Here is a 71,014-nt window from a genome sequence, read left to right on the forward strand (position 1 = left end):
AAACACGAAGACCCCAAACAGATAAAGGGTCTAAATATGAAACAGCATTTTTCACAGAGGAAACGGTTCAGAACCACAGACATATTTAGGCTCACTGGGGACCACACACCTACAGTTTAAAACAAGAATGAGATATCTTTCTGCTAGAGTATCAGCTGACACGTTAAACTTCGGGAATCCCAGTGTTGGCAAGGGGCAGAGGAGACAAACCCTCCCCGGTGTTGCAGGGCAGGGATCAATCCGCTGCCCCTGTGGAAGAGCAATCTGGCAACACCCCGCAGGTGTGCATGCTTGTGACCCAGTAATTTCAAATCTTGGATGAGATCTTAAGGAAATAATCCTAATTAAAAAAAAATAAAATTTATGACAGGAAAAATTTAAAGCACCTTAAATTTCCAAACATCAAGGAATGGTTCTGTAAATGATGGAACATTCACTCGATGGAAGCTGTTAAAACAATAGTGACCCAGGCTTCACAATGAATGAGGAAAATGCGTATGTTATCACTTAAGTGAAAAATAGGATACGGAAAGCATTGTTCAGTACAGTCTCAACTATGCCAAAGAAATAGAAAAAAATGTACATAATCATAAAAAAGACTAGAAGGAGATGCACTGAAATCTCTCAAGTTGGAGAGAGTAAGGGTGATTTTTAAAACTCTTTTTCCCCTGCTTTTCTATATATTTCACATTTCTACAATAAACATACATTATGATTATAATGGAAATAGCAAATGAGTGTTACTTTGGAACAAAAATGAATGTGGGAGGCCAGGGAGGTGACAGGGGAGGCTCTGCCAAGGGCGATAGTCGATGGACAGGTGCCCTGCCCTCCAGGCCGTAGAGCAGCCCCAGGGACCTGGGGTAGCAGTTCAGCCCTGCCTAGTGGCCCCCCACTCACCTCAGGGACCAGGACAACATAAGGCTCCTCGATGAACCTGGGCGCCTCGTCATTGGCATCGGTCACCAGGATCACGACTTTTTCTGCTACCTGAGAAGTGGCAGAAAAGTCAGGAGTCCAGGCAGTGACACCTTCTTGAGGCTCAAAGGCCAGTGGACTGTAACATCCCCAGGTAGATATCCCTGCCCATCCCTCCTCTCTCTCTCCCCCTTCCTTCCTTCTTTTATTCATTTATTCAACAAATATTATGAAGGAGCAACTTGGTGTCCAACACTGTGTTCCATCCTGGAGACAGAAGACAGTCCGATGGTGTGTTATTTTGCACTGGTCATGGTGGCTGGAATTTGGGGGCAAAGATCAGCATATAAAAGAACGTGCTGATACCATCAGGGTGATAACAGGGCTATGCCAGGCATTGAGGGCGAGGTCCCCAACCTGCACCACTCTGGGGGCACCAAGTGCACCATGCCCTGTGCAGATGCGTCCCTGGGGGTTGTGAGCGCTGTACCCAGGGGCCCAGGCTGTGGTGGTGGAGAGCGGGACGGCCTCTCACAGGAGTGAGAATTAAGCCCTGCGGCAGCTTTGCCAGAAGGAGAGGGTTGGAAAGGTGTGCCTGGAAGAAGAGGCTGCGTGTGCAAAGGAAGAGAGTGAAATGCATGGTGAGTTCAGAGGACAGAGGTGGATTTATGGCTAGAGGTCGGTGAGGTGGAAGCGGGAGAAGTGGCGAGGCAGATGGTGCCCGACGGGGAGGCGCAGAATGCCAGACCAAAGTGTGGCGTTCATCCTTTGGGTGGCGGGGCCAGCTGTTAGTGCTTTGTGAGCCTGGGAGTGGGCAGATCTATGATCCACAGTGACAGCTTTGGAGGCAATTGGGGCAAGAGAGCCAGGCAGTTGGGGAGCCCTTGGCGCCTGCTGCAGTCATCCTGGGGGGCACTGAGGAGCGCTGGGGGGAAGTGGTGGCTGTGGGGAAGCAGGTGAGGAGAGCATCTGGAAGCCCAGGTGTTCAGCTCTGGTGGCTGGGCAGGGGCCAAGACCCCGGTTGGAGAAGGCAGATGGGGAGGGCTGCAGAACTGGGGTTAAACCCATCAGAAGTTCCCCTGAGAGAGCCTGGTCTCTCCTCCCTCCTTTCTTTCCCCTCTGGCCTGCCAGCAGCCTTCCCCTGTGGGCACTCTGGGCAGGTCTTGCTGGGCCCTGTCTTAAATTTTCGGTGGGCCCCAGCCTCACCCTTCTCAGGCCCAAATGCTGCATTCTGCTAGAGGCTGGCCTGGGGGTGCACTCACCAGATTCAGGCTGTCGGAAATGCTGATGATGGCTTCGATCTCATCCTCCCTCTGTAAGAAAGCACAGGGGCTGAGTGTCTGGGAGCCTGACGTGCCATGGGACCCCCGAGCTCTCCGGACCTCTCTCTGCTCCACACACCAACGTGAGGCCTGGGCATGTCCATGGTGCCCTGGAGCAGGAAGGGGATGGTGACCGCCTGCCTGTCATGGGCAAAAGCTGCCTCCTGCCTTCTTGAGACCTTATTTCAGGTATTTTTGTGTCAGGGGCTCTTATAAACCCAGAGGGACTTTGAGGCTCCAACAGAAAATGTTCTCCTGCTCGAGCGAGGAGAGAAGTCACCCTGGCATGCTCAAGTTTCCACAAGGAAGATTTTTTCCCTTTCTCTTCTTTTGCTTTCCCTCCCTCTTATCTCTCCTCGTCTCTCCATATTCCAGGGTTCTGCAGAGGTCCACACAGGTGGTCTCTCAGTGCCCTAGGATGTGGTGGGACAGGGTGGTCGAGGGCTGTCGATGAGCAGGAGTGTTGGGAGGTCACCCAATCCAACGGGTGATGGGAGGGGGTGCTGGCAGCAGAAACAGCCACCATCTGTGTCCCCACGGCAGTCTCTGGAACCTCCCTTTCCTTTCTCTACCTGGCCTGCGGCGAGTGGATGCTGCCATCGAACCAGACCTGGCAGCAGCCCCATGGCTAAGGTCCAGTTAAGAGGCTACCTAGGCTGACCAGCCTGGTGTGGGGTCTCAAAGGAAACAAAGCCCATGCCCTGACACCCACAGGTTCAGAGGGTGCAGAGGGGAATGCAAGCATCCTGCCAAGCTCACACTCACTCTCTCAGCCCCTCTTTCCAGCCCCGGTCTGCTCAGAGTTTCCTGGGGTGTACAGGACCTCTCCAAGGACAGGCTTGAAAAATCACTTTATGAGCTTTCCTTTAGAAACTTCAAAATGCAAACAGATTTAATTGAACATGCTTAAAAGATCAGCAGGGCTGGCAGGTTCCTCACTAGAGGAACCCCACTATTCGCTCTGTGAGAGTAAAGCCTCCTCTGCCTCTGGGGAGCAAGCTAAGGATCCCCCAGAGGGAGGGAGCATGCCGTGGCAGCCCCCTCACCCCTTACCCTGCAGAGAAGTTCTACCCACTCTGCCTCCGGGACCTTCCAGCCGGCAGAGGTCTGTCTGCAGGCGGCAGTCCCGCAGCGCTCCCCCGTCTCCCCATACCTCTCTGTCCAGCTCTTCAACCAGAGTGATGTTTCCAAAATTGGGGTCAATGGAAAAGACGCTTCTAGTGCTGGGGTCAAAGCTGATGTGGTAGGAGACAGGGTCTCCCTCGGGGTCTGTTCCGTTCAGGGTGTAGACATGAGAGCCTGCAAGGGGACACAGCGGGTAGACCCAGAACCTGGGACCCAACTTCCTAGAAGTTGCAGCTGCTCAGGACCGGAGATTCAACTGTTTATATTAACAAGGTCACTATTCAGTTCAGTGCCAAAGCCACCGTCCTGACCTGGACGCTCACTGCTGGCCTCAGCCCTGCTGGCTGCTTCTCGCTTTTTGTCTCTGTTCTTCACAGCTGTTCGATGCTACTTGCCAGATCGTACCCTACAGCGCAGGTCACTGGGGGGGTGCAGGTCTGCTCTGCGGCACTGCAGAGCCTATCTTGCCCTCTGCCCGGTAATGACTCCTCTCTCAGGAGCCAAGCCTGGGGGCTTCCTGGGTTTGGGGGGCCCAGGGGAAAGGGGAGCAGCCACTAAGGCAGGAGAGGTGACCTGGGGTGCAGGGCTGTGCCCAGTGCCTGGACTGGCTCTGTAGGGATTTCTGAAGGCAGGAGCCTGTTTTGCTTTCCTTGCTCCTCCTTTTCCCCAGGGTTCCCGGCCCCACGGGGAGAGTGTGAAATCTCTCCCCTTTCTCCTTCTCCCTTCTCTCTGCAGATCTCAGCAAGTTGGATGCTCTTGGGCCATTTTAAAGCCTAGAGACCTGAGGCTCAGGGAGGTAAATACGTTTCCTCAAGGTCACACAGCAGGTAAGGGGCAGCCTTACTGCCATGCTGTGAGCTACCGCCTGCCGCTGAGGGCTGACCCTGCCTCTGAGCCCACACCCTGGTCTCCTGTACTGGCCAGGCTTAGGTCGCCATGGCAGCGGTGACCTCCTTTCCCGCCACTGCCCCAGGAATTCAGAGAGCAAGCAGGACGCCCCGGGGAGTGCATTAAACCTCACAGGCTCAAATGGATCACAGTTTGGTCCCTATGTCCAGGAGAGGGCGACCCACCCCTCAGGGAGACCTATGGGGGCAGGTGCCAGGGCTACTCACCCACGGGGGTGTCCTCTGGGAGGCTGAACAGGGCCATGTTTCCGTTGGTGCTGCCGACCCCGTTGTCGTAGAAGTAGGGGGCAAAGTTGGCCTGGGCTGAGGACGGAGACAGAGCAGACGGGCAGCGGAGAGACTGAGTACCGGCGCGGGCACGCGTCAGGTCCCACCGGTGGGCAGGGGTGCTCCCCCTTCTGCCCCCGGGCGCACCGAGGGACCCCACTGGGGGCCAACCAGAGAGTCCCCCCAACCCCTCCACCGTGGTGGGCTCAGATGGGCTCGGGCTTGTCAGGGACGACACCTTCTGGGAGCTTAGAACCCGCGTAGCGCCCAAGCCCGCCTCCATCAATGGACGGACCGGGTACCCGTGCTCGGAGAGTGGCAGTGCCCCGGCCAAGGTCACACCGTGAGCCGGCGCACCCTCCCCTGCCCACACAGCCATCGGAGCAGCCACCGAGCCGCCCGCCCTGCCTCTGGACGGGCGGGGGGCCGCGGGCGTCGGGGCGCAGACCCCGGGGCTCGGGGATGCCGGGCGGGAGAAGCGCCCGGGGAGCTCTCCGTGCCAGGGCCCGGGCAGCTGGAAGGATTTCCCCGCTCCGTCCCCCAGCCTGAGTCCCACTCTGGAAGCGGACGGCCCAGGACCACGTCGCCGTTGTCCCCCGGGTAAGCGCCGACGCCCACGCCCGCTCGCCCGGCGGCCGCTCACCCAGGCAGAGGCGCAGCAGCCCCAGGACCAGGGCGGCCCATCGGCCGCGCCTCATGTCGCCGCCGGCGGGTAGTGTCGCTTGCCGCCGCCCAGCCTGGCCGCGGGAGCACGGAGCATGCCCCGGCCCCGCGAGGAGAACAGAGACGACAATGAGGTTGGCGGCGGTGGCGGGAGGGGGCGCGGGGCGGGAGCGCCGGGCGGTGCGAGGGCGCTAAGCGGATGACACGGCTCGGATCCGCGTAGCTGGAGGCTTCTGCCCGTGCCTAATGAGACCAATTAGTGGGCACAGAGCTGGGAGGGACGGGCTCCCAGCCCGGGCGGGGGCGGGAGGGCGTGGCGAGACCCCCTCCTGCCTCCTGCCACGCCCCCTTTGCCCGGGGGCCCCGGGTCCCTGGACGCGAGCAACGGGGAGGGGGGTGGAGTGTCTTTCCCCCAGGTCGTCCTGAGCAGGGCGCTGGAAAACTGGGGCTTCCCGGTGTCCCCAAGTCCTGGTGGACCTCGGGCTCATCTAGAGTTTTCCTTTTTCATGAACTTCCTGTGTGACTTTCAGGGGTTCACCCCGCTCTCTGAGCCGAGCATTCCTGAAGGTAAAACAGCAGGAAAACAGAACAGCCTCGAGGACTGGAGGGATCCCTGAAGGAGAAATGAGAGGTCGGAGATAAGGGAGTGGGGGGTTGGGGGAGGTCATCGCCTTAGGAATCCTAGTAGGCCCCGGGAAGTATGAGACCCAAAGACAAAGAAGAGGGGTGTGGGGAGGGCAGCAGATGGCCAGGGGTTCTGAGGACCCCCTGTCTGTCTCAGTCCATTCCTGCGCTGCCCCCGGGCCAAGCTGGCCCTCCCAGCGGCTCTGAGCTGTGCGCTGGGCGGCAGGGAGGGACTTCCGGGCTCCACCAAGGTGAGGCAGAAGGTCCCTGGCAGCAGGCCCCGCTTTCCCTCCCCATGCCCAGTCAGTGCCCAGTCTGGTGACCACAGAGGGGTGGCAGACCCACTCTTCAAGATTTCCAAGAAAGGGTGAAGGGTTTGAAGGCAGATTTAAGCCCCATCTTGGGACAGACTTGCACGGAGCTGGCCAGCACAGGAGGGGTGAGCCCCGCAGCCCTGGAGGAGGATTAGGCAAAGCCAGGCTCTGCTGTGGGGTCCCGGGAGGCTGCTAACCAGGAGAGGCAATAAGCCCATGAGGCTTCCTGGTTGCTGCTAAGATTCCCTGGGCTGAACCCTTATTCTCCTGCTCTGACACTGGAGTGTGCTTGGAGATGCTGTCTGTCCTTCTCCTGGTTGGGCCATTTATAGGGGGCACAGGGTGGTTACTTCAAGCCCAAGTCAGGTCACGTCCCAGGATGCCCGAGAGAGGGTGCGTCCCCGCTCAGAGGAGACCCCTTTGTGTGCTCCTTGGAGAGACCTCCACAGCTGGCCTCCTCAGCGTTCCTGCCCAGGGGCCTTCAAGGGAGCAGAGAATCCCCCAGCTCCAGGCCAGGGCGTGACCAACTGTTAGCAACAGTCAGGGATTCGGAGGGAAGGAGGCAGAAGATGACTCGGTGGTCCCAGGCTGTTCAGCACTTCCCAGGCCAAAGCTCTTCTTGCGGAATCCCCTCAGGCCTGGCCCTTAGGCTGAAAAGATGCACTTTAAATTGCACAGATGTTTCTGAATCTCTGCTTCACAAAATAGTGGGACAAAGCCAAGGCCAGCATTCCACAAGTCCTATGTAGAGATGAGGAGGCTGAGGCTTGCTGTGGGGCACCCAGCGGGCTGCAGGCAGAGCCAGGGTTTCCTGGAGCAGATGTCTTGTCAGCGTGCTGAGTAGAGGCAGCTCTCCCTGGGCCCTGTCAGCTGTCCTCCTCCCCAAAGGGTGACTTCTCTCTCCTCAGTTCACTCGGTCAACAGACTTGCACTGGAGAGGGACAGGGAAGGAGTAGCCCACAGGCCAGCCGTGTGCACTTGCATTCTCACCCATATTATCTCATTTAACCTACACATCCCTCCCGGTGTGATCGACCCTGCTTTACAGAGGAAGGAGTTAAAGCTCAGAGAGGGTAAGTCACTGGCCCAGGCTCGCACAGCCAGTAAGGAGCAGAGCCTGGATTCACTCCAGTTTGGGCTGGCTCCAAACAAAGTTGGAATTCTTTCTCTGACAAAGGTAGATGACTGTGAAGCTGCTGAAGTTTTAGGCTCTGGGCCCCTTACACGCACATCGCTTCCATAGCCCTAATTTCATATTTGTATTTGATACCTATATTATTTCTTTTGAAAAAAGGGACGGGATATCACTAAGTTGCCCAGGCTGCACTTGAACTCCTGGGCTCAAGTGGTCTTCCTGTCTCAGCCTCCTGAGTAGCTGGGACTATAGGTAGGCACCACCACACTTGGCTTATATATTTTTTTTCTTAAAAAACTTTGTCCCCTTCAGTTGTACCGGATTCAGATCTGCTAGAGTGACCAGCTGTCCCAGTTTGCCTGGGACTTAGGGGTTTCCAGGGATATAGGACTTTCAATGCTAAAGTCAGAAAAGTGCAGGGCAACCTAGGATGGGGTAGTCACCCTAGATATGGCCCTGTCCTCAAAGCACCTAAGAACCTGGGAAAGCAGCAGCTCTTCATGGTGATTCTCACCATGGGCCCTGATCTTGACCTTGCAGTGTGGAGGGTCTGAAAGCTACCTGGAGGGCTTGGCTTGTAGCTGGGAAGGGCTCACCTGCCATGAGACATAGGGCTTGGCCCTCACCCACAGATCCCGGGCAGCCTCAGGCACACAGTCACCCTGTCCTCCACATGCCCACCACCTCTGCACAGGGGCAAGCTCCCTCGCCTGGGCCTCCCCACCATGGCACCTGTGGTGCAGAACTAAATCAGGTCATCTTTAGGTCAGGTTCTGACAGCTCCTCCTCTGGCAGATTTATGGCAGCTGATCCAGCTATGGATAAGTGAGAATCTGAGTTCTCAGTGCCAGCCTGGGCATGTGTGTGTGTTCTAGCTCAGTCTGCCAGCACACCAACACACGCTCACGTGTACATCCACTCCTTTGCCTTTCTCTGGTGTCTGAGCGTACTAAACCACAGTCCCTTGCCCATGTGCACAGACATTCACACAGCCGCCCACAAGCACACACACAGGTTCTAGTCTCACTTGCAGACCTGTTTGTACACACACACACGCACACACACGCATATCCATCTATGTGTGAGTCCACACACATCTTGTCTCCACATGTACACACGTGTGCACACCTGCATGGAGAGGGTGGGCAAGGCGCTTTCCAGGCTATGTCTGGTGCTGGGGATGGGGTGAGCAGCAGGTGCCTGAGATTCGGGCTCATCTTCCTATTGACCCTGACCAAAGAGGGCAGAGGTGCATGTACACGGTCGCCCCAGGGGTCCAGCGCCCTGCTTTTGCCTGGTGGTCTGGGATGGGAAGGGTGACACCACGTGGCAGAGTAACCCCTGCCCTGGCATGTTGGCATCCTGAACTGCTCTGTGTAGCTGCCAAGTCCCAACAAAATGACTGCTCATGACAAGAAAGCCCTGGTCCCATGCAGGGTTTGGTACTGATCGTGATAAAATACTGCCAGGGGATCTGAGTGAGCCTGGATGTGTCGCCTGCACTGGGTGTGCCCTGTGTGATACAATTCTGTCAGGCACTGTCCCTCCCAGCACAGGTGGGGTCCTGAGGACTGTCCTCTGCAGGGCTGGGCCAAGGTGTGCCCACATGGCTGGAAGTTGGCAGTCCATCCCCACAGCAGTGGGCTCAGTGTGCTTGAGCAACCCCAGATACTCACCTTCTGTGACCTGTGTCCTCCCCCTGCTCCCTTGCTCTGCCCAGGCTGGGTGTGGACTGGTTGCCTCAGTTTCCTTCGACATGAGGATGGTATCTCTTTCCTATCTCTCTGAGACCATGCTTATTTGTTTAACTGAGGGACTCTATGATGCCACCTGATCCCTCATCTAATGGGTTAGTGGCCCGCAGTAACCATTTTCCCCACTGACCCTGACTCCGGGGTTGGGGTGCTGACTCTTGTCAATATGGCATTTACACGGGGGTGCAGAATCTCTGGGTCTGACTCTGCCTGTTTCTACCCTGCAGTAGTCTCCTTTGCGTCTAGCCTGCCACGTGGCTCAGGATGGGTAGAGGAACACACCAAAGAATATCTTCCTCCCCCGAGGTTCTTTTTCCTGACATGCCTCTGCCTCCAAGCAGAACTGGCCTCTACCTGGAACCTTGACAAAGTCCTTAAAACACTTTAGTGCTATAATCTGTCCGTGTGTCTCTCCCAGGGGACTGTGAGCCATTCAGGGAAGAGTCTGTGTTTTGATCATGGCACAGGGCCTGGCACACAATAGGTCCTCTGTGGGTAGGTGTGGACTGGCTGAGTGTGTAAGGGAATAAATGAATGAATGGAGAAGCATCTGATAATGTCATAAGTCATGCTTTCTGGTTGAGGCCTTTGTCACACTCCTTCCCCATCCATCCATAAATTGACAGAGTGGTGCAGCCAGGGAGTATAAACTGCAAATGCCTGCTGAGCCAGGCAGGAAATGGAAATGTGTGAAATGGCTGGGTGAAAGACAGTAGGGAGTGGTGGGGACTGTGGCACATGTGTAAGTGTGCTCATCCACAGCATACTTAAATATTGAGCTGAACAAACAAAATGGTTGCATTTACCATGGAAAGGGACTTGTCAGAGTAGATATCTTGTAATTGGACACCCCTGCCCCCGACATTCTTCTGGTTCCTACTTGAAGTCCAGAAGGGCAGTCCAGGTTAACTGAGGTTAAACTATAGATGAGTGCCAAAGACCTTTTCCAGAGATGGAACTGTTGATAGTGGGAGTCTGCTAGATGTTTCTGGAGCTGTCTACATGCTACCAGGCTCCTAGTAAATGGGCAACATTCAGCCACCAATGAGGAGACCAGACTCGAGCATGGGACACAATCATATCCTAGTTTTATGATGCCTCCAAGGCAGGAAAAACGGCTATGGAATCGGTCAGGTGAGTCATGTGATCATTAACCAGCTGCATGGTCTCTGCAGGGCCCCAGAAGGCAGTTTATCCTGGACGCTTTGCCCAGAGCTGAGCTAGGAGGTGTGACAGGCAGTTCTAGCTTCATTTTGTGGATGGGGAACATGAAGCTCTGAGAGGTCACATGATCTCCCCAATGTCACACGGTGGGTGCATGACAGAGCCACCATTTAAACCCAAATCGATCTTTGAAGTTCATGCTCTATCAATTACACCAGATGTCCTACCCCTTCAGGGAGTATGGGCACCTTTAGTTGCCATGGAGACTGTACACTTCCTCTAATGACGCTACCTGTACCTGCAGAGGTGTCTAGATTCTTTAAGGAGTCAATTAGGGCAACACAAGTATCCCAGTTTTATTATTTTTAAGTCACTTCCAGGTGTCTGGGTTTTCTCCCCAAGCTTGAATAGCCTTATTCACAAGACTTTCCCTGTAGACTCAACCTACCCTTCCAGAGTGAAGTTCTCCCGCCACTGAGAAAGTTTAAAAGTGCACATTGCAAGTTCTGGAGGCGGCCAGTGAGAGTGGGAAGGAAGGTTTTTTGACATCTTTGTGAGAAGGGGCACCTGCCTCCCAAGGGTCCATGGGCCACGAGCTCTGTGTGGGCATCTCTGTTTGCTTGGGAACCAGTCTGAGGCTTTCCGTCACTCCACAGACGAAGGACAGATGGGCAGATGGGACAGGGTGGGGCAGGGCAGGTGCAGGGTCCTCAGCTCCCTTTGGCCTGGGCTGCTCTGAGGGGTTGGTGCCCCTGGAAGGCCCCTTGGGGTTGCCGTCCATGCTGCCCAAGGCCAGGCTCTTGGCTGCACCATTTCACTGCCAACAGCTCCTGGCGGTGGCCCTGCAGTCCTGGCCCTCAGAGAAGGCGCTGCTCCTGCTTTCCCAGGGGCCAGGCTGTGTCTTCCTTTTATTTGCGTACATTACACATCTGGTCTTCCCCGCCCGCGCCCCTCAAAGCCGAGGCGTCTGGGTCTCTTGCTGTCCTTTGCTCTCCACTGTTCCCACCAGGAGCAGCGATCGGGCACACAGTGACTCTCAAGCACATGCATTTAGTTTTGTGTTTTTTTCTTTTTCTTTATTTGGGGGGGCGTGTAGAGAGGGAGGAGACAGGGGAGGAGAGGGACACAGGAGCAGCCGGCTCTCCCGCTGCTGGTGGGTGAGGCGTCCGTCCACCTTGCCAAGGGAGCTCCTGGTACCGGGGCGTGTCCCCCGCAGGCCCCCAGCTAAGTTGTCTCCCTGTTGTTCAGAACCCCCCGGCCTCAGCCCTGCCTCAGCCCCAGTTCGTTCTGTCCCGGGACGGCCCTTTCCACCGGCATTCTCTGCTGCTCACATGCACCTCTGGCTCTTCGCTGCTCTCAGGACGAACCCCAAACACCTGACGATGTTCTAGGGCCTTCCATGGCCCCACACTGAACCCTCTGCTTTCCCTCAGTCCCTGCTGTGTCTGTCCAGTTGCTGAGTTCTCCTCAGACACTAAAGTCTTCCTGCCTGGTCCTCGCTGTGCCCCTGTTTACCCCAACACACACACACACCACACCACACTCACACTATGCACACACATCCCCCCACCACACACCACACACACACACACACACCACACACACACATCACAAGAACACAAACCACACACACACCACACACTACACACACATCATAAGAACATGCAACAACACAGCACACACTCCACACACCACACACACTCACACACACATCACAAGAACACACCACACACACACACACACACACACACACACCACACATCACAAGAACATGCACCACACAGCACACACAAACTCCACACACCACATACACATCACACACACCACACGCAAACTCCACCCCCTCGCACACGCACACACATCACAAACACATGCCACATGCCACATACATCACACACACACATTACAGACCACACGCAACCCCCGCGACACCCACACTCCCCACATTTCCTCACGTGACACACCATGCAAACCACAGACATCACATACGAACCCCAAATCCTCACGCACATCACACACCACACATACCACACCACACACTACATGTAAACCACACACGCCACACACACCAAGGACCGCATTCACCACACCCCCCCCACCCTCCCACGTCACACACCACACCCTGCCCTGGCTGGAACTCCTACATTGACTCAGTTGGAGCAGCTGCCCCCTCCTCACCCTGGCGCTCCGTCCTTACCTCCGTGGTCACCGTGTGGTGGAGCAGCGATTGCCTCTCTGACACCAAGGGCCACATTTGCTCGTCTCTGAGCCCAGGACCCAGCACAGAGTCTGGCAGTTGCTGCCCCGGAGTGGACGACAGCGAGTGGGCAGTGGGTGAGTGAGCGGGGAGTGAAGCCTGTGGAAGGGACAGGAAGAGTGTGGCCTGTGACAAGATAAAGACTCTGCGGCCCCAGAGCCCTGGACCAGGAGCCTCCACCTGTCAGCCCCGCGGGCCTGGTGTTCTCAGGCACGGCTGAGGATGGGGCGGGAAGGCGCCTCTCACCTTGCTGTGAGCCTCGGATTAGACGGGAGCTTTACTGAGAGATAAACCTCTTAGACCCGAGCCATCTGTCCCCTCAGAGCCTCAGCTCTGCCGCTCTGTGCTCACTGCAGGCATAATCGCTGCCCCAGGATGGGGCAGGGAAGGTAGGGACTCCCCTGAACCAAGCCCCTCTGGTGCCAGGCCCTTTGTGGGCACTTTACATCCATCTGCTCAAGCCCTGGACAGGCCCTGAATCTCCACTTTATAGAAAAGGGAACTGACATGCTCAGGTCACATGGCAAATCCTGGGCAGGGCTGGGCGTTGAGTCCTGGTGTGTTGGACCCCACATCTTGGTCCTGTCCCCACCCCACATGGTCAGCTTGTGCTGTGATGAAGGGGTCTGCAGGGAAGGCTTCAGGGACACATTTCTTTTAGCAGTAAGTTGGGCTCGGGCCCTATCACCGACTTGCTCACACAAGGATGCTCCCCGCATTTTGTTGGATTATTTATTTATCATTTGTGTGTTTGGATTGGATGTTCTTTCCTGCAGACTCATGTCAGGAAGTCAGGATGGGAGTCCCTCATGGGCCATTGCATGCTGGGTGGTTAAATGCCAGGAGGTCACATGGATCTGAGGACGACCGAGACTCTGCAGGCTTGGCTGGCCACCCTGCACTCCAGCGGGCAAGGGTATCTCTGGATTGGTAGCTGCCACAGGTCATGGTGGAATCCTCAACTACCAGAGACTGGGGACTGGGACCAGGAGTCCTAGAACCTTCCCAGGGCCCCTGTGCCCGTGATGAAGCCCTCCAACATCGCAGCTCATTGCCCTGAAAGTTGAAAGGGGCAACTGGAGGCTGCTGGGTGGCTCAGGCACTGGGCATGAGGGTGTCCTCTGTCCAGCGACTGGCTTCGGGAGCGCTAAACCTGCGGGAGTGCCCCAGGCACCACCCAAGAGCTGGTCCCTGGGTTGAGCTTGCACAGTCTGCAGAGCCTTGCACGGTGTCCTGGGAGGTGTCCTGGGAAGAGAAACGGGCAGATAAGAGGGGCGAGGACAGGAAGGCAGAGGGGCGGGCAAGAGCCGGGGGTGGAGAGAGAGAGAAAAACACAATTAAGATTCATTTTCAAATACAAAGGTTTATTAAAAATCAAAGCAAGAATTAGATCTTATGCTCCTTACTGGAGGCCCAGAAGGGGCCTTTTATGGCAAACACTACCATCCCAGACTATTTCAGTCTCAGCAGGGGGAAACCTAATTTCCTGGCAGAAAATGGAGAGAAGGTGGCTCATTCTAAGCAGAACTCACCTGAGTTGAGCGGGGTCTGAGAGGCCTATTTCTGATGGCCTTGGTGGGAGGGGCTGCCATGTGGACAGTGCCACCTGGATGTGCAGAACCTCAGACACTCGCCCCACCCCGCTATCTCCTCCCAGACAGCATGTGCCGGGCAATGTGTGCCCCAAAGCCACATTTGCATCTTTTGATAAAACAGTCCCATTTATGGGAGGAATAATCCACAGGAAAGGAAAAACTGCATGCATTAAGCTATTCTTCATAGATTTGTTTGTAACTGCAGAAAAAAGCTTCTGGAAGCAATCCGAATATCCTATGATAGAGAAATCCTTAATTTGTAATGATGCCTCATGGGGATAGCAATGCTTCATGGGGACAACACCCCATGGTTATGAAGACTATGTAGCAGCACAAAGAAAAATGCTTATGACCTAATGCTAATATTAAAAATTAAAAGACAGAGCATAATAAAAATAAAACCAAGCAAACACGTTTGTATAAGAAGGATGAATACTGCATGATCCCACTTACATGAGGTTTCTAAAATACTCAGACTCATAGAAACAGAGAATAGAATGCTGGTTGCCTGGGACTGGGGGGAAGGGAGAAACGGGGAGCTGTTCAACGGGTAGAGAGGTTCAGTTACGCAAGACGCATAGAGATCTGAACACAGCACCTTTAGTTTGCAATACTATATTTTACACTGAAACATTTAAGAGAGCAGATTTCAAGTTAAGTGTTTTTGCCCCTCCCACACACACAGAGTAGGGCGGGGAAGCTTTTGGAGGTGACGGACATGTTTATTATTTTGATTGTGGTGTCCGTTTCATGGCTGTGTGCCTATATTCAAATCCATCAAATTGTAAACATTAAATATGTGTAGTTTTTTGTATATCAGTTACACCTCAATAAAGCTGTTAAAAATTTTTTAAAAACATGTTTATATAAAAAAAGGAGACATATACGAATGAGGATTATTAAGTTATGATAATAAGATTATTCTTTTTTTCTCCTCTGTTTTCCAAATTCTTACTATATGCAGTGTGGTGTGGTAGTTAAGGACATAGAATCTGGAGCCAGATTATTTAGAACCCAGCCCTGCCACTTACTAGCTGAGTAACTTTCAAAAAGTTACTTAACCTCTCCGTGCTTTAGTCCCTCATCTGTGAAAATGAGGATGGTAACAGTATCTAACTCTTAGGAATATTCTGAGCATTAAGTAAATTAGCAGACATAAGTGCCACACCTAGTAACTGATATGTGAGCACTAGCTTACACGCCAAAAAAAGTAAATTGAATTGTCGTAACTCATCCAAAGGCCTGACGAAGGCCCCAGGGTCACAGCCTTCCTGGCTAGAGGGGTCCACATGGCTGTCAGCCTGACCCCAGCGTAAGCCGAGCAGCCTGGACTTGGGGCAGTGCCCGATGCCCCTCAAGAGCCAACAGAGTCTGCAGAGTGCACATTCCTTTAGAACGACTGCTGCTGTGACAATGCTGCTACACAGATTGCTATAAGCTTTCTAAATACTTTAGAGAAAGCCTTCTTTTTTAATAAATTGGTAAATGTAATAAATTCAGCAAATCAGCCATTTAGCAAATTAATTTTTGAAGATGGCTTTGTCACATTGACCCAGAGCCCTGGTCCTTCCACATCTTGTCCCCACGGGCCTGGCACGGCACTGAGATGTGGAGCAGTGCCCAAGGACGACACTTTAGAACAAGGACCAGTCGCTATTTGGCTTGCGTGTGTCACAGCTGGGGTCGTCAGCTCACGGACATCCGCGAGGCCGCCAGGGTGTGCGTCTCCTTCCGCAGGCAGACGCAGGGCACTCTCCCGTGTCAGCGAACTGGAGCGCACAGGCCGATCCCGGAACCCGGCACAGCAGCAGTCCTGCTGTTGCTCACACAGTACTCCAGAACTCTGATTCATCTCCTCCCCCCTTCTCTCTGAATCCCGGGGTCAGCCCCATGAGATGGCAGGCGGAGCCATCAATCCCAGGCGGGAATGCGCAGGCTTTGGTTTTCTGTGCTGGAATTGCTGGTCTCTCGCACCAGCAGCCCTGGCAGGGCTCGGCCGTCCTCCACGGCAACAGCAGGGCATGATCACAGGGCACCGTGTGGCAGGCTGGCTACCAAGTGCTATACGGACATGACCCCACTGACTCATCACTGCAGCCCGCTAAGGTCAACTCTGTCATCATCCCCTTTCCATACCCTTTTAACAGAGAAGGGGGCTGAGGCTCGGCAACGCTGGGTGACCTGCTCAAGCGCACGCAGCTAGCGGCTGGCGGAGCTCGGATCCAGCCCAGATGGCACTTCCTTCTGGGAAGTCGGCCGTTCTGCCCACTTGGGCACGCCCGAGTCGTCACACACATTCTGCGGGAAACTTTCCTTCTCGGGGAGGCACTTTGTTGTAGTGGCAAAAGGAGAACAGGTCCTGGTTTCTGGCCCTGCCTCAGTTTCTCTCTGAGCCTCAGTTTCTCAATCTACGCCATGGTGACAAGGTTTCTCTAGGGTGGTTCCAAGGATTTAAATGAAATCACATGGTAAGGACCCAATAACCACATTTATTTCGCTCTTCTTGTTCTAAGTTGTTTACAGCTTTCTACAATGGAATTTTTAAAACATGCATGTGAAAAGAAATCCAGTCTTGACACAGGAGCCACAGACTGAACTGTTTGTGCATGAGTGTGTGTGCATGAGTGTGTGTGTGTATGTGCTGTGTGCATGTGTCTCTGTGTGTGTAATGTGTATATATGTGTGTCTGGGCGTTTGTGTGTTTGTGTGTGTGCGTCTGTGTGTAGTCGTGTGTGTGGGGTGTTCATGTGTCTCTGTGTGTAGCACATGTGTGTATGGTGGGTGCACACACCCTCTCTGCTTCTCTTGCCACCTCTGAGCCCCCCTGCTGCAGAGGGGAAGGGGAGAGGGGAGGGGATGAGCCCTCCCTGGAGCGGCCCCCATCTCTGTCTTTGGAAGGTTTTCACCTTCTTTCACAGAACCGCCCTCCCCCGCCAGGCCTGGGGGAGCAGAGCTGCAGCCAGCCAGCCTCACCCCCACCTCGCCCGGGCGGGTGCCTCACACTTCACTCCAGTGAGGGGGGTGTGAGAACTGGCTATTTTTACCCTGGCCGGCTGGGTGTGATGCCAGTTTGGAAGGAGGGACTGTCAGCTTTTCCGGGAGAAAAGGTCTGTGGCTAGAGCCATCCTGTCTTGCTCCCTCCCTCTGCCCACCCCCTCATTTACATCCGAGCTCCCCCTTCTGTGGACAGGACTCTGGGGGGCTGGGAAGGGCTTGGAGGCTCTGGTGCCATGGCCTTAGAGAGTAGGGCGGGGGGCTCTCTCGGTCTCCTGGGGAGGGCACCGAGGCTGCGGAGAGTCCAGACGGCAGCCCTAGGTTGGTGTCAGGCTGTCTGGCCCAGGCTCTGCAGCCTCCAGTGTGGCCCTGTCTGTCCCACACTCTGGGACCCTCCTACCAAAGGCAGCGGAGGTGGACAGCCCTAATCTCCCACCTGGGCCAGGCGACTGCAGTGCCTCGGTCTGCCCAGGCCTGGAGCCCCCACGCTGGGAGAGGGTGCCCACAGCCCTCCCTGGGCCTGTCCCCCTCACCGCTGGTGCCACTCAGGCCTTAGGGAGAGGACAGCCTTGCTCTTCTGGGCCTCACCCCTGGGTGTGGGGCCTGCAGGCTGCCTGGCTGCACCTCTGGGGGCTGCAACCTGCCCCACCCCCCCCACCAAGCTGGGGCCCTCTGGACCCATGTGCCCCCCACCTGCTGGTAACCTGAGCTGCTGGCTGTGCCCCAGGCCCACGAGACTCACAGGCAGCTTTGGTTTGTGGCTCCTGTGAGCACCTGCCGACCCAGCTCCTCTCTGTCTTCCATGCCCCCTCTTGCCCACCCGGGCCTTTGCCCCTGTGGCCTGCTCCGCCCGCACCCCCACCTCCGTGATCCCCGGGTGGGCTCCCGGCCTTTCCTCAGCTCTCAGAGATGCCCCCTCCTCTGATACCTCCACCCAAGGCAGGGGCGCTCGCCCACACCGTTCCAATTGCATCCTGTTCCTTTCCTTGGCAGACACATTCAGTTCAAAATGACTAATTTGTTGCCCCTTTTGGGGGGATCGATTTCCCCCATTGGACTGTAAGCTCTGTGGGGCCGAGAGCACACCTGATGCGGCCCCCTCTGGACTCGTGCCCAGTCTCAGGTCCGAGTGGGTCCTGCCCGTGCCACCGCCGAACCTCCCCCGCCCAGTCTGGGCAGGGTGGGTGCTTACCTTTCAGGGCTGCCAGGTTGTGGCTCGGAACTCGCTGGCAGCAGGGCCTGGCTCTCCAGGGCTTGGCAGGACGCCTTCTCCCTGAGCGTAGCCACACAGGAGCAGAGACCCTCCCTTAGCGAGCTTGTTTGTGCAGGAACGACCTAAGTGAGCTTCCACCCCTCAGGCCCGGGGCTCAGAAATAGTTATTCAAGGGAACGCAGATCGAGCCAGGCCACAGTTGCACTCGGGCCCAGGGGAAGGGGTAGCCTTGTTGTAATTTACTTTTCAGAAATAAGAACGTTGGCAGATTTTCTGTCCCCAGAACACATTCTCCTCATGTTCCTGTCTCAGAAACAGTTCAGCAGGGTGACCCGGAAATGTCCATGCCGTTTGGCACGGTCATTCTCCCCTTGGTGACCTAGTCTAAGAAAATGCGCCTGAATATGAAAAATATTTTATGTACACATATGTCTTTTACCACATACTTAAAATAGTGCAAAGTGCGAACCATGTAAATGTCTAAACACGTGTATTTATGATAGCACATTCACTGGATGGCAAGTTATACCTAAAAATATTAGTTAAATGACACCACTTCAGGAATGTGCCAGAGATAGTTCTGAATGGATAGGAAACTCCATGGGCAAAGATCTCCATCCTCACTGAATTGTCATTAGGGAAACACTGGCAACCTCTAACATGTCCAAATATACAGGTTTGATAAACTGCAAGCCATGGGCTGTGTTTATGAGGAATTCTATGCACTGTTTTTCTTATTATATACGTGGCACATTTTCATTGCAGAAACTTTAGAAAACAAATGCCTCCTATAAGCCCCCTGCTCAGAGATGGCAGCTGCTGACATTCTGGTATAAATGCTTCCAGAATAACTTCAATCATAAGTATTTTGGGTGATTACAATAACACAGTGATAAATTCAAAAAAGTCAACATGTTGAACATATAGTCAACATATAGAGATGCATCAATTAAATTTTAAAATGCTGCACACAAGATGGAAAGGAATAAACACCGTGTTGAACATGGCTATTCTTGAATCATGAAACTATAGGTGTTTCCCCTCTTTATATATTTTTACATCCCTGGCTCCAAAAAAATGTGAAAATAACCATAACCATTACAACAAAAAATAAAAATATGCAGTTTCTAGAGGGTTAGGCAAAAGGAAAAGCTCAAAATACTCTGCTATCTGAATCAAGAGAGGCCGGAGAACTAAATCTTCCTATCCATAGAAGTGAAAAGACCATGTCCCCCACTTCGGAACCCCCATAAAGATACTCCACCCCCCACCACAGACACCCTCATCCCACCTGCCGCGGTTGTTTTCTGTACACGAGGTTCGGGCATGTTCAGACTCGGATGGTCACCCAGCACTAATGTGCTCTGTTCCAAGCATGGTACAAGCACAATGGAGTGGATCCAGAATTTCTAGACAGGTAGGACGTAGGCATAGCAACCCAGATGCAAACGCCCAGCCTGGAGAACTCCCAGCACTGACTCTGACTCCATGGTCAGAGCAGGAAATCCTGCTGGTTGTGTGTGTGTGTGCTACTGTGGTAAGCACCCTGCTTTCCTTAGCGTGTGAGTGTGTTTGGCGGAGCAGGGGCTGTGGATGGAGACTGTGGGGCCTAACGCCCCAGAGCCACCCGCTAGAGCTGCCGCTGTGGTTAGAGGTGCTACGGAAGTTCAGGAATGAGATCCCCGTCTCTCCAGGGCCCAGCACTGCCTACAGAGGCCTGTTCCCGTATAGGTCAGGAATGGAACCTTCCCGGGTGCTGGAATCCCAGGTGCTGGAATCCCTGCTCAGGCCCGACACCCCAGGGCAGCCCTACCTTCTGCGGAGGAGACGGAGAAGCAGAGAAGCAGGATGCAGAGCAGGCTGGAAAGCACTAGAAGCCTCATGGCAAGGTGGCAGAATCGGGAACCTCGTGTTCTGAGGAGGGAGCTGTGTGCAGAAGTCCTCCCTTGAGGCCACCTTGGACATTTATAGAGTGATGAGAGGTTTTCCCAATGGGCAGGGCACCAACAGACTTGGAATTCTCCCAAAGGGTAGAGTCAGCCTCTCCCAAGAAGAAAACTAGCTTTTCAAGAAGCATTTCGTGACCTGTAATACAGAGAGCTATAAATGCCCAGCCGGGAGAGCTCCCAGCACTGGCCTCAGTGGTCAGAGCAGGAACCTTCTGCCCAGGAACAGCCACTGCCCTGGGTTGAATGTTAACTTTTACTGTCAGTAAAAATTCCATCAAATGCAAATCTTCCTGCTCGTTCCTCAGACGTGGCTGGGAGGAGGACCATGTCTCTGGCAACTGGTAAAATGTAGACAGCACAGGCCCTGGAGTCTGACGACCTGGATTTGATCAGCACTGTGAACTTGAACTTGTCTTTGAATGTCTCTGAGTCTGCTTCCTATCTGTGAAATGGGCACAGGGCTAGCTCTCTCACAAGCCTGCACGAGCACGTACAAGAAGCCGTCTGCAGCAAGGCGGATGCTCACAGAGCTGTTACAGGGGTGAGGTCACGGCTGGACCTTGATGTTTCAGACAGTGATGAAACGAAAGGGCACTTCAGGTGCAGGGTGGCCTGAGTAAAGGCCTGGAGGAAGGGAGCCTCCGACCGGGGCAGGCATGGGGACAGTCTGCCCACAGGGGCAAGATGCCCAGTGATCGCCCATTCATTGAACACATGCCCTGGGCTGGGTCATGTGCTTGGCCCCAGGGACACAGAAAACACAGGGACACAGAAGACCAACAGGGAGCTTCTGTTGGCGGCGGCAGCTGTGTAGACAAGTGATCACCACATGACATCGTAAGTGCTGCCTGTGCTAAAGGCCAGGGAGGTGGCTTGCTCAGTCCGGGATTGGGACAGGGAGAGTAGGGTTTGCAGAGACGGCTGAGATTGGGCAGGGTGAGGGGAGGGGGGCTGGCATGGTAGGCCAGGTCGTGTGGGCTTCCCGGACCAGCAGAGGAGTCAGACTGGCTAAGGTATGAAAAAGGGAGGCATGGGGGTCCTTCAGCCGGGTCGAGACTGATGACAGGAGTGCTTTGGGCTCCTCTTCCATCAGGGAGAGTGTCTAGGTGTTCCTTCAATAATGGCACACGGGTGCCTGAGCACCTGCCAGGCCCTGGCCTCAGGTGGTGTTGGGGAGTCCAGTGCCCCGGGCCCATGAGAGACGGTGGGTGGGTGGAGGGGACATTCCTCAGGAGAGATTAGTGTGCTTCCCACACACCCTGCTGAGCCCCTGCCTGGGCTACTCTCAAACCTCCACTCGCAAACCAGTTCCTGCTCACCTTTCCAGCCTTAGCTCGAGAAGCCTCTTGAGGTGGCGGTGACACATGCTGTGACTGTTAGCTCTCAGCATGCTGTTTCCCACCGGATGGCGAGCTCCTGGAGACGCAGGGCCTGAGCCCAGGGGTGAGTGATGGGCAGGATCCCTGAGAGTCGTGGCAGGCCATGTGGGCCTGCTGCACCTTTACACCTGGCAAGGGCTCTCTGGTCAGCTGTGAGCGGTGCAGGGCTTTGCAAAGAGTGGACATGCTGAGGGTCCACCATGGCACCTGCCACCTGGCCCGGGGAAGCTGTCATCGGGAGATGGCTGGGAGATCACACTCGGGAGATCACACTCGGGCAAGAGGAGGCAACCCGGCCCAAAGGCCAGAGGATGAAAGATCTGGCGAGCATGCAAACACCCTTCCAGCAAGGAGGACGAAAGGAAAATGTGTCGGGGTGGTTTCCATGTTGTTAAGCATGGGGTGGGGGGTGTCCCTGGCTGAAGAAGAAATGTGATTTTTCTGTGGATGCAGAGAGGAAGATAGGCCAGCCTAAGAAGCTCCCTTTTGGAAACCAGCAAGTGAAGACACTCACACGTATCAGGCATGTGTACACATGCACAGGATTTGCATTTGCTTGTGTGTTGTGATACTCACCTGTCCTTTGCCTTACTGGGTATGCCCTTCTGACTAAGGAACTGACGCTGATTCCCAGCCTCGAAGGGCACGTGGGAGATGCCAGTACCTGGTTCAGCTCTCCAGGGTCCTCCTGGTTCCTGGCAGCCTGTGTAGACATTGCCTGCTGCCAGAGACTGGCCAGTGGTTCACGTCACTGACCCTCCTCTTTTGCTGCAGAAGAGAAGCAATTCATATCACATGCTCAGACAGCTCAGTGAGCAAATCAATGCCCAGGCACATTTTGAGTCAGCCTCTGTGCTTTTCAACATCTGCAAAAACCTTAAAACTAATCCACACTCTGAAACTGGCTGGGACCGCGGGGCTTAAGACATCATTTGCACATCAGTTACCTGCTCCGCCCAGCCCAGTTCCCTCCCCAGGCTTTGCTCTGGGTCCTGATGGCTGTGTGCAGTGGTGTGGGCAGGAAGATCCCAGGAGTCTACCTACCAGGGACAGCTGCAGAGCTGGAGCCCAGGAGAGTTTTGGGGACAGCCACTGCTAGAAGGAGCGCCATGAAGGAGGCGGGGCTCCTCTTGAAGCTGCGCTTGGTAGCCGGCACACTGCTCTTACTGAGGTCACCCACTACAGCCTGGTAAACTCAGCGCAGTTTCCTAAAGGTTCTTCCTAAGGTTAGGATTACACCCACAGTCCATTTCGAGGACTAGTACTACTGTTTATTTTTCTCTGGGGTCATTTAGTAGTGTTGCCACTGAGTTCTCTGGGCATCAGCACACCTTTGGCTGTTACCTGTTGTAATAGATAGGTACCTTTTCTGTTGAAATGGCTCCTTGTTGCTTTTGGCAAACCACTGTCAGAGAGGAAAAGAACATCTACCGGGCAGAGTGTGCAGGGATAAGGTAAAGCTGAACTCTGATCACTCAGCAGTGGTGCAAAAATTAGGAGTGGACTCTCAGGTAGTGAAGCGAGAGCTTCAAGTGGATCCGCTGACCAACTAGACCAGGACTTGGGTGATCTTCCCAAGACCCCTCAGCCACTCAGACACAGAGTCAGAGCTAGACTGCAGGTTCTCAACACAGTTTTTCTCACTCCAGAACAGAGCCAGCTGTAAGGGCACTGGGCAGCTAAGAGCAGGAAGAACTGGCCATCCTCAGGGGTCCGTTCCTTCCCCGCTCACACACACAGTTCATGGATTTGCAGGTTTTCCTGGGACCATATGTTTCTTGCTTGAGAAGAATAGATTCAGATGTCAGAATTCCACCTGCTTTTAAAGTGTTCAAAAAAAAAAAAAAAGAAAAAGAAAAGAAAAGAAAAGAAAGGAAAAGAAAATCACTGAAGCAATCCATGCCCAGGTTAATTTAAACAACACAGGGTTTAAAGTATAAGTTCCGTGCTAACCCCACTCCCTGGGGACAATTGCTGCTTTTCACAGATTTTCACCTGCTTTTAACATTTCGAAGAGAGCTGTTAACTTCTTACTTTTAAAAAAGGAAGAAACACCTCTGGCTCTTCAGAAAATTCAAAATCTCATGTTGAACTGAGAAAGGTGAAAATGAGAAGCATTTTAACAGGAACACCTGTTAGTTTTGAGCACATGCAACTTGGGTACAAAAATAATACTCAAATTTGAGGCTTTGAATGATTTCCAAAGTTGATTTTGAAAGCTCGGCTACCTTCCTGAGAAAAGTCTCGAGAGACACACCCAACACACTGGGGAATGCACAAGGAAGAAAGATTTTTCAAGTCAAATGTGTAATTTCTAAGACCAGTTAGGGAACTGCCTGAAGCACCCGCACCCTTTACGGTTACAGCACTTCTGGCCCGAGTCCCAGGCTTCACTCCCAGCCGCCATGCTGCTCTTCCAAGAGTGTTTCATGGGCCCCGGGGTGGATCAGAAACGACTCTCCCTCCTTTATTTGCTCAGCAAACTGCAGATCAGCTTATATTGGAGGGAGGCACCATCCTTCGCTTGCCTTCTCATCTAATTCTCTCCCCACTTCAGGGAGGCAGGCTTTCACTGTTTATTTTACTGACAAGGAAGAGTTCCCCCTCACTCCACAAAAGAGGTGATGGGAATTTCTAAACTGGAACCGGGTGTGTCCAAAGCTGAGGTTCTTTCTAGAGTTCCACCGAGAGCTTGTATATAGTTGAAAATACCCCCACGACACTGATGTTTAGCTTACACTCCACTCCCAAATTGTACAAAAACCTGACAGTTTCCTCAAATTTTTTTTTAGGGGCTATTCGATCGTCTACTTTTTACAGTTAGTCTGAACTTTCTTGGAAGCTTCCAACCCACCGGATCTTGCCTCTGGGCATCCTGCTGCGGGGTCAAGGCTGGTGTGTCAGGGTCTGTCCCTGCAACCCCTGCCCTGGCTGGTCCCCTTGGCTCCCACTGGGGCTGTGGATTTCCCATTGTTGTTCACATGCCCTGGGTTGGTCTGTCACCATGGTGGCCGCCAGCAGGCCTGCGGGTTCCTCGTCTGCGAACATGCGAGAATGTCATCATCTCTACCACACTACAGAGGTCCCCAGAGGGGCTAGAAGGCACTAGCTTTTCTCATCTCCCATGGCCACTCCACACTGGTGTTGGAGCACCCGTGGACCTACAGCAGGGGTGGGAAACTTTTCATGCTGGAAGCCGCAATAATTTAGCTGTGATCAAATAAGGTCGAATTCAAGAAATTTCAATTAGATGTACTTAAAAATGTACATTATTTTGTAAAAATCTAACTAGTGTGTACTTAGTAATTTCAAAAATGAAAACTATTTGTTAATTTTAAAGTTAACTAACCTTTTAATGACTTTGTTGTGTCTGCTTGTTGTTGGAAAGTACTTGAATATTTGGTTGCAGCATGGAGTTCTGCAGTTCCAGGTGATCCTCCAGATGGGTACCAGTTATTTGTGACCTTAAGGGTGTCTTGATTTGGGTTAGGTGGGAGAATATAGATTCGCAGCAATAAATGGTTGAAAAGCAAGAAAGCATTTTTCAGGCATGTTACTGACAGCATGGGTATTCCACCGCATTTTTCCATATTTCCATTGGATCTTTCTTAGCATCAAACGATGACTTTAAAATGTCATCTACTGAGAGTTCAATCACTTCCATCTGTAGTTCTTTAGGCGCCTTGGTGATATCAACTAGGTGAGACTGAAATGCTAATTTGAGTGTGATGTCATGATTTGCAAAGTCAGTGGAGCTTTCATTGTATTCTCCAATTAATAGGTCCATAACAACTGTGTATGCTGTAAATGATTTGCATATATCATCCTGCTCATCAATGACCTTTGCTAACTGGGGAAAATATTCATCCAAAATTTCCTTTTGAGGAAGAAGTGTTTTTAAAAAATGAAGCTTTTTTCAAAATGCTTGGATTTTTTGCCACATATCATACATAGACTTAGTTTTACCTTGCAAAGAAATATTAAAATCATTTTGATTTGACATGATATCAAATGCTACATTTCTATAGAAATCTTCTTTCAATAATTCACATTGTTGATTCTGTTCTTCATAAAATTTAACTATCTGTTCTTGCAGAGATAAAATTTTGGCTAACACCTGTCCCTAAGATAGCCAATGTATTTTAGAATAAGGCAAATCCACACTGAATACCTCATCATTCAACTTTAGCATGTTAGGAAACGGATAATGCTGTGTTGCATTTGCAGAAACATAGTTAACAATACTGATAATTTATTGCAAAGTGTCACTTAAAATGGTAGCTTTAGCACTATTTATTTATTCATTATTTATATTTTTATTATTTATCACACCCAGCCCATGTTTTCAGCCTGGAGTGGGGGACTCAGGAGCTGATGCAAGATACCATGAAAAGAAGTGAGAGCATCCAGATCTGTTAATTCTTTTTTAATCTGTTCAATAAACCCTTCGTGTTTTCCTGTCATGGAAGGTGCACCATCTGTACAAACGCTCACTAAATTTACCAAATTCAGTCAGACTTCACATTTACCTTGAGAGTTGTTGAAGATATCTGTTCCTTGTGTTCTCTTCTCCAGAGTGCCCAAAGCGAGTAACTCTTCATAGCAAAGAAAATCTTGTTATTACCTGAATGAGTATAAAACCTGTGCTGAGTCAGTAGTATCAGTTGATTTATCCAAAGCGATTGAATAATATATATTTTACTTTTGAAGTATTTCATGAAGTTGTTCTGTTAAGTTCAAGCCTAATTCATGCTGCCTATCAGTTATAGTTCTCCTTGAAAGAGGCAGTTGTTTGTACTTTGAAACGTTATTGGGGTCTAAGCACCCTACAACTTTGACAATGCACTCTTTCACAATTTCTGCATCACTGACTGGCTTCCCTATTTTCCTGAGTATGTAAGCTACTTTACAAGTTGCTTCAGTGGCATTATTTCCAGGTCTTACTGCGTTTGAAAGAATTGTCTTCATTTTTGTTTTTCATCTTTTAACTTCTGCAATACCACCTTTCGTGCCTTTCCCTCTAATTTAAAATATTTGTGTCCTTATGAGTGTTATTAATATAATGCTGATTAGCATTTAATTTGTTTAATGTTGATATTGCAGTATCACACAGCAAGCAAATTATCTTATCTTTAGCAGAAACAATATAATATTGCGATTCCCGATCCTCATTTAAAAATCTGTTTTCTTCCTTCAGTGTTCTTAATCTTCTTTGACATGATGGGCTGTTAAGCATACAGAATTAAAAAATATTGCTGAGCTGTGCAACTATTCACAAATTCCACTTCAAACAGGAACACAGTGCACCCTTGTCAAAGGCTGAAAATAGTCTGGTGAACTTGACGCCCCACAGACTCTCACCAGTCAGCCTCATGCGGTAGTGGTGCCAGTCAGGCAGGGGAAGTTAGAACTAGACTGTGAGTGTAGCAGTCGTCAATTTAGCTCTTAGGATTTACTGATGTTCTAATTGTGCTGGTCAATCTGGGAGGATTATTTTGTTGAAACTTATTTTATTCTTTGGTATTTAAAATATGTTCATTTTAAAAAGTAAATAAAAACATAAAAGATGAACAAAAATGTATTAATAAAAATAAAAGGATTTGTTCTGTAAAATTTGGATTCAGGTCAAAAGGCCACACGTAAGGACCTAGAAGGCCGAGCCACAGGTTCTCCACCCCTGAACTACAGTCTCAGCCTCTGATGGGAATAGCCCCTTGGCTTTTGGCTTTCTCTCCCCTCCCCACCCCCTTTATTTTTTGCCTGTTGCCCCCACCCCTTCACACCCAGCCCATGTTTTCAGCCTGGAGCGGGGGACTCAGAACGTTGGTACTCAATTTCTGTCTCTCCACCTCCCCTACACTTATTTATTTATTTATTTATTCATTTTGAGACAGAGTCTTAACTTTGTTGCCCAGGCTAGAGTGAGAGCCGTGGCGTCAGCCTAGCTCACAGCAACCTCAGACTCCTCGGCTTAAGTGATCCTACTGCCTCAGCCTCCCGAGTAGCTGGGACTACAGGCATGCACCACTATGCCTGGCTAATTTTTTCTATATACATTTTTAGTTGGCCATATAATTTCTTTCTTTTTTTTTTTTTTTTAGTAGAGACGGGGTCTCGCTCTTGCTCAGGCTGGTCTCGAACTCCTGACCTCGAGCAATCCACCTGCCTTGGCCTCCCAGAGTGCTAGGATTACAGGCGTGAGCCACTGCGCCCGGCCAGCCACCTCCCCTACACTTATTAAAAGCACAAGCTCTAGAGCCACACGATCTGCACTCTAACCAGAGCTCTACTACGTTTTAGCTGTGTGACCCTGGAAAAGTTGCTCCGCTTTTCTGTGCCTCCGTTTCTTTCAATGTAAAATAGCAGCTGGAGCTGGAGAGGAACAGATTTGTATGATGAGAGTGTAATGCTAAAGCGCTACATGCTATGCGAAAGTAATTTGTTAGGTGGTCAATTTCTAGAAGTGGGGTTGGGGTACATAGGCTTTCCTCCTGTGTCTTTTTGTTACCCCCAAAATATTTATTATAACTGAGTGTTAACAACAGTTAAGGATAAAAGACTTTAGAATACTCAACTAAACAAGGTCATCCTGACCCTGAAATTCTAGTGAAATTATATTTAATGTCTATCTGAGATTTAATACCATTTTCCAAGATTTTTTTTTTAAATTGCTGGATATTTTTGGTTCACCTTGTAATTGCTGGCTTAGATTTCCAGCTTCTGCATAATTCTCATTATTTAATTCACAACATGCTAATGTAGGTTTATTTAAATTTTTTGACAAATTATAATCATATATATTAATAGTTATGGCATAGTGATGTTGTGTGTACCATGTGGAATGATGGAATCAAGCTAATTAACATATCCATCCCCTTGTATATTCATCATTTATTCCTCCTAACTGAAACTTTCTGCCCTTGAGACCAACATCTCCCCATTCTCCCCACCCCCACCCTCTGGTAACCACTACTCTGTTTCTGTGCATCTGATGTGAGTATTTTAGATTCTGCATGTGAGTGAGAACACGTGGTTTTTATTGTCTTTCTGTGCCTGCCTTATTTCACTTAACATAATGTCCTCCAGGTTCATGTTGTTGTCACGAATGACAGAATTTCATTCTTTTTAAAGACTGAATAGTATTCCACTGTGCATATATACCACACTGTCTTTATCCATTCATCCACTGACAGATGCTTAGGTTGCATCCGTATCTTGGCTATTGTGAATATGCTGCAATAAACATGAGAGTGCAGACATCTCCTCAACATACTGATTTCAAGTCCTTAGGTTATATACCCAGAAGAGGGATCTCCCTCCCTTTTTCAACGGCATCCTGTGTTGAAAAAATACCCAGCTTCCCACTTGTGCTCAAGAGTATCTGGTGCTTCTTTAATGCGGAATGACTGTCTTTCTTGTCACAGTTAGGGGCAAAGGACAGACACACACACACAGACACACACACACACACAGAAATTTAGGTCTAAACAAGTGATACCAGACCCATTTCCAAATGTGGATTTTGATGGAGAAAGGTGAGAGGAAAAAGAGGGCAAGTGCGCGAGACTTGGGCAGGAGGGCGGTGTGCAGAAAGGAGAAACAGCAGTGCCAAGCGTTCCTGCTTCTGCCAGCGCTGAGGGCTGGAGAACTGCAGGGAGGGTTGGGATGGATCCTGTTTGTCAGCCTCTGTGCTGTCTGTACCTTGCATGTTGACAGCAAGGTTCCCAGAAAGCAGGTGTCACCTCGCCTCCTTATTCTCAGCTCCACGCCTAGCAACACAAGGACAGGGCGGGGCCGTGCGAGGTGCAGCCGGAGCTGTGCACTTCAACCCTGGGTGAACTTCAACCCTGCTGAAGGAGCCAGGCAGGAGGCCCTTGCAGGCTCTGGGTCCAGTTCCACAGGGCGCACAGACGTTGTGCTTCCTGGATCTTCCCACTATTTTAAAAATCCGACAAGCTCCTTGTAAAGTGCTTCCCTGACATTCACTTTCTCTCCAGGCGCACTTTGCTTTTTAAAAAATCACTTAGGGGCAGCTGGAATATACTGAAAAAGATACCGAAACACCCCATTTTCTTAACAAATGTCCATTTTTTTCTGTCACTCAGAACTGACAACAGTGAAAATCTTATAATTTCTCCAACTTCTTTTAAAATTCTATATAATGGACATTGGAGACTCACAAGACACAGGTGGGAGGGCAATAGATGAAAAATTACCTATGGGGTACAAAGTACACTACTCAGGTGATGGGTACACAGTCCATACTTCACCACTATACAAGTACCGGAATTCAACTTGGACCCCCTAATTCTACTAAAAGAAAAAAAAACCCTGACTATTCTATTTAAATGAAGCAGTCAATCATACTTGCATCTTCTGAGGCAAGAGTCCTGCAGGACATTTGATAGCCTTTCATGAACCCCCACATTTTGGTCAGGGTCCTGCAGGCAGAGGAGGTTGAGTTCTCTGCAAAGTCCGTCAGGACACTCTCCAACAAGCCGCGTGGTGGCTGGGCCAGACATTCCCCTAACCACCACAGCACCAACCTTCTGCGCTTGCGTCTGGACGTGTGTTCCTATGTGCGCTCAGCACATTTGCCCCCTTCCTCTCAACTGTAGCAATTAGTCTGGATAATCCTTTTGTAGTTCCTGGATAGTGACTTTACTAACTACCTTGAATCATTTAAGTGTTTCTTGCTATTTCTCACGATTAACTACTCTATTACTACTCTATTGAGTGCCTAATGGATATATATGTTAATTTGATCTTCTAAAAGAGTGAATGTAACCCTTAAGCCTGTTGGGTGAGGGCCCTGCATCCCCCACCTATAGTAAGGGCTTCTGCCCCCAGCACTGCCCGCTCTAAGGTCAGCACAGCCAGCTGTCTTCCGTCACTAGTGTCAGACCCCTGCTGGCTAACCGCCCCTCCCACTGCCAGCACATGCTGGCTGCTAGACTGACCTACTTCCAGCCATTCATCCTTGTCTCCCCACAGTTGGTACTAAGAGTTAATTTCTTCATGGAGTACCAAACAAAATGAACCTATTACATCCCTCACTCTCCTTTGGAACCGTCAGATTGTACCCTCTCACCTTCCATTCTTTGGGAGTCATTCTGCATTGCTGAAATTGGTCCATTCAACCTGCATACCTAAAGTACATACTGGGCTCTCTCTCTCCCCCACCCTCCCACCGCCACCACAGGAAGACACAGCAGGAAGGCCACCATTTACAAGCCAGGAAGAGATCCCTCACCAGAAAAAAAACATCCTGGCACCTTGGATTTGGGCTTCTAGCCTCCAGAAGTGTAAGAAAACAAATTTGTCGTTTAAGCAAAAAAAAAAAAAAGTACGTAATTGGGTGGGGCCAGCTTGTTCGTACTTTCTTGTGCAAGATCCCCCTCTGAATCAGCAGTAATTAGTTGTTACAGTGATTTACCAAAAGACAATTCTTCAGATACCTGTTCTTACACGACAATGAACTATTAGAAAATTATGGAAACAAACCACTAGGAAATATCCCGTTTTTTCCACTTTAAAATACTACTGCTTTAAGACATGCTATTTAGTTAAGAAAAAAAAAAATAGAACACACACTTCAGAAATGAAATGTATAAGATGCTGCATCTTAGAATTGAGAAATATGACTGCTAAGCAAATAAATGAAGGGGTCATCACAAGCCCTGTGTCACCAAGTTGTGTTGGCCACATAAAACCACTTGGGCGCACAGGCGAGCCCGCAGGCACGTGGACGGTTAACCTGGAGGAATGGTGGCAGCTGGCCACCAGGCAGCTTTTACAAAATGTCCACTGGAAAGCATGTTTTGAGTGTTTAAAAATCACTTCTAAAGTTGTGTGCACAGTTGTGGGGAAAAATGTCAATTGAGTCCTGCAGAACATATCAATTTTATCTCTGGGTGTAGCCATGGGGACCATCAAGGCTTTTATCCATACCCAGTGAGGCTGCAACACTCTCGCCATCCACCACCAATCTCAGTTGAGGGTGGAAAGCTGAGAGAAGTCCTTGACATCGCACTGGGCCAGGAACCCATGCGAGCTGTGAGGCAGAACCAAAGGCAGAGGCTGGCAGAGTGGAAGGGCTCGTGCCAGGCACACCCACACACTGCCTGGCCAGCAGCTGGGAAATACTGGCCAGAATGGTCCACACGACCCGCCTCCTTCCTCTTCTATTGAGTTTGCTTCTGTCTGGCACAAAATACTTGCTTGTTCTCAAGTGTCAACAAATGTTCAACTTTCATCTTCCTGGACTGCTTCACAAAGAATCTAACTTTAAAGGTAGAAAGTGCTCAAGGTCATAGCTTTCTAATCTTTTCCTGAGAAATGGTTTCCATTTTGAGTGCTAGCTACATTGGGTGCATTTAGGAAGAATTCCATCTTACTGACTACACTGACCTTTAAAAAATGGTTTGATGTATAGTTCCAGGTGGACCAGGCAATACAAAAAAGGACTATTTAAGAAGTATGATGATTTCCATTTATCCTTCACTGAGGTCAATTCCTTTAGATAAAAACTAAAATTCTAATGCTCTAGGTTATTTCATTAACTGGGAATACTGGTTACCAGTAAAACTGAATTATAATGTAACAAAATCTTAACCTACTTAATTTGTATAGCGCTTTTGTGATCCTCAAACAGGATTTCAGATGTAGAACAGCTGTCCCCGAACCCTTCTTGCACCAGCGACCAGTTCCGTGGAAGACAATTTTTCCATGGAACAGGGGTCGGGCATTAGATTCTCATAAGGAGCACACAACCTAGACCCCTCGCACTCAGTTTACAGTAGGGGTCTCGCTCCTATGAGAGTTTAATGCCCTGGTTGATCTGACAGGAGGTGGAGCTCAGGTGGTGATGCGACAGAGAGCGGCTGTAAATGCAGATGAAGCTTCGCTCACCTCCTGCTCTGCAGCCCAGTTAACAGGTTGGGGACCACAGACGTAGAACATTCATCACAAACTTCCCCGTGTAATTGGTTAGGGAGTTCAACTCGTTATCCTTCCCAGCCATATGACCAGGTGCAAAGATCAAACTTCTGGGGCTTCAGTTCACTCCTCTGCAAAAAGGGGACAATACTTAACTCAAAGCAATGTTTTAATTTATGGAAAAGGGCTTAGCACACAATATACAAAAAATTCACTTCTAACGAGTTATTACTAGCATATCTGGATCATCCTATCCCACCTGAATTATACAAATCTTGGGTATCACCCAGTGCCGTACCTTTAACATGGACACATCCTATGCAGATGAATTTAAAGGTAAACGACTTTCTTCCTAGGTTCTAACACTTTAGACACAACACACATACCTGCAGTGAGTGGGAAATCTGGGTTCAAAGGAATTTCCATCTCTTTCTCCACCTTCCCCAGATCCCCACTCTGCTCCCCGCAACCTTCCTCTGCCATGTGTTCGTTGTATGAAATGCACTCACTACCTTTTTCTATGTGCCTTACCTGCTGTATTTACTCTTGAAGACTTCCTCCTGGGATGTTATTTGATGGTTTTTTTTTTTTTGAGACAGAGTCTTGTTCTGTCACCCTGGATAGAGTGCAGTGGTGTCACCTTAACTTGCTGCAACCTCAAACTCCTGGACTCAAGTGATCCTCTTGCCTCAGCCTCCCGAGTAGCTGGGACAACAGGCATGCAATACCCAGCTAATTTTTCTATTTTTAGTAGAGACAGGGTCTTGTTTTTGCTCAGGCTGGTCTTGAACGCCTGAGCTCAAGCAATCCTCCTGCCTCAGCCTCCCAGAGTGCTAGGATTACAGGTCTGAGCCACCTTGCCTGGCCCCTCCTGGGACATCTAAGAAACTTAATACTCTGCATTTGAATTTTGGTCACCTCTCTGACACTCATCCAATGAACTACAGTTGTGTTTACATAGGGTTGCTACTTTAGAAGGCAATGCCTTTTATTCATTATTGTCACCCTGAGTCCAGCTAGCATGGTGACCGATATACCATGTAGCATTCATGTTTTTCAATCAAATGTTCATTAGATACCATTCTAAGCAACAATTATTTTATTGTAATTATTTTAAGCTACATATTTCAGTTGTCCTGTAATACTTCAGATGGCATCTGAGAATGAAAAATAGAAATTTTCTTTTTTTTTTTGCCTAAAGCCTATCAATTTGCAGGTCTTTACTCTTCCTTATGAACGATGTAAAGAACAAAAAGCCCTGTGTTATGTTCACAGGAACCAAGAAACTAGTGATTTTTTAAAAAATTATTTTAGAACTATTATATAAGCAATCACATTTTATATATTAACTCATCTTTTACATCTTATTTTATACAGTCTTCATGGTCTTAGCAAAGTCAGAAAAAGTGCTAAAATAAAACATTATCATTAAATTTATTAAAAAACCCTTGATTTTCTAGATGAACTTTTGCCTGATACCACTGTTGAAATTATATCACTTTGTTTTGTGATAACATCCAAAAAAATATATACAAACCTTGGGTTCTAAAAAGGTGACTAATGACAACAGGCCCTTTAGTATTTCACTTTATGATCATACTGACACTGTATACATGAGGATACATTGAGGAAAAGCAGAAGTTTGGCATTTACATTATTACTTATGGGAAAAAAAACAGCATGAGGGAGGTTCTGTTATTATCTTTACTTTTGGGCTCAGCGAAGTAACTTGCCCAAGATCAAATAAGAAATAAATAGAAGAGTTGGGATTTAAATATAGGCAGTCTAGTTACCAGTACTGCAGTCTGACCACACTGTACTGTATTTGCTTTCTTAAACAAATCCCTATTCAAATGGTATACATATAGTTCAGTTGGAAAAATCAGAACACTCACCATCTGGCTGGAACCTTCATTATTTCAGAAATAAGCATCCTATGTATTTTGAGATGGTCAGTTATTTCTGGATTATTGTAATAAATGTCAAAAATAGTAATAATCTTAATACAGACTTTCCATTCATTAAAGACTTCCAAAAATAACTTTTCTATATCAAAAACTTATAAATGTCACAAGAAAGTTAAGTAATGGTCTATGTAGGATAGAAGCGAAATTCTGCTAGGGGAAACTCATGAAGCATTTTCCCTATTACACTTTTTATTCATATATTTTATAGAGACAACTAGTTTTGTTTTGCTTTTTAGTGGTGAGTCTGAGAGGGAATGCAGAAACCAACAGTCTTAGGAGAAGAAATGCTTTCATATTCTCAAGTCTAAGCAACAAAGAGGTTTCTTTATAAAGGCTTCAAATCTTGAAGAGATGAGAAAAGTGAGATTGTATTCAATTAGACATTTCAATAAATATGCAAGAAAACTCCAGCAATCATGAACATACTGTTTGCATGTTTGAAAAGCAATAAATTCATGCTTTGGATATTTTATCTTGAGAATAGTTTTAAGGATATTTCATTTTAGAAGATTCAGACGTAAAAGTCACACACATACAATTCCACCAGCGATTCTTCATATGATTAACATTCTGGAGTGTCCTAACAATGAGAAATCAAACATGACCACACCTACTGTGTAAAGAGAACACTGAGAAGCAACAGCAGGAAAATGCATTACCTGTGTCTTTGTTTCATGCTCAATAATTTTGCTAAGTTCAGCAGATAAATATAAAAACAGCAATCTCTTGTTTGTCTCCAAATATCCAGTTTTCTGTCACTGGCTCATCACCAATCACCCAAGTGCTAAGTCCTAAGTATTAAAAAAAATAGACTGCAAGTGATCCTTTACTTACCTCTGGTCCCTTTATCAAAACTTTTCATCACTTATGACCTCACTCACATTATTTGGCATTCCAAAAAATACGCAGCCAAACACAAGTTTGCTATTTTCTACTTAACCTAATAAATTTAAAAATTGATAAAATACTTATATTTTCATAGCACAAACCTTAGTTTTCACATTCATTAAGATATTTTAAAATTACTCAAACATGAGAAATGTGTGTGCTTATTTGGAAGAGTACTGCTGAATTTATTCTCCAGAAGGAAAAGCAGACCTGAGGCATTACATTACTGGAACATTTTAAAACATGTTGACATGTTCTTATCTTCTAAGCTTCAACAAAAGCTGCTTGTACAAACTATTTAATGAATATCTGCCCTATCAAACAAGCAAGATATCTGATGCAGGAGAGAAGCCAGGAGCTGAGTCACTTCATTTCTTTCTGTTGCTTCCAGTTGCTAGCATAGTTGCAACTCGCATAAATATATTTAATGTATCCATGTAGATTCCCAGCATCCTAGAAAAAAATATTATGGTCATTATGTATGATACAATTCTAATAATGATGATAAACATTTAACATAGGAAAGAAGAAAACCAATTCAGATTATTTGTCCTAGCTATACGGAATGGAGATTTAAAATATCTTCAACTGCCAACCAAGGAAGCCCTAGACTAGCAAACAGTCAGGTTTTCCTTCTGGCAGACTCATCTTTTAAATGTTAAAGGGCAGTTTTAAAAATCATTATTCTATTCTCTGACATTCTACTTACTATGAGTATAGTAACTTGCAAAGAAAACTGGGTCATAGACAACGAAATACGACAAAACCAAAGAAACAACCTTTATTAAAACTTGCTAGACAGAGTCTGGCATTTTTAAGTATAATATGCCTGCTTTGCCTGCACCCCCCACCTACCCCCGAAAACTGCTACAAATCTGTAAGCCTTACAGCAACATTTTTTTTAAACCATTACATTAGGTTTTATTTTTAGATAAAGAAAAACAAATTACTTTTAAAAAGTGACAGACACCATGAAACTCAAGAAAATTGTTTAAATAAAATAACCTACTTTGGTAGATGCCAAGAAAAGCATTATTATACAACACTTAATGGCAACTAAAGTTGAATATCTCCAAAACTGGAATCTATATATTGAAGAGTTTCCAATTTCTAGAAGTATAAAAATCGGCTTTTCTGTTAAAAATACCAAGTAAATTATGTACATTTCCAATAAATATTTGACTAATATATATATCCTTTCTTCAGTTTTAAAGTCTGCAAAATATATACTATTAAAAAAAATTGACCAAGGAGCACATTATTGTATAATGAGGCTAGTTAACAAAATAGGTAAAGTACTCTGAATTAGCAGAATGAATGCTTAAATATTACACTTAGTCACAATATAGTCAGTGGTTTTCTGGATGTACAGTTTACTAAAGAGAGAGAATAGACCAAACTGCAACAGAAAAAAAATAGTAAAATTTGACAAAGCCATTGTTGCGGGTTTAATTGTGTGTCCACCCCACCCTTGAAAAATATGTTGAAGTCCTAAGCCCTGGTACCTGTGAATGTCACCTTATTTGGAAATACAGGCTGGATGTGGTAGCTCACGCCTGTATTCCTAGCACTTTGGGAGATGGGAAGATTGTTTAAGCCCAGGAGTTCAAGACCAGCCTGAGCAAAACATCGAGACTGCCTCTACAAAAAAAAATTTTAAAATTAGCCGGGTGTCAGCTACTTGTGAGGCGGAGGCAGGAGGACTGCTTGAGCCCAGGAAATTGAGGTTGCAGTGAGCTATAATGACATCACAGCACTCTGGCCTGGGCAACAGAGTGAGATCCTCTCATGGAGGGGGAAAAAAAAAAAAAAAGAGACAAGAAATACAATCTTTGCAGATATAATTAAGATGTAAGTTAGGATGAGGTTATACTGGAGTAGGGTAAGCCCTTAATCCATTATGACTGGTGGCCCTATACGAAAAGAAGACAGCCTGGGGCAACATAGTGAGATCACATCTCTACCAAAAATAAGCCTATAGTTCTGGCTACTTGGGAGACTGAGGCAGCGTTTGAGCCTAGAAGCTTGAGGCTGCAGTGAGCTATGGATGCGCTGCACTCTAGCCCAGGCAACAGAGCGAGACCCTGTCTTTATATATATATAAATATATATATCTAATTACATTTACATAAATATATGTAAATATAAAGAAAAGGAGAAAAGATAGAGACAGACACAAGGGAGAATGTCATGTGAAGGAGACAGAGACTGGAACGATCCGTCTAGAGCCAAGGACTGCCAGCAGAACAAGCAGCTAAGAGAGGTATGGAACAGATTCTCTCAGAGCCCTCACAAGGTACCATCTCTGCTGATGCTTTCATTTTGGACTTCTGGCCTCCAGAACTGTGAGAGAATAAAGGTCTATTGTTTTTTTTTTTTTTTTTTTGAGACAGAGTCTCACTCTGTTGCCCGGGCTAGAGTGCTGTGGCGTCAGCCCAGCTCACAGCAACCTCAGACTCCTGGGCTCAGGCAATCCTCCTGCCTCAGCCTCTCGAGTAGCTGGGACTACAGGCATGTGCCACCATGCCCGGCTAATTTTTTTATGTATATTTTTAGCTGTCCGTATAATTTCTTTCTATGTTTCAGTAGAGACGGGGTCTCGCTCTTGCTCAGGCTGGTCTCGAACTCCTGAGCTCAAACGATCCGCCCACCTCAGCGTCCCAGAGTGCTAGGATTACAGGTGTGAGCCACCGCGCCCGGCTGAAGGTCTATTGTTTTAAGCCACCCAGTTTGTAATACTTTGTTATAGTAGCCCTAGTAAACTAAACATGGCTATAAAACAAAATAGGTCAAACACCAACATCCTTATATAAAAGTAACAACATTAAAGATTACTTACGAGTTGATGGGATCATATTTTTGAACTCCATACATTGGTGTTATTTCTGCCCGCCTGATTACTTTCTGGGTATCATACAGGAGGAACATGCTGAAAAGAACTAATCCACCATACACTGCCACTGAGTACAGAGTGGCACCGGCCACAGTGGTAGGTGGAAGAAACATAGATCCTGAAATCAAAATGGGGAAAAAAAATGAAGATTTTTTTTCTTTTTTGAAAAATCACTTTCCTGTAACTGGATTTATAACTGACACTACTTAAAAAAAAAATCTCTTCAGTATACTGTACAGGTAAAAAGACATCTGAGTATGTGTACTGTCTAATCTTATTTACATTAGTTCAAATCCCATGATATTCATTCCTCCAATGGGCCACCTGACAACATTCCAGGAAGGCACTTGCATCAGAACAATTTTCATGTTCTTCAGACCAACTTTCTCATTTTAGATGTATTTGTTAAGACCAGTAATAATGATTGACCATGTTGCCAAAATGTTCATATGACATCATATAATAAAATCCATTCAAATTAGCAACATACCTTTTAAACTTTTAAAAATGACTCAATGAATTAGGATACCTGAGTATTTCAGATTTTAGGACACTATGAACCAAGAACTAAGTGTCAAAGCACAGTAGCTTACCCAGTGAAGACACAAAGACAAGGCCCAGGCCCACTCCCAGGGGTGCTCCCATGTTCATAAACTTCTCACTCGGTGCGCACATGGCCACAGTGGAGAGGCCTCCCACAATGCCGGCTGTATACCACGCGGCTCTGATGAGAAGAGGCCCTCCTAGTATTGTCAGAGGAGCCACAACTGCACCCATCACGCCTAGAGAAAGAGCAAGCAAGTGCTTATTAAGTATTTACTAAATAACAACCAAAGGGAAAATGCCATTTCTAAACATGCCAACATATTATATCTTACTGTTTAAGCAATATGATTATAAAAAGTTTTCCCTTTAGATAATACTACCTGCAAAATTCTACAACAAAATCTGTGGCTACTCAAATTCTGTATCACAACATTAATTAGCACTATTCCTAGTCAAACAGTTACAACTCATAAGCACAAACATTAATCTATATTTTTACCATCAAATCTCATGTAACCCACTATTTGGATCTTACCACCAGTTTTTACAACATTCATGTAAGAACTGGGATAAAAAGGCTTAGAAAGAATAACTCAAGATCAAACCTACTGCTGCCAAAAAGAAGTAAGGTAAAAGAGAAAGAGGATATGATGATAACCTTAAAATGTAGGAATTTCTAGGATAGACACTGCTGTTACCTTGTGTAACAGGGAACGCTATCAGAGTTTATGAAAAGTAACTTTAGTTGTTTATAACTATAAACTCTTCACAAAAATTATACCAAAAGGGTATTAATCATTTAATTAACAAAGATAAATGGAATTCCTTAATTAAAAAAATCTTAGATCCTTATTTCAGCACTGAGCAGAAATTACCCTTTTCTTAAACATAAGTTACCTTATGGACTAGGCACATAACTGATTTTTCAATACTAGTGTATCACTTTCACAAGAGTAACACTTCTAGATCAAGTAACAAAGTATACTGTATCTCATGATGATGAACAATTTAAAAATACTTTTTGTTCTAAGAGAGATACTGGATAAAAATTTCTGCTACATATGACATTTCTATTAGGATTCCAATCAGTTTTGTATTTGACAGCAAAATTTTCAGCAAAACTTTCTCTATCCTCAGGTTTTTTTTAATTTTTCTAAAAATAGCAAAAAAAAAAAAAAAACTCTCAAGTGATGTGTATCAGATCTGAAATCCGCCTGGTATTGAACAAAATAAACAAAAGAAAATCTCTGCATACTGGACCATCAGAGGAGAAAGGTTCAGTATTGGGGATGTCCATGGTCTTAGCATCAGAATCAACTTTTCAGAGCAAAGGTCTGGCAATAATGCAACGAGTAATGACTGAAAAAAATTGTGTTTCTAAACATGAGGTTTAATTAAATTATGTGTAAGTAATTTACAGCTGAAAGCCACCCAAAAGAGGTAGTATTCAGGATTGTTTAATAACAATTTAAAATAGAACATACCAGAATGCAGCAACCAAGCAAGATGCTTTGGGCCTGGGCTCTGTTCATATGGTATTGAGTGTACCAACATTCCAGCTCCAATCATGGCTGCAAAGGTTGCACCAATTGTCTGAAAAACACATATTATTAAGAAAAATTGATCCTTACCTAAAACTAAAGTAGAAACTCACAAGTTTCAAGTATAATTAGTTACTTCTAATAAACCAGCTTTAAAAAGATGAAGGATAATAAACCAAATCCTGTATTTTTCTGGTACATTAAAGGCCTTGGGTTTATTTTGGAGTATTGGCTAAGTTAGCAAGAGTGCCCCCTAGTGCCACATATGAGGTTTTGCAGATAGCTTCAAGAAGATGACTTGAGATTGGATGGGCACTATCATCTTTTAATAATTTTACTCTTGTTAGACAGAGGTGAAATAAAAATTCTTTAAGGAATCCCAGGATAACGCCTCTTAATTAAAAAATACATTTTAGATAGCACAAATAGCACTTTCTTTAAAATAAGTCATGATCTACTGACTAGTATATATTTTTTTATATATATAGTACATTGCTTTGAATTCCCTATTCGCTAAATGAAAACTTGAAAAATAGAAGGTGAATATCACAGCATATGAAGAGATAAAAACATAAGATTCTACATTTCTATCCTTCCAGGTTTATGGCTGACTTGGTGCTCATTCCTTGTCTTTGCCTATTTTAGATTTCCATTGTTATAACATTTAAATATTCCTTGTGTATGACAAGAAGAAATGTGTATAATGGAAGATAGTGATAAGCAATTTTCAAGAAATTTAAAGCAGAGATTGCAAACCTGGACAGAATCAGGCAGCAGGTACGTTTTGTTTGGCCAGCTATTAAAAAACAATTGACTGTGGTCAATGCTTTTTAGTTGGAAGCCTTTCTGGAGATGTCAATAATCCCCTGTGTGGCATGCCAGGCCTCCTTACTCATCTGTACTGTCTGACCCATGGATGTCAGAATGTTCAATCTCTGATATAAAGTACGGTAAAAAGAACAGCTGCTTTTTTCTGAGAACGGGAAAACCTCCATACAGAAAAGCATACTAAGTTCCAGTCCACCATTTTCCAATGCAGAAACAATTATTAAAAACTACTTCACACATCCTCAGCACAGTATTTTCAGAATATTTACTGGAATTATATTTTTTAATTTTAAAGTTCTTCTTGATCCAGTCTCGTATTTTGCCTTTTACCTTTCCACACTCTACATTCCAGCTGTACTGAACTGGCAGGACTGCAAACATGCCCCAAAGTTTCCTTAACTCTGTCCATCATGCCTGAGAACACCTCCTTCCTATCTGGCTGACTTACTAAGGCATTGCCTCCACATCTTGAAAACTTTTTCTAGTAGGTAGCCTGGCTGCCCAGTAACAGGATCAGATGCTCCCCTGTTCCAAAAGCACTTGGGACAAACTTTGACATTATCTGTGTATGCGTACATCTGTCATCTCCAAAAGGCAGTATCTTCATCTCTGTAGCACCCATCTTTGGCTCTCCCAACCATTTTCCTTAAGTATTCCTAACAGTGGAGGAGGGTAATCTTTTGCCCAGAGGGGGTTGAAAAGATAACCCAAGCACAAAACTTCCTTGAAGTCTTATTTTAGGGTCTAAAACTTTATGTACATTTTAATCTTTCATAATATTGCTATTTGTTTTATTACAGAAGTATTCTTTTAAGTCACTTACCTTTGATTAAAACTGACCTTCCTGGTGAGAATGCACCATACCTATTCTGTGACTTCATGAACCTCTGGGCTAGAAGATTCATGACAGCCACTGGACAAGCATGATCCTAAGACTACGAAAAGTGTCCAAATGGCTATGCTACCGTAAATGGTTGTCCTTTTGGAAAGTACAATGCAGTAGAAATATTATGGATGTAGGTAATAGGTACGTATTACATAAACGCATCTCTCCTTGTCCTCCAGTCACACACTCATTGCTCTAGTTCAAGTTCTTATCATCCCTCATTTCTGATCTTACACAGGCACAGCTGGTATACCTGCTTCATGTCTTTTCCATGTTAGTTCTTAAAACTCAGATACAAATCACACTTTCACTGTTCTAGTATCTTCAATGGCCTCTGACTGCTCAGGTACTCTCCTTAGCTTGGCAAACAAACACACCTGTGTCATCTTCACACTCCAGACCTCAAACACCTGCATCTCACTCTAATGGGATTGTAAGTCACTTTTAAAATTAGGTTTTCCTACCTCTTCTCTGCTCAAGCTGTTTGGTAAAATTAGACTGCCCTTGTTTTCTTCTAAAATCAAACACGTTAGCCTTCAACAACTCTGGTGAAATAAATGGCTCCTTAAAGGAACCTCCCTGACAGTCCAAGACAGAAACTTTCAACTGAACTTTGCACTGTTTGTTTGGTTTTTTTTTTTTTTTGAGACAGAGTCTTGCTCTGTTGCCCAGGCTAGAGTGCTGTGGCATCAGCCTAACTCACAGCAACCTCAAACTCCTGGGCTCAAGTGATCCTCCTGGTTCAGCCTCCTAAGTACCTGGGACTACAGGCATCCACCATCATGCCCAGGTAATTTTTTCCATTTTTAGTTGTTCCCGGCTAATTACTTCTATTTTTAGTAAAGACGATGTCTCGCTCTTGCTCAGGCTGGTCTTGATCTCCTGACCTCAAGAGATCCTCCTGCCTTGGGCTCCCAGAATGCTAGAATTACAGGTGTGAGCCACTGAGCCCAGAGTGAACTTTGCACTTTCTACTGCTTATTGCCCATCCTGTACCATTTACTCCAGTTCATCTATTCTACCAAATACAAAGAAAAAGGGCCCCATGTCTGAAATCATATTCTGGTATTTACCAAAATAACAATTGCTCAAGAAATACTCAATGAATATAAAATCTTACATAAGGTCAAGAAGCCCAGGAATAACAGCAGCAACTCTACTCTTAATAGCAAAGAATTCTTCGGTGTTTGTGACAATTATTTCTCTCTGACCTCTAAGATGATTTTGCATTTGCTTTATTTTTTTAGTAAACTGCTACAAAATAGAGGCTGTTTGATATCTGCTGGTAGACAAGAAGGATTTCCCTGTAAATTTGATTTCCAACCTCTCTGGTGTTAGTAGAATACATATTTGACAAAGAATTAATAGCTGCCTTACCTCAAAATGCACTTCCTAATTTGTCTCAGCTGCACTAATACAGGTTGAGTATCCCTTATCTGAAATGCATGGGATCAGAAGTGTTTCAGATTTCAATTTTTTTTTCAGAGTTGGAATATTTGCATTATATATACCTGTTCAAGTATCTCTAATCCCAAAATCCAAAATCTAAAATGCTCTAATGAGCATTTCCTTTGAGTGTCATGTCAGTGCTCAAAAAGCTTTGGATTTTGGAGCATTTTTCAGATTTTGGATTAGGAATACTCAACCTGTAATTGATACATTATTTGAACAAAAACTTGTTCAATATAGTATTCTTTCCATTTAATACCTCCCTGCCCCAATATATTTCATCTAATCTTTTGATCTTTAGACAAAAAAAGGAAAACAAGAACAGCTGACTTACCACCCAGGAGCCTCTCATCATGAAGTTCATGAGAACAGGAGTTCTGCTTACTGCCAAGGCAGACAAAGCTGTTAAACCAATACTTCCTGCTAAGTACATATAGGTAGAATGAATTCTATCCTTCACATACTGAGGCCAAATTCTGTAAGAAATACAACATGGTTAATTTATGGAATTAGGGGTTAGCATTCTGCTTGAGTCATTTACCAGCTGGGCAACCTTGGGATAAATCACTTTACTACTCTAAATCTTATTTATCATGGGAATAAGTATGCATACTTTGGAATAACTGTAAAGATTAAATCAGATAAAACATGTAAGCACTTAGCACATACAAAAAGTAACATATTTTCTCCTTGCTTAAACACATATAACCTTGCTAAAAGATTTTTATTTAGGTTTGAATAAATATATGTCAAAGAAGCAACAAGAGGTTTGTTTTTATTCATGTATATACACAGATGAAGACTAGACACAAAACATTCCTAAAGGGAATGAAGATAAGGATGAGAAGAAAATTGAACCTTTGTTTTAAAAGCTGGAATTGTTTGGAAACAATTTACTTACACAGCCTTTTCAATAGCTCCAATCTCATTAGACATTCCCAAGCCATAGTAGCACAATGCTCCAAGACCAACAGCTGCCCCTCCAGCAACAAACCATCTTCCCATTTGATCAACTGCAAAACACAGGAGGAAATGCAGGTGAATACTGGCATATCTCCACTAAATTAACATGCTGGTGGTAAGATCTTCACAATATTTATGAGAGGAATCAAATCATATATTCTCTTTCTATTTCTTCAATATGGCCATAATTAGTGCATATGGAGATACAGAAATGGTCTCAAAGTTACGGACCCAGTAGAAAACGACATCCTTGACACACAGGTGTAATAATCAGTACAAAAAGGAAAGGATCAAACTTGAGTAACCTTCAGTCTCACTCATTTTGACGTGGCAGTGTATCTGTACATGTGGAAATACTTCTGTGATATACATTATTTTATTAATAAGTTGAAGTGTGTTCTTATGAAATTCTTAGAAAGTAAAAAATGAGAAGAAAATGTCAATAGTTACACCACACTGTGTCTGAAGTGGTATTAATAAAGATGATGCTTTACATCAAGTCAAGAAAAAAAAAAGAATCAAAGAATAAAAATGTAATCAGTGTTTATGTAGCAGAAACAAGGGAGAGGATGTGTTTGGGTTACTTAATTCTCATCCTGAAACATACAGACATTAAATGCTTGAATGAAGATTCTACATATTTCAAATGAACTTCAACAAACTATATCTTGCAGATCAGGGCATTAACTAATAATCTTTTTCTTTAAAAAAGGGGAAAGTAAAATTTCCAATGGAAGAAATATGACTGGGAACCACTGAATCCAGTGCAAAGTCTCAATCTTTTTTTGGTCATTAGACTTGAGAACAATAATGTGGGCTTCTTCCCAGAAAATGCGCAAATACACAAGTTTGCATACATTTTTAGGAGGTGGTTCATAGACCTCTTAAAACATATCCATGGACTTCAAGTTAATAGATTGCCACCTACTTTTAAATATTTTTTCCATTGATGGTTCCAATGCTGCCTCTTTGAGTTCTTGGCCAGTTTTTCCACGCCGGATCCCAATTCTTGTCTTGGTGGCATATTCCTGACATACATGTCAAGAAAAACACATAACACCCACACCAAAACACAATCTTAATAAAATGGAGGATCTCTTCACACTAGAAAACTCTAAGAAACTCGGTACTTTCTATATATGTAATTTCACTATAAAAGTTTGTTAGCCAACCTAAGAAAATAAATGTAGACCTTACCTGTGCTTCATCTTTGAAGTGATTCAGTAATTTATTATACTCTTAACTTCTTAAAGTTTCAGAATAACTGTTTCTTTTATAAATTACAGATTTTATCTATATACCTACAATTACTATATTTTACACACCAATCAAAAGTCAAGAATCTATTAACATTTTAAGAATCTATTAAAATTTAAAAAATATGTATTCAATAAGCATAGCTGCATTTTGTAATCTGGGAAATGGGCTCAAGAAAGAGATCTTTACTTAACATGAAGCCAAAGGGAGGGATGACTATTACCCTCTGTTTTGGCTCTTTTTCAACAGTGGAACAGTTAATTTAAGAGAGAAAAAGTTGTTTCCTTCTAGCTTCTGTATATTCTTGTTCACCTAACACTTCAAAACATGTACTCCTTCTAATTTGAATGCTAGAGGGGTAAAAGTAAATGAATTTTTCTCTAACCTGACAAATTTTATCATTCTCTGAATGAGAGTTCAAATATCATATTGGATTAGAGTCTATTGTAAAATTTAAAAAAAAGAGCTGAAACATCTTTACTAACTTATTAATAAGCTATTGGCCAACTGGTAATATGCCTGGGTTCTTAAGCTTTTGACTACAGGCCCCACAATCTCTTTGTTACACCAAATAACTCTCAATCCCTCAAGATGTACTTTAAATTTTCTGAATGAAAAATTCTAAGAGTTTTAAACAAAGGAAAAGTTACAGAAACTCTTTTTCTCTTTCATATGTAATAAGGAGGGACCAGAATGATATAAAACTAATGGGAGGCCGAGCACAATGGCTCACACCTGTAATCCCAGCCACTCTGGGAGGCCAAGGTGGGAGGATCACTCAAGGCCAGGAGGTGGAGACCAACCTGGGCAACACAGCAAGATCATATCTCTCCAAAAATAAGAAAAATTAGCCAGGCATGGTGGTATACACATGTAGTCCCAGCTACTTGGGAGGCTAAGGCAGGAGGATCATTTGAGACCCGGAGTTCAAAGATACAGTGAGCTACGATTCTGCCACTAATGCACTCCAGCCTGGGCAACAGAGTGAGACCGGGTCGAAGGAGAGGAGAGGAGAGGACAGGAGGGGAGAGGAGGGGAGGGGAGGGGAGAAAAGAAAAGAGAAAAGAAAAGAAAAGAAAAGAAAAGAAAAGAAAAGAAAAGAAAAGAAAAGAAAAGAAAAGAAAAGAAAAGAAAAAGGAGGGGAGGGGAGGGGAGGGGAGGGGAGGGGAGGGGAGGGGAGGGGAGGAGAGGAGAGGAGAGGAGAGAAGAGAAAAGAAAAGAAAAGAAAAGAAAAGAAAAGAAAAAAAAGAAAAGAAAAGAAAAGAAAAGAAAAAAAAAGAAAAGAAAAGAAAAGAAAAGAAAAGAAAAGAAAAGAAAAGAAAAGAAAAGAAAAGAAAAGGAAAAGAAAAGAAAAGGAGGGAGGGGAGAGGCGGGGCGGGGCAGAGAAGAGAACATAAAAGAAAACAAGAAAAGAAAAGAAAGAAAACTATGGGGAGAAAGAGCTGATTGGGAACATTATCAGGATTAAGTGCTGCGGCAAATCACTAAAGCAAGCTTCATACTCTGCCAAAAAAAAAAAAAAATGATCCCACAGGCACAAATAAAGCAATATAAAAACATTCAGATTATCTTTACCCTGCTGGGTGTTAAGAGCCATTGATTCTTCGTGATGGAATTCTTCACAACAGGAGAGGCCTTGGTGAAAGTTGGGTGGAAAACCCTGGAAGGTAGTGTCCGGAGACACACAAGCCTTGCGGCCAGCATGGTGGTACACCAGGTTTACCAAGCAGATCTGAAATGCTAATAAGACAGGAAAAATAAAATTAAAAAAACCATTAACCAATTAAAAGGAGGACATAGAGGAGCCAGAGACAAGAAGGAACAAATGATCTTTTAGTAGAAAAGATGAAATAAAGTGGTGCTTTTAATTTTCTATAATGAATCCTCTGCTTGACCCTTGTAATACAAAAAACCCATCCCACAGAACTTAGTGTGGGATAGAGTACCAAATTAAAGTCCCAGTTCGATCAATAACAGGATATATGATGGCAAAGGTTATGTGTAACACAGAGTGGATGTTAATAACTAGACAATACAGGGTCTGTGATGGCTTCTACAAATGTAGTTTTGGTTTAATATTTATACCAGTATTCAATGAGAAAATTTAAAAGACTCTATATAACTTTTGAACAAAGGAAAAATGTCATCCAAGTAAGAGATGAATAACTCTTTGAGGTCATACTGCATTACAAGGCTAAAAGACATCAACAGAAGATACATAAATTTCAGCTAATCATGCTTCCCTTCAAGATATGCAAATATTCAAAGTAAGTTAACCTATATACCCTACTATGACTACACAAAGGACATTCAATTTTTCAAAGTAAACTCAGTTATCAACCAGGTTTCCCTCACATTAGACTCCTTCAATAATGTCCTCCAAAGAAAAACATGCTAAAAACTGGATTCTCTTGGCTCCAGGGCAGATTATACCAGAGGGTGACCAAACACAAAGTCACCTGAATGTCTTTCTGTAACACTAAGATGACTGACAGGTGAGAATGAGATGACAAGCATAAGCCAATGTGGGCTACCAGCACATCTCTACCAATGATTTGTAGTGAATATTTAGGCAAGTAACTCTCCTTCTGGGTCTCATTTTCCCCACCTGCAATATAAGAGAATTGGAGTGAACCAGTGTTCAGACTATAATGCTGACCCTTGAACTACCTGCTTTCAAATTGCCCAGATGCACCTTAAAACGCAGACTCCTGGATTTCACTTTGCTCCTAACGATTATACTTCTAGGAATAGGTCCAAAAATAAGTGTTTTAACTAGCACTCCAAAAGCTAATAACTCTTCCTTTAAAATACCTGAGTGTCCCTCCAGCTCTGCCACTGGAACTACTAAGGGTATATAATACTGAGCACCTGCCCTTTAGGAAAACATCGAGGCATTCTGGCACTTTCGTGCTATTACATCATCTCAAACTATAGCTGTCCTGTCTTCCTCAGTCCTCAGCCCACTGGAGCCAAGGAGACTCGGCTCAGAGTGGCCTCGATGTCGCACAACAGCCTATAGTGGGAATCGTGTTTCTGCTACATGTTAGAAGTAACCTTGTGCGGGAGCTGGACTTTTGAGACTCAGGTGCCTTCGCTACGCAATGGAGAAACTACCATACACTTTTAGATAAGGGCTTACGCTTCAGCGAGCGCTGATGAGCTCCGGCGCTTGGTCCCCCAAGAAAGTTCGCCCAGCCCACTTACCGGACGAGAAGCCGGCAGTAAACCACCACGTCAACGCACAACCGTCCCACCGCCCCCCCACCCGTCTCAGGTGCCTCTTTATCTGCTCGGGCAGCGGCGCTACGGCCCCGCCGCGGGCATGACTCAGCACTTCGCTGCCCAGGGAGAGGAGGCCAGAGAGGAAGAGCCACTGCCCGCCTGTCCTGGACCCTGGGGCCGCCGACCCCCTCACTAGGGTCACCCACAAGAGGGTGACCCTGACGCGCAGCCCGGCCATGACGCAGCCAGCAGCGCCGCCGCCTTCCGCCCTCCCCAGCCGCACCCAGCGCTCCCCTGAGGCCGCCCGTCAGGAGTACCGGGGATCCGGGGCGCCCGCTAGCCGGGGGAAGCGCTACCTCAGTTCCCAGGCACCGCCACCACGCAGGTCCCCTTCCGGGCCGGCGAAACACACACACCACCACCTCCCCCGCCTCCCGCCAGCTCCTTACTGCCTCTGCGCGTGCAGTCCCGCAGGCGCACTGCGTGACGCAACTTCCCAAAGGAGGCGAATAGTCTGAGCAGCCAATCACGAGCAGGCCTATGACGGAAGAGCGGGCACAGTGGGGAGGCGGGGTTCCGGGTTGGTGGGGCGGGGCCAGGTGAGGATTGTTCCTGCGAACGTCACAGTCAGCGTCCGTATTGGGCGTGTGAAGGGAAGCTGTCTGCGCCATCTTAGTTTTGGGCGGTGGAGCTCTCCTTTCCTTTTCTCTCAACTTTTTCACGCGTAGCAGACACAAGAATTATTAAAAAATTGAAAGGCGGTAGCGTTAAAAGTTATTCCGTCACTCTGCTCCTTTCTTATTGAAGGGCTTTTTGACCCTTCGTAATTTATTGTTAGATAAATGTCGTGCCAGGTGTGGCTGTTTCTGACCGGAGCTAACCGGTTTCTTGGGTCTGACGCCAAAGGTTAAATGGTGAAATCCTGCAAAGGTTTTTTTTCCTAGATTTCTTTTTTTTTTTTCATTGCTTTGTGACCTTGTCGCGGCACGTTTTCAAGCTTCAGTCTATACCTGTCTGTACACAGGGCTGATAACCGGCTCTGCCTCTTACCCAGCGTTGTTCCGAGGGCTTTTAAGCTGTTTCGGTTGCGAGTGATTTGTTGCGTGAAAAGCCAGATAGACAAGCGAGTTGGTTTTTTTTTTTCCACTCTCGGTCTATTTCTTTTTCAGTATTTGCTGAAGGCTCAGTGCTCAACTTTGTACCAACCATTGTATTAGGTGTTACGCATATATACTGTGAACTAAAATAAAATTTTAAGCCTCACACAGCCCCCCCCAGCTGACTGAATGGACCCCTCGAGGCCAAAGGAATATCCTAAAACTAAATTGCCTGCCAGGGGGAGGGAGGTCACACATGCCTTATCATGCCCCTCCCTCCCTCCTTGGGGGCATCCTTTGTAAGGCATTAACAGGCTTAAGGGGATGCAAGACAAACCTACAGGACCTCAATTTACACAACAAATCTGTGTGTGGTGGCTTATCTCTGATAAACTACACAACAAATCTATGTGTGGTGGCTTATCTCTGATAAACAGCAACTATGTTAAAACGTTGGAAGCCTTTAGACAAAGCTTTATGTCCTTAACCAATTACAAGCCAAAGAATCTTTAAACCCACCTATAACCTGTGATCCCCTGCTTTGAGATGGCCCACCTTTTCAGGCCTAGCCAATGTATGATTCCCACGTATTGATTTATGACTTTACCTGTAACCCCTGTCTCCCTGAAATGTATAAAACCAAACTTTAACCCAGCCACACCGAGTCCACTTGCTCAAGGCCTCTTGGACGTGGCTCTGGGTCATGATCCTCAAATTTGGCTCAGGATAAATCTCTTTAAAATTATTTTACAGAGTTTGTTTTTTTTCCGTTGACATATGAATGAATCAAACGCGTTTGCTACCACTGTTTTGGCAAAACAAAATCCCTGCCCTTGTAGCTTTACTTTCTTGTGGTGACAGAAAATAGAAAAATGTGTTAGGTGGTGGTAAGTATCATGGAGGAAAAGGAGGATAAAGCCCTGGAGGGGTGCTATTTTAGATAAGGTGATTAACAACATGTAAAATTCGTGAACCTTTTTAACTCCTAAGCAATTGTTAATTGTGATTTATGATTCTTTCCTAGCCATGTAAATCTTGACGAACGTAAAGATTTGCCTTCTATGTGGGTAATAAAACAGTTTGGCAGCAACACAGTTCTTATCTCTTTACTCTCAAAATTGCAGAAAAACCCGAGAGAAATCTGTCACTTATGATATTGAACAAATTGAGCACGATCAATTTAATCTTACTTTAGATCTTTGCCCAATTTGATTAGCTAGCAAATAGGTTCTCTGTTTAGCTCCTTCAGTGATAGTTCTTTTCTTATAGAGAGTCTGTTATCAGCAGAGAGAAGGGATTTGCAACACAGTACCTGAATAAACAAAATCTTGAAGCAATGACTCAAGATTCCTTCAAGATTCCTATTAGTTGAAGCTTATTTTCTTTATATTGGAAGAAAAATTTCTGCTTTCATATTTTCGTTTCTTAAATAAGAGGCTTGTACTGTTTCCACAGGTATCAAATATTCTGAAGCAGGGGAGGGACCTGGTGATATCTTTGGAAAGAAATGCTCTTGTGGTAGTGTTGGGTGGGGAGAGGTTCCCTTGACTGGAAGATAGATTAGGAATTTCTTGCAGTTGTTCAAGCAAAAGGTGATGAAGGCTGGAATTAAGACAGTAGAGCATGGTGGGGGTAGGGGGCGGGCTTATGACATATATTGCTGAGGTAGAATTTACAGAATTTAATGACTGAATATAGCTGATAAGAATGAGGGACTCACCATGTGTAATTCTTCTGTTCTGAATTGGGTGGATAATTATACCATTAATTAAGAGTTAGGACACCGATACAAGAAAAGATACAAATGGAGGGAAGTAGATAAGCAAAACAGTTTGAAGTGTTAAATTGTAAGTTCTCCGTTTCTAAGTTCTTCGAGCATAGGAGACAGAAAAGGAAAAGCTGAATACAATGGTATGCATCTGTAGTCCCAGCTACTCAGGAGGCTGCCCGGGAGTTCAAGGCCAGCTTGGACAACATAGTGAGACTCTGTTGCTAAAAAAAAAAAAAAAAAAAATTAACAAAAAGGAAAAGACATGATTTATGAATCCCAGTACATGAATTCCCATACACCACGACTTTTATTACAGGCTGCTGACTGGTTCCTCATTCTCCACCTGCTGGCTAAGCGGGAAGTGCTGGGTTATAGTGGAAAAAAATGAGAGCCAAAGATAGATGAGAAAATATTTTTATTTACTTTTAGTTAAAATAAATGCTCTCACCCTGCCCAACTAGACTTTTCCATCAGGAGATGTGGTGTGGGTGAAAGAGAGTTGGAAAGGGAGTTTTTGAGGACTTTCACCTTTGCCGTCCCTGATGAGGCCTCCCCAAAAAGGGAAGGTGCTTCTTTCTGAAAGGTGGTGGATGTTTCTGAATATAGGGCCTGACTGGCACTAGTTTCACATGTGGGATTTGCTAGGTGGCGGAAAACATAGTAGGTGGGAAGGGGACAAGGTCTTCCCCATCTTGGTTTTGTTTTCTCTTGGAATCCCTCAGGCTTAGATAAACCCAAGACTGTACCTGTGAGCATGCACGGGCTTCTTTGTACCCTTCTAGACACTGCCCAGTAGTGAGAGTGACACGTATCATGTGAGATGCCCAGATGGCACCAATAGACCATGTGCTATGTGATGGAGCAGCATCTGACTCTGCTTGGGTGAGAGACCAAATGGTGCCAACCTAAAAAGTTAAATCCTACCAGCCACAGAAGGAAAATGAAGCCATGGCTGAGAAGGGGACTGTTGCCTCTGGATCCTGATGAAGGCAGCACCTGCGTGCCAGTGCACTGACCAGGAGGTATAGACTAGAGGAACAGAGAGCAGGCCACACCCTTTGCCTCCTGTTTAATAGAATTATTTCCAATCCAAGTGGGACCCAGGATAGGAGAGAAAGGGTGACTGATAGTGATAAATCCTGAATATGACTGACAAACTGTCATTCTGCTTGCCAGAATGGAATAAAATAGTCTGTCTGCTCTAAGCTGACTGTGGTCTCAAAGGCAACATTGATGTCTGTTTAGAGGAAAAATGTAGTTCAATTTTGCTCCTCACATATGTGCAACCAAATGCTGTAAGTGGGTCAAAAGTCAAGGTGGTATCTGTGGAGGTATGGACGTTGGAGGAATCTCACGAATAAGCTCATCCTTCCTGGTCAAGTACTAAGGGGAATTCAAGACTCAGAAGTGATAATAGCTTTTCTTAAGAAAACATAGCGAGGTAATTGGCAGATATGGGTCTAGAACATACATTCTCAGTGGAGGTAAAAACTGGTTCTTGAGGGGTGAAAAAAATCTTTCTCTTTGTATTAATATATATAATGCACAGATATGCATACAGTACATGTGCCAGTATATTTGTGGCATTAAAATTTCACAGGGGAGGATAATCAGGAAGAAATACATAAAATAGATCCTTATGGAAGCAATCATTACAAAAAGGTTTGAGAAACACTGGTCTAGAATGTAGGACTTCTATGACTTATGGTAGTCCACTCCGATGGTGGGCTCAGCAGCAGAGTTTTTGGTGTTTCCCTCTATAATTCTATCAGTAAATTCTTATTTCAGGTGATTTCATAATCTTGAAGAAAACCAAAATATTTCACCCCAAAATATATTTCCTTGACATAGTTCAGGATCACTGTTCAGAAGGGCTGAAAACACAAGAATACCTGAAAAGCTATCTTTTGTGGAGGAGATTTGCATCTGTAGAAAAATTCTGCGTTGATGCAGCCACGCTTTCTCTGATGGGAAAATTAAGTGAGAATTTGATATTATAAAGGTCAGAAAGAGGCTGGCTGCAGTGGCTCACACCTGTAATCCGAGGATGCTAAGGTGGGAGGATTGCTTGAGTACAGGAGTTCTAGGCTGCAGTGAGCTCTGATCACACCACTATACTCAGTCTAGGCAACAGGGTGAGACCCTGTCTTAAAACAAACAAACAAACAAAAAACAAAACAAGTAAAACAATATTCTATGCAAATGGAAACCAAAAGAAAGCTGGTGTAGCAGTTCTCATATCAGATAACATAGGCTTCAAATCAACAAAAGTAAAGAAAAAAATAAAGAAGATGGGTCGGGCGCGGTGGCTCACGCCTGTAATCCTAGCACTCTGGGAGGCCGAGGCGGGTGGATCACTCGAGGTCAGGAGTTCGAGACCAGCCTGAGCAAGAGTGAGACCCTGTCTCTACTAAAAAAAATAGAAAGAAATTATCTGGCCAACTAAAAATATATATAGAAAAAATTAGCTGGGCATAGTGGCGCATGCCTGTAGTCCCAGCTACACGGGAGGCTGAGGCAGTAGGATCGCTTAAGCCCAGGAGTTTGAGGTTGCTGTGAGCTAGGCTGACGCCACGGCACTCACTGTAGCCTGGGCAACAGAGTGAGACTCTGTCTCAAAAAAAATAAAAAAATAAAAAAATAAAGAAGATGATCATTATATAATGGTAAAGGAAACAATTCAATAAGAAGACATAACACTTCTAAATATTTACACACATAACACAGGTGCACCCAGGTTCATAAAGCAAATCCTACTTGCTCTAAACAAAATAATAAACAGCAGCACCTAATAGACAGGGACTTCAACACCCCTCTGACAGAACAAAACAGGTCCTCCAAACAGAAAATAAACAAAGAAACAATGGACTTCAACAGAACTCTAGAACAAATGGGGCTAACAGACATTTACAGAACATTCTAACCAAAACCTACTGAATATACATTCTTTTCATCAGTTCATGGAACATTCTCTAAGATTGATCACATCCTAGGCCAGAAAACATGTATCAAAAATTAAAAAAAAAAAAGGAATTATATCATGCATCTTCTCAGACCATGGTGGAGTAAAATTAGACATTGGCTCCAACAGAAAGACTCATCTCTACACAAAGTCATAGAAACTAAACAATCTACTGCTAAAAGATAGTTGGGTCAAGGAGGAAATTAAGATGGAAATCAAAAGATTCTTTGAACTAGGTGATAAAGGGGACACAAGTTATCAACATCTGTGGGATACAGCTAAAGCAGTTCTGAGAGAAAAACTCATAGCCATGAATGCCTACATCCCAAAGAAAGAAAGATCATAAATCAACAATCCAGTGAATCATCTCAATGAACTGGAAAAAGATGAGCAAGCCAATCCCAAACCTAGGAGAATAAATAACCTAGATCACAGCAGAACTAAATGAAATCCATAAAAGAACTATACAGAAGATTAGCAAAACAAAAAGTTGGTTCTTTGAAAAGATAAAATTGACAGACCTCTCACTAGATTAACCAAACGCAGAAAAGAAAGGACTGTAATAAGCTGAACCAAGAATAAAAAAGGAGAAATTATAACTGATACTACAGACATACAAAATATCATAGCTGAATACCATAAAAAATCTCTATGTACATAAACTTGAAAATGTGGAGGAAATGGACAAATTCTTAGAAACACACAGACTCCCTAGGCTCAGTCAGGAAAAAGTAGAATTCCTAAACAGACCATTATGAAGTACCAAAATTGAAGCAGCAATAAAAAAATCTTCCAAGAAAAAAAAGTCCAGACTAGATGGTTTCAAACGTGAATTTTACCTGACGTATGAAGAAGAACTGGTACCTATGCTGCAGAAATTATTTCACAACATTGAGGAGGAAGGAATCCTCCCCCACATGTTTTATGAAGCCAACATCACCTTGATACCAATGCCAGGAAAGGACTCAACAAAAAAAGAAAACTACAGACCAATATCCCTTATGAATATAGATGCAAAAATTCTCAAAAAAGTCCTAGCAAACTGAATTTAGCTGCTCATCAAAAAAGTAATCCGTCATGACCAAGTGGGCTTCATCCTAGAGATGCAGGGATGGTTCAACATATGCAAATCTATAAATGTAAGTCACCACATAAATAGAAGTAAAAACAAAGACCATACAATTCTCTCAATAGAAATAGAAAAAGCATTTGGCAAAATCCAGCACCCTTTTATGATAAGAATTCTTAACAAAGTAGGCATAGACGGGACTTCCTCAAAATGATAAAAGCCACATATGACAAACCCACAGCCAACGTGATATTGAAGAGAGAAAAATTGAAAGCATTCTCGCTTAGAAATGGAACCAGAAAAAGGTTGCCCACTATCACCACTTTTATTCAACATAGTGCTAGAAGTCCTAGTCAGAGCAGTCAGACAAGTGAAAGAAATCAAGGGTATCTAAATGGGGACAGAAGAGGTCAAACTACCACTCTTTGCTGATGATATGATCTTATATCTAGAAAACCCCAAAGATTCTGCCAAAAGACTACTGGAATTGATAAATAAATTCAACAAAGTCTCAGGTTATAAAATCAATGTATACAAATCAGTTGCATTCATATACACCACCAGTCAAGCTGAGTATCAAATCAAAGACTCAATACCCTTCACAATAGCAACACAGAAAATAAAGTACCTAGGAATATATTTAACTAAGGAGGTGAAAGACCTCTACAGGGAGAACTATGAAATACTGAGGAAAGAAATAGTAGAGGATGTAAACAGATGGAAAAACATACCATGCTCATGGATCTGCAGAATCAACATTGTTAAAATATCTATACCACCCAGAGTGACCTACAGATTCAATGCAATCCCTATTAAAATACCAACATCATTTTTTGCAGATCTAGAAAAAATAATTCTACATTTGTATGGAACCAGAGAGGACCCTGTATAGCCAAAACAACCTTAAGAAAAAAAGAAAACCCAAATTGGGAAGCATTATTTTACTAGATTTCAAACTTTACTACAAGGCTATAGTAACCAAACCAACATGGTACTGGCACAAGAACAGAGACATAAACCAGTGGATCAGAACAGAGAACTCAGATATAAAGCCATCCTCATTTGCCATCTCACCTTTGACAAAGCAGACAAAAACATACACAGCAGAAAAAAAAACCTCTATTCAATAAATGGTGCTGGGAAAATTGGATAGCCATATGTAGAACACTGAAACAGGACCTGCACATCTCACCTCTCACAAAAATCAACTCATCATGGATAAGCGACTGAAACCTAAGGCATGAAACTATAAAAATTCTAGAAGAAAATGTTGGAAAAATTCTTACAGACATTGGCTTAGGCAAAGAATTTATGAGGAAGACCCCAAAGGCAATCACAGCAACAACAAAAATAATAAATAAATGGGACCTGATCAAAATAAAAAGCTTCTGCACAGCCAAGGAAACAACCATTAGAGTGAATAGACAGCCTACAGAATGGAAAAAAATATTTACATGCTATACATCTGATAAAGGACTGATAACTACAATCTATAAAGAACTCAAGCCAATCAGCAAGAAAAAAAATCAAATCACTCCATTAAAAAGTGGGCAAAAGACATGAACAGAAACTTTTCAAAAGAAGATAGACTAATGGACAACAAACATGAAAAAAATGCTCAACATCTCTAATCATCAGGGAAATGCAAATAAAAATCACAATGTGATATCACTTATCTCCAGTGAGAATGGCTTTTATTAAAAACTTCCAAAACAACAAATGTTGGGGTGGATGTAGAGAGATAGGAACACTTGTACACTGGGGTGAGACTTCAAAGTAGTACATCCTCTGTGGAAAGAAACATGGAGATACCTCAAGGAGCTAAAAGCAAAGCTACCATTTGATCCAGCAATCCCATTCCTGGGCATCTACCCAAAAGAACAAAAGACATTCTATAAAAAATACATCTACACTTGAATGTTTATAGCAGCACAATTCACAATTGCAAAGATGTGGAAACAACCCAAGTGCTCATCAATACATGAGTGGATTAATAAAATGTGTTATATGTATACCGTGGAGTACTACTCAGCCATAAAAATAATGGTGAACTAATATCTCTTGTATTAACCTGGATGAAACTGGAGACCATTCTTCTAAGTGAAGTATCACAAGAATGGAAAAACAAACATTATATGCACTCAGCATTAAATTGGAACTAATTGATCAATGCTTATGTGCACATATGGAAATAACATTCATTGGAAATCAAGCAGGTGGGGGGCAGAAGGGATGGATAAATTCATACCTAATGGGTACAATGCACACTATCTGAGCACAAGTATAACTTTGGCTGTAATAGTACAAAAGCAGTTTATATAACCAAAATGTTTGTATCCCCATAATACTCTGAAATAAAAAAATGACTGCAATAAGAAGCAAAATACCTTATTGTGTTTGCCTATTAGTGTCTATTTGTTGATTTTGGGTGCTACAGAATGGAGAACTAGCAAAATATAACAAATCTGAATGAACTATTTATTTCTCTCCTGGACATCTGGCTCATGTCATACTTTAATATATATGAGATACTATTTATTAGCAAAACAAAACGTAACAAAACAGGTCTGAAAGAACTATCTTTCTCTCTGAGGGCTGCTACATTTGAGCTTTCAGCTACATACCAAGACCACTTCTGTGGGTCAGGCCTCCTCTTCTTTCCCTCCCATAACCTGTATTGCCACCGTCACCTGATTTACCACCATAACCTATTTCTGACCATATTCTGAGCTCCCATTCTTTCTGTAACCTCAAGATGGTAGATGAGCTTCTGTACCCCAATTGGGATTTAGGTTATCCCCACTGTGATTTTCCCCTGGGCACATAGTAAATTTGTAAGCCTTTTATTAATCTGCTTTTTGTCTGCTGATCTTTTTTCTTTAAACCTTCAGATGGAGAAAAGGAAGTTTTTCCTTGGCCCCTACAATCTCTTGAATAAATATTCCATAACTATTTTGTGCTCTAGTATTATATTTCTAACGGCTTTAGCACATCTCCACCTAACATATCTAAAACCAAATTATAGCCAAGATTATGAGAGGGGTTAGCAGCATTTATTACTGGGAAAATCTCACAAAATTCAAGAATAGAAAGTACAGCTGAGTGTCACAAAGACTCAAGTCGAAAACTGGAAAGTCAGGAAACACAATCCCTCCATCAGTTAGAATTTAATTAAAGAAGATGAACTATGAGCATTATGGAAGAAGAAATATATTATACAAATTAAACCTTAAATAATTGTGGAAGGATCTGAGGAAGTAAAAACCTGGATTGGGTCAGAGAAAAGTCACTAACTAGCCCTGGTGCTCTCAGGTGTCTAGGAGTTGCAGGAAGCTTGTCTCTATCTGCTGCTGGTGTAGAAGTCAACGCCACTGTGTGGCCACTGCTTCTGTGATTTGCAGTGAAGCAGCTGGTGGTGGGCCGGGGATCTGTGTTGGTCAGTCAATAAGGCCAGCTGGATGTGGAGGGAGAACACATGAGGACGACTTGGAAACCACCAGCACCTCTGAATCTCTCCCTTCGGCCCTTGGTCAAATACAACCCATGATGGGCTCATTGACTCAGCCTTACTTCTGCCTCCCAAATTGCAAGTTTCTCTTGTAGCCAACCCTAACTCAGAATAATGTAGGGAGCCAATTTTTTCTTTATTGATCCTGTTTTGTATCTTTTTGATGTAATAAACTCTATCTATGAGTATATCAACTTCCGAGTCCATGAGTCCTTCTAGTGAATCATCCAATCTAGGGTTTATCTTGAGGACCACTGGTAAAATGAGACATCACATCATCCTGCTTGTTGAGAGAGTTCTCTGTAGTGGATACCCTCTGGTAGGCTTTTAGGTGGTACACAAATATGTCCACATTCTGGGCCAATTCTTATGTGTCCATCTAATAGCTCTCCAGATCACCTTCACACCAATCTTGTTTTCCCAAATCCTGACAATTGGGCCAACCTATTAGCCAGTATCCATGAATCAGTGTAGATCTGTATTTTAGTACATATCTCTTTTCATGCAAATTGAACTTCCAAGTGTATCTTTTTCCTAAGCTCCACCCACTGGGAGGATTTCTTTCCATCACTGCCTTTTGAGGCTGTCCCTGAGTTAGGACTGTAATACAGCAGCTGCTTCCTTGCATCATGCAGACCTAACTGTAGTTTAGGCCTGCGCTTCCTCTCCTAGGTTAACTGGTCACAGGGAATGCTCCAAAAAGTCATAGATTTGGGTTGAGGAAAGGGTGGTGAAGCAATAACAACAGGTACCACAAGAGTTTGAAGCATTTCCTCAGGCAGTTGCTTGTGCCGTCAAAATCTGCCAGAGTCTGTTTCTGTAAATGCAATTTCCAATAACAAAGGAATAATTCTGAGAATATCCAGTCTTAAGGTTTGCAGGACCAGGTAACACCCAGTTTACAATCCTGGGTCCGGTAGTCCCTTGGTGTCCCTTGGCCATGCACTCATGCCCTCTATTGCCTTAACAAATAGGTGCCACATTTTTGCTTTAGAAACCTGATACCACAATTATCTCTCAACTCCTTTCTCTGGACCCACACTCTAATCCTTGACACTACCAGTAATAATTTGAGTAATTGTGATGGCACCACGTGTCTGGAAAAGAGGTAATCTGTGCCCTCATGAAATATGTGAGCAACTTCAGAATCCAGTTTTAAGAGTCTGTCTCCTGGATTCCACTTATTGTATTAGCATCCAGTAGGAAACAGATGGCACATCAAAAAAGACAATTGAAGAGAGTCTAACAAAGTCACTATTGACAAATATGTGTGCTGTGATAAAGGAAACAAGGGATAATAGTAAAGCACCTTGGAATGAGCAGCAGCAGGAAGCTGTTATCATGCGGGCCTTGAGGGACAAGGGAGGGAATGTCAGTGGATCCTGGCAAGGATTACAGGTGTAGGAGAAGGATCACCAAACAAGAGCCAGGGCCATCATTATACCATGGCTGGTAGGATGGGAGCTAGGGGGATAAATATCCCAAACTCTGATCACCTGCTTGTGCCTCCCAATGGCTGAACTCCTCTAAGCCAGAAGGAGCTGGGACAATGCAGTCCCCAGAGGTTGGCCTCCCAGGGCCCAAGGCAGGGTGGAGAAGCAGATCTCAGGTTTCTCATCTGCTATGGACTGAATTGTATCCCTCTCAAATTCATATGTTGAAGCCCTAACCCCTTATGTGACTGAATTTGGATATGAGATCCAATTAAGGTTAAATGAAGTCATCAGGGTGGGGCCTGATCCAATAGAACTGGTGTCCACATCCAAAGAGGAAGAGATGCCAGAGATCTCTCTCTCTGCCATGTGAAGAAGACATAGTGAGAAGTTGGACTTTTACAAGTCAGGAAGAGAGCCCTCACCAGAAAGCAACCTGGCTTGGACTTTGATCTTGGACTTTTAGCTACCAGAACTATGAGAAAATAAATTTCTGTTGTTTAAATCAGCCAGTCTGTGGTATTTTGTTACAGCATCCTATGCAGACTAATACATCACCTATTAGATGAAAATTGTAATACATGTCTCATGGGGTTTCTATGAGGATTACATAAAGTAACATGCGTAGAATTTCTGAGCAGAATAGATGCACAATAATTAATAACTCTTTATTACTTTTATTATTGGTATTCAGAGTTAAACAAGAGTCTCATTTTGTGATTTTTGTTACCCCTAGTTTGCTCATTTGCATTGGAGGACTAGTTTTTTACTTTTTTAATATATTTTTTTAGCTCATTTTTTTCTTGGCATTTCAATTATCTTTCTTGAGGTGAACCAAATAGGTCTTTGTACATTATACATACTATATTGTTTAGGATACCTTTTCACATGCTATTTGTAATCTGATTTTGTTGTATCACTTTTTTTCTACCCTCTGTATCACATTAGATTAGTATCTCATTTTAGAAGTTTATAATGTCTTGGTTACTGGTTTATAACAGATGGTTCTGAGCTCATTACTTTATAAATATAGATTATATTTTTTTGGAGTGAATTACTTTGTATCTGTCCCTGATGAAGCTCACCTGCCATGTTTCAAAATGTTCTTGTCACATAGCAGAGTCAACACTATTTTCATTTTTATTTTCTGTGTTCTGCTTCTTGCCTTGCTTCTTGCTTGTCTTTTTAGTACATAAATGCTTATGGGCAAAAAGCACTCATTTTATATCACTTTAAATGTCAGTTTTAAGCATCAAACATACTGATAGTTTTGAAGAAAATGAAAATCCTTTCAGGTAAAAAGAATCCTATATTAATGCTTGACTTATTTACATTTACTGGAATGGGTGGGTGTACTTGTAATAAAGCATTGTCATCCACAAATTCTGGTTCTTGGCCACATGATCAGAAATGCAGAGTGTGGGAACTACATGGAGATTTCAAAAATGGATAATAATGGTGAAATAGTTTGTTAGCCATTAGAATATATCATTTTAGCAATAGTACAGGAAGTATGCCAAAAGAATAATTTGATAATAGGTACAAATTATTGGGTTCTACTATGGGCAAACACTACTAGTGTGTTGGTCATTTTGCATTTATTACATTGTGTACTCTTCTAGGATGGTCTCAGAGGCTTTCCCTTCCCCCTGTTGTCCGCCTCTACAAGAATTTAAATAGCTTTACCAGATTTACCCAGGGTTAGAGCTTTTCCAGGTGTGTGTGTTAGTGGGTCAAAAGAGTGACCAACCTAAGGGTTTTCAAGTGAGGGATCACAATGATGGACCATAGGGTCTAGGCAGGGCCAGGATGGAAGTGAGAAGGATGAGAGAAACTAAAAAACTGGTGTCGTGAATGGATTGGACGTTTTGAGTTTGTATAACTGCTAGCTGATGATTTCCATGAAATGAAGTTGTACTGAAAAAAAAAAAATTGAATGTTTGAAATTCAGGTTTTGGAAGAAGTGTGGTTGGGTTCAAGCAATGGATTGGGCTCAAGCAATGGGATTGTAGGAGGAATGAAGGAACCAGAGCACAGGTCTCCTTCCCCCATGACTCTAGTGGGATCTGACAGTTGCTGTGTCTTCTCTGTGGCTCCAATTTCTTCTGGGTGACGTGGCCCAGGTCTGGGATCTGCTGACACCACCTCCTGCTTTATTCCTCCACCCTCCAGGGTAGCTGTGAATGTTCACTGTCTGTAATATCTGTGTTGCTTTTTGCCCTTGTTTGGTTTCTCAGTTCTACCATTATTTATGCAATTAATGTTCTCCATTTAATTCCCTCTGTCTAAACACTTATAGTGATTTCAGTGTTCTTGGTGGGAATCTGAGTGATACAGCAAGATAAAGACATTTTCAAGCATTCATGGAATCAGAGAGCTTATCTCCGGCATAATCCTTTTTAGGAAAGAAATTAAAGAAAGAGGGAAGAACAAGGAAGGAATTCAAGAAAAAGGACGGATCCAGTCCAAGAAGGAAAGAGGGAACAGTGGATCCAAACCAAGAGGGCAGTGAGGGAAAATCCAGGTTAGGAGTCATGCCACAGGCCTGGAGCACAAACATTCCACCTTGAACCAGCAGTACAGAAGGCTCGAGAAGGGCAATTTGAAACCTACCCCCAAAATAAAAGCCACGTAAGATCACAAATCATTATGATCCAAATTTGAAACAAGATAAAAATATGCAATGATTTTAAACACCATTGATAGAATGTAAGAGGACCCATTTCACTTCAATGCAAGGATCATTCTCCTCTCCATGGCCCAGAGGTTGGCACTGGACTTGTAAAAAGGGAAATATAGTACTTGGCCTTGCAATACAAACTACTGAGACATTTTAATATAAATGCTGTTTATTAGTTTTTAGCTCCTAACGTCAACCTAAGTAGAAAGAATGGAAGAGTTGATTTTGGTTGCAGCAAGGAATATAAACATTAGTAGCTTTAATACTGTAAAAACAAAAGTGAAGTTGCAGAAGGTCAATTCAGCAGAGTTGAAGGGAGGGTTTGGTCACCAATATTCTCATTTTGCAAGGGGAAGAATGAACCCACTGAAGTTGATGTACAAGTAGTCCTCTTGTTCATCAACTACATCTTTTAAAAGTATTAAGGTAGCCAATAGTAGAATTTAAAACAATATTGTAGTGGTCAAACATCAGAAGAATGGGGAGTAGAATAAGTGAATTCAACAGATAGTGTGTCAAATAGTTAAATCAGAAAGAGGCTGCCACTGGGACAGGGAAGGAGGGGAAATGGGAATGGAGGGAGAGCAGGGAGGATATGGTAGGCTACTGTTTGGTCCAGCCTAAATTCTCTTTCATTATTTAACTTGTTACTATGTGTATCTAATACAATTTAAAATTTTCAACAGAAAATAACTCAAACTCTGTAAAATAATTTAAAGAGGTTTATTCTTAGCTGAATATGTGTGACCATGGTCCAGAGAGCCACGCCCTAGAAGACTTGATCAAGTGGTCTCGCTGTGGTTGGGTTATAGTTTGGTTTCATACATTTTAGGGAGATAGGAATTACATGTGAAGTTGTAAATCAAGACATGTAAGGCATACATTGGTTTGGCCTGAAAAGAAAGGTCATCTCAAAGCAAGGGATTACAGGTTATAGGTGGGTTTAAAGATTCTTTGATTTGTAATTGGTTAAATAAATGGTCTAAAAGCTTGGAATGTTTTAAGTTAAGATAAGGAAATCTGCTAATCATAGACAAGCCATTGTACTTAAAGGAGACTCAGTGATCTGTTAAGTAAATTGATGACCTGCAGGTGTGATTTAACCTTTGTCTTACAAGGCCTTAGGCTTGTTAATGATTTTGTATCTTATTGTTACAAAGAACTCCAAAAGGGACAGGGCATAACTAAGTGTGTCTGATCTCCCTTCTCATGGCTGGCAACTCAGCTTTAAGGTTTTTCAGGGGTCCGCTTGGCCAAGTGGGGATCCATTCAGTCAGCCGGGGGGGGGGGGGGTGTTAAGATTTTATTTAAGTTTATAAAATATATTGGGATAAAACAGAATAAAATGTTAACAGTAGTTGTCTCTGGGGAGTGAAACTGTATTTCCTCCGCTTTTTGGCTTTATTTTTTGGGTTATCTGTAATAAGCATTTATTTACTTTTTCACAGAAGCCTTTGGTTACCTTTTTTAAAAGTATAACTGTTCCACTTTTGTTTATCTTGGAGAGTATTAAATCCAAACTCCTTATATTATCAAGAGGCAGTAGTGTGCAGTGGTTATGAGCATGGTTCAAACCTTACTAGTTACGTGATGTTGAGCAAATTATGTAACTTCATTTTTCTTCTGTTTCTTATCTGCAAAACTGAGACATTAAATATTGTACCTACTGATTAATGGCTGCTCTGAGGGTGACATGAGTTAATCTGTAGGAAGCCGATGGAATGGTGCCTGGCACAGGGCAAACACTGCACAAGTGCTTGCTAGTTTATTACTTTGCTGTCCAGGATTGTCTATGATCTGGCCCCAGTGTAACCTTTCAAATATCTGTCTTTGCACTTGCTTTCCAGATGGTTTGCTGTTTTTCATACACAGATTGTATTTTCCCACTTTTCCCTTCTGTCTCAATCTCTTCATTTCCAAATCCAATTCTTTCTTCTAAGTCCAGCTATGTACCACTTCTCCATGTAGCTTTCTCTGATCTGCCCAGCTAGAAGTACCTTCTCCCTCTTCTACACACCACACCTTTTATCTGTGCCTTCAGAGTCTTACAGCACTTCATATGTCCTGTGCTATATTGTCTCTTTTGTGAACATATGTATTGTGAAGTTAAATAATTCAAACTTAAACTATTTCAAACTTAAAGCTGTTGGAACTTTAAGTTATTCTAAACCTTGAGAGGAATGTGGCTATGCAGCTTTCTGCCCCCGCCCCCCATTCATAATTAAGACCAACCAGGGACAGAGATAAAATAAGACCTCCTCAGACCATACCCCTTCTCACAGAGTGATAGAGTAATCTGCCTTGGAACGTAGCAGTCTGTAACTAATTAAATAGCTGTGGCCTATGCACTGGTCTTGTATGGAAAATGTTGAGACCAGATGCAGTGGCTCATACCTATAATCCCAGCTACTTGGGAGGCTGAGGTGGAAGGATCGCTTGAAGGCAGGAGTTCAAAAATATTGTAATCCTGATAAAATTTCCATGTAAGTGAAACCTTCTCCATTTTGGAACACTGACCCCATTCATTTAGAGTCAGTGTTCCTCGGTGGCCACCCTCAAGCTTTGTGCTCGAATAAACTCTATACTTAATCATATTTTCTGAATCTCACTACTTAAGGTTGACCATATATATTTTTCCAACTAGATGGGATGCTCCTGGAGGACAAAGTGAGTATTTTAAAGTACCTGGCAGAGAGTAGGCATCCTCAAAATATTTTTAAATGTAAATAAACAAGTTAAAGAAGAAAAGTACAAGCAATGTTGTATTTTAGTTAAAACAAAAGGCTCAATAATCTTTCACTCTCTGGTAAAATTGTTATGCTTGTTTCTTTTTTGTTTTTCTCCTGTAACAGACTGGGATAAGACTTAGAAGTGGCCTTGATAATAAACCACATCTTCCATTTCCAATAAATCTTTTGTAGCTTAGTGCTGAGGCTCATTAGAGTATGTTCCCTTTGTTTACTAAACAAAGACTAGAGTGTTCCATGAAAATGCTGACTCATTGCTTTGTGACTTTTGATTTAGTTCAGTTGTCCCAGAACCTATTTGCTATCAACAGAATTTTTTTATTCTTGTGTCCATAGGTGGCGCTAGCTGTGCGTGTTAAAGTAACAAACTGGGCTAAAAATGAACCTTGTTTAGAAATAATTGAATGTCCATTTGTTTTTCATTCTTTCTCTCAAGCTTTTTGCTTCTTTGTATTTACTTACTCTTAGAAAATTTCCCTAAGCGATGTTTTGGAGGTGCAGCACTAAGATAGGTCATTAAAGCCAGGTCCATTAACATGAGACCATTTTAAATGTCTTTGGATAATTCAGGCTTTAAAGAAAAGAAAATGTTAATAATGAAAACCCTTACATTATTTATAGTGATTCTGAATCTATTATGCTATAGGATTAATTTAATTTAAACAATTCATGTCCTGATCGTACCTGGTTAAATGCCGACTGCTAATTATTAATATCAATGGAAGCATGCCTATTTTGGCATTTCCTATTTCATATTTCATGTCTAACCTCCCGGTAGCCTTCTTATTAGATCTCTAAGTAAAATCCTGACATTTCTCCTTTCAATATTCCTTTTGTATTATGAGTGTGAGCACTTGATATCATTATGCTTAAGGCAATATTTTATGTTTGAAAAATAATTTCCAGCAGAGATTAAAGTTGAGCATCTTGTGCTCTGGCCCATGAGTTCAAGGCCTACACAAACCTGATAGTGAGTCGATGAGACAGAATAATCTTGGTAGTGTTCTTTGCTTCTCTTTTCAAAATGTATTCCCTGGGGTTCTTGAGACACACTCACATGCACATTGTCTGTATGTAAGAAGTCGATCAGAGGAGTTGCACTGGATACATGGAGAGAAGTATAGCTGGTATACCAGGGACGGCTGATTGTGAGAGAAGGTGGATAATATTTCTGTGGACAGGGGATGTCTTCATGGGTGTGTGACCTGTGCAGTCCCCTAGGGCCTTCTGCTTAGAAGACCTCTGTGCTTGATTTAAGGTTCTGCTTTTGCTGTCTTGAGATTCTTAACAATTTTTTTCAACATTTTCATTTTGTACTGGGCCCTAAAAATTATATATCTGGTTCTAACTAGAGGCTTAATGGCTTTAAAAACTAGTTGCACGGCTAGAGTGGAGAATTACAATAGATGCCATATCCTACGTGATTATCGTCAAGGCTTTGAGATTGGATAAAATGGAGATTCAATAAGAAATTCCCTGAAAATGGCCCCAGCACAGGGTCATTGTCAATGTGCCATGGAACAGCCTTCTCTGTAAAGCTTCAGCAGAAGGCTGCTGAAAACTGCTGCCAGCTTTTGCTCACCCAGATTTCAAAATGCACACTCAGCAAGCTCATGCTGAGAACTTTTTTGTTAAGGATTTTTGACACTTATCCAGAAATACTCATATCACCTCCCATGGCATTCATTTCCCGAATGGATGTCATATGGAACATATTTTCTGATAGGGGGAGTGCATTTCCTTGCCAGCCTTGCTAAGTAAGACAAATAGTAAAGATAGAATCAAGTCACCTATATATTTAGCCTAGTGCAAGGGCAACAAACCTATAATTGCATTAGTAAATAGGATTGTTTTGAAATTTGGAGCTGGACCTCATTACTATATTCCTGGTGCCCTTTTGCAGAGATGAGTTTATCAGCTGTTCACATGGCTGTGTTCATCAGCAGAAAATAAATGAGTCTGTGCTTAATACAAGTTCTCCTTGGAGTGAGCTTGCACTGAAGTTTTTAAAATTAGATCTGGGGGAAAAAATCTGAGCCTGCCATGGCTTTGCTGCCTGCTATGCATACAAGATGCCTCTCTTGGTATGTGGCACAGAGTTTGAGGGGCTTATCTATTGCAGCTACTTACATTATCATATCTATTTAATAAGAGAAATTTCTCTGTTCCACAGGGACACATGGAGACAGCATCCATAACACCAAGGACTTGGCTCAGCAGATTTTCTGAGAACACTCCTGAATATTTAGCATGTTAGAATTCTTGAGCTTGGTCCTTAAAAGAAACCAGAATAATATTCCAATCCAAATCCTTTTATGTAGAAGCATTTATGTTCATTCATTCATTCTCCTTTTACTACTTATTCTTAGTTCTTGCTTTAGAAATGAATATAAATTTGAAACTTAAAGGTTTATACTGGACAAAGCCTCTAATGTTGACTTTAGCTGTGACAGTCACAGCTAAAGGAGATCTTAACATTCTCTCCTGTGACTCTTCCAGAAAAGAAAAGGCATTTGTTCAAAGTTCATAGGTTATGCAGTATGCACTAAAAATATATATATAGTCTCTTTTGAGGCTATTTGCAAGGAAAGAAATCATCGTATATCTTCTATCAAGTTTATAGTAGATAGGACATACAGTTTGCACATTAACCACACAATTTGAATTATTAAGACAGTGGGAATGCAACATCTGCTTCCTATTCTCAGGTTGTGGATGTCCATGAGCCAGTGCCACCAAGAGGTAGAGCTGGGCTTTTGTTCAGAAGTATCAGAAGTCCCAATGACAAACACTGCGTGTGATAAATCAGATCTCTGAATAATTTTACCACATAGCAATTCTTTATCTTGCCATTTCTGCAAGGGATCATGGTATTTAATTACACATTTTGTAGAATTTGAGGTCAGTAAAGCACTGTTAATACAATGGTTATATTATAATAGATTAGGATTGAAATGAATCAACTGAAGGGTTGATTTCAGTTAATTTCAGATGTAAGTTAACAAACATCTGTAAAATAAAAACTGGGAAAGAAAACAGTTTGTCCGTTTGTAGATGTGTGTGGATAGTGGTAGGTAGGATTTGTGGGTTAAGATTTTCTTCCTTATTTAGAGTTCCATTAAATGTAAGGTCTAATGCTGTCCTTACAGTAAAGCAATTCATTTGTAATTTTTATAGACTCATTTAAAAAATGTTTAAAATAATAAAGGAAGGTAATATGGAAATACTTTGGGGATAATTGTCAAATAAAATTGGTATTTCTATAGAAATATAGACCAAAAATTTATTCTTCTTTTCAATAAAGCACTTAGGAAATTGCTCAGATCTTTTTGTTGTCATCGTTGTTCCCACAATGTTTTCTGTCGCAACACTGTAGGGTCAGGAGGAACATCTCATCATTTGGTTTAATCTTCTAGGACGCTGCCTAGAGCTGGGGCTCCCCGTGAGTGACCAAGCCTATCGCAGACACTTGTGGAAAATTCCCTACGGAAGCAAAAATAAGAAAACAAAAATGAAAACATAATTTCGGTGGTCAGAGATAAACGCTGTTAATACAAAGGTTATATAGTTCTAGAACTTTTTCTATGAATGTAGGTTAATCATCGCCTAGCAATCATCTCTCTCTCTCTTGCATTTATTTATCTTTATGTTCCCCCAGTAAATATGTATCAATAACATCATTTTACTACCTCAAGACAGTTTCCTTTTTTATATGCTCTTCTCTGCTGTCCCTCAGAAAGGGGCTTAGGGGCCAGTCTTCCCCTGGTCCACCCTCCATCACATCTGATTTGTTTTGTGTGCTCGCCTGCCAGGAACTGCCAGCCCCTCCCGCCCTCACCTACAGATCTACCTCTGGACTTTGGGAGACAAAAAAGTAGCTCCTACTTCAAGAGGCTGGAGTCCTCAGACGCTGCACTTCCAAGGAAAAGTGTTGTTTACCTGATTGTGAACAACTGCTGAAGGAGAGCCAGGCACTAGCCTTGCCTATAGTCGCTGTAACTCCGTCCGGCCTGGCAATTCCCCGTCCGGTCCTGTGTGAATTGCAGAGTGCTCGGCCTTGTCGCCCGCACCCTGGGTAGAAAAGCTTTCGAGGAGTTTGCAGACCTTTCTGTCCCGCCGTGATTGCCTGTCTGCTCCTGTGGCTTCTAGTAGCTCTTTTCCTCACTGGAGTAAGACGTTTCCCCTTCTGCTACTTCAAGTTGCTATTTAAAATAAATAATTAATTAAAATAAATATCCTAGCACTCTGGGAGGCCGAAGCGGGAGAATTGTTTGAGGTCAGGAGTTCCAGACCAGCCTGAGCAAGAGCGAGTCCCCGACTCTACAAAACACGGAAAAATTAGCCGGGCGCGGTGGCGGGCGCCTGTCCTCCCAGCTACTCCGGACGCTGAGGCAGGAGGATGGCTTGCTTGAGCCTAGGAGTTTGAGGTTGCAGTGAGCGATGATGATGCCACTGCACTAGAGTTGCCAGGGCAACAGAGGGAGACTGTATCAAAAATAATAAAATAAAATAAAATAGAATAAAATAAGTAAAGGTCTCCCTTTATCTGTGCAAACAAGAAAGAGGAGAGAGAGCACGAGAGACTGAGAAATAAGAGACTTTCACTTAACACTCATTTCTTTTGTTTCAGAACCGTCTCAGTTACCTCCAGTTCCATCCGTTTATACTCTTTCTTTCTGCTCTTTCTACTAAAGTATTGGTTTATCAAGGTTTCAGGAAAGAACTTGGGAACTCAAGAGTCAATAGGACTGAAAGAATTGTCAACATACTTTTATGTACAGTAAC

General features: G+C 44.4%; 3 protein-coding genes and 1 long non-coding RNA gene across 7 annotated transcripts in view; all 4 read right to left on the reverse strand.

The window, feature by feature from the left end:
• The window catches only part of CDHR1 (cadherin related family member 1), a 19,151-nt gene extending 13,912 nt beyond the window's left edge, over positions 1 to 5,239 (reverse strand). Inside the window, exons 1-5 of the mRNA XM_045567763.1 lie at positions 5,184 to 5,239; positions 4,481 to 4,576; positions 3,394 to 3,539; positions 2,181 to 2,231; positions 901 to 990 (exon numbers count right to left, since the gene is read on the reverse strand). Of these exons, the coding sequence (XP_045423719.1) occupies positions 901 to 990; positions 2,181 to 2,231; positions 3,394 to 3,539; positions 4,481 to 4,576; positions 5,184 to 5,238 (438 nt within the window). The 5' untranslated portion in view covers position 5,239. The remainder of the gene's footprint in view (positions 1 to 900; positions 991 to 2,180; positions 2,232 to 3,393; positions 3,540 to 4,480; positions 4,577 to 5,183) is intronic.
• A 7,930-nt stretch (positions 5,240 to 13,169) lies between these two features.
• Positions 13,170 to 20,216, reverse strand: C14H10orf99 (chromosome 14 C10orf99 homolog). The gene is made up of 3 exons (XM_045568225.1): positions 20,067 to 20,216; positions 18,233 to 18,313; positions 13,170 to 13,696 (listed from the first exon to the last, which is right to left on the reverse strand). Exons 1-3 carry the CDS (start codon positions 20,134 to 20,136, stop codon positions 13,599 to 13,601), a joined length of 249 nt encoding a protein of 82 aa, XP_045424181.1. The 5' UTR covers positions 20,137 to 20,216; the 3' UTR covers positions 13,170 to 13,598.
• Positions 20,217 to 23,205: 2,989 nt separating this feature from the next.
• On the reverse strand, positions 23,206 to 33,164 carry LOC123649915. Of its 2 annotated transcripts, none has more exons than XR_006739188.1 (3): positions 33,051 to 33,164; positions 32,493 to 32,650; positions 23,206 to 23,400 (listed from the first exon to the last, which is right to left on the reverse strand). It is a non-coding gene; the product is annotated as an uncharacterized LOC123649915 (long non-coding RNA). The 2 variants fall into 2 exon arrangements; XR_006739189.1 differs by lacking the exon at positions 23,206 to 23,400 and adding an exon at positions 26,138 to 26,205.
• A 2,366-nt stretch (positions 33,165 to 35,530) lies between these two features.
• Positions 35,531 to 49,550, reverse strand: GHITM (growth hormone inducible transmembrane protein). 3 transcript variants are annotated; one of them, XM_045568227.1, is made up of 9 exons: positions 49,412 to 49,550; positions 47,313 to 47,477; positions 45,409 to 45,508; positions 44,419 to 44,530; positions 43,852 to 43,993; positions 40,298 to 40,406; positions 38,861 to 39,049; positions 38,214 to 38,385; positions 35,531 to 35,827 (listed from the first exon to the last, which is right to left on the reverse strand). In XM_045568227.1, exons 2-9 carry the CDS (start codon positions 47,439 to 47,441, stop codon positions 35,743 to 35,745), a joined length of 1,038 nt encoding a protein of 345 aa, XP_045424183.1. In that variant the 5' UTR covers positions 47,442 to 47,477; positions 49,412 to 49,550; the 3' UTR covers positions 35,531 to 35,742. The 3 variants fall into 3 exon arrangements, with proteins under 3 accessions (XP_045424183.1, XP_045424182.1, XP_045424184.1); XM_045568226.1 differs by lacking the exon at positions 49,412 to 49,550 and adding an exon at positions 49,319 to 49,405; XM_045568228.1 differs by lacking the exon at positions 49,412 to 49,550 and adding an exon at positions 49,280 to 49,373.
• Positions 49,551 to 71,014: the final 21,464 nt, after the last annotated feature.

The sequence above is a fragment of the Lemur catta genome, chromosome 14, assembly GCF_020740605.2.
Source record: "Lemur catta isolate mLemCat1 chromosome 14, mLemCat1.pri, whole genome shotgun sequence".
NCBI lineage: Eukaryota > Metazoa > Chordata > Mammalia > Primates > Lemuridae > Lemur > Lemur catta.

Excerpts from the sequence above, each read along its gene's own strand:
- C14H10orf99 (XM_045568225.1), bottom strand. The coding sequence starts at position 20,136 with ATGAGGCTTCTAGTGCTTTCCAGCCTGCTCTGCATCCTGCTTCTCTGC. Across the intron at positions 18,314-20,066 it reads CTCCGTCTCCTCCGCAGAAG|GGAGAAGGCGTCCTGCCAAG; the intron begins GTAGGGCTGCCC and ends GGCTACGCTCAG. Across the intron at positions 13,697-18,232 it reads CAACCTGGCAGCCCTGAAAG|GACACCTCCCAGGACACCGT; the intron begins GTAAGCACCCAC and ends TTCTCTTCCCAG.
- GHITM (XM_045568227.1), bottom strand. The coding sequence starts at position 47,441 with ATGCTGGCCGCAAGGCTTGTGTGTCTCCGGACACTACCTTCCAGGGTT. Across the intron at positions 44,531-45,408 it reads AATGGAAAAAATATTTAAAA|TTGATCAAATGGGAAGATGG; the intron begins GTAGGTGGCAAT and ends TGTGTTTTGCAG. Across the intron at positions 43,994-44,418 it reads GGAGCTATTGAAAAGGCTGT|AATTTGGCCTCAGTATGTGA; the intron begins GTAAGTAAATTG and ends TATTTCTTACAG.